General features: G+C 45.5%; 2 protein-coding genes across 2 annotated transcripts; one reads left to right on the top strand and one right to left on the bottom strand.

Moving 5' to 3' along the window:
• Positions 1-24,028: 24,028 nt before the first annotated feature.
• Positions 24,029-27,474, bottom strand: LOC119357546 (protein O-glucosyltransferase 1-like). The gene is made up of 7 exons (XM_037624460.1): positions 27,322-27,474; positions 27,165-27,213; positions 26,131-26,749; positions 25,380-25,572; positions 25,082-25,146; positions 24,784-24,994; positions 24,029-24,551 (listed from the first exon to the last, which is right to left on the bottom strand). Exons 1-7 carry the CDS (start codon positions 27,472-27,474, stop codon positions 24,165-24,167), a joined length of 1,677 nt encoding a protein of 558 aa, XP_037480357.1. The 3' UTR covers positions 24,029-24,164.
• Positions 27,475-33,353: 5,879 nt separating this feature from the next.
• On the top strand, positions 33,354-33,926 carry LOC119357547 (protein NEN4-like). Its single transcript, XM_037624461.1, has one exon. The coding sequence runs from the start codon at positions 33,354-33,356 to the stop codon at positions 33,924-33,926; it is 573 nt and encodes a 190-aa protein (XP_037480358.1).
• Positions 33,927-69,538: the final 35,612 nt, after the last annotated feature.

Raw genomic sequence — 69,538 nt, forward strand, 5'->3', positions numbered from 1 at the left:
AACATGTAGCTAGCTAGTAGGCAAAAATAGAATTTGTAGTACAAGATAATGTGACTCACTGGAAGTTGTAAGGAAGTAGTATATCTTCATTATATTTGAGGCGCTTGAAGAACTCCAGCATGCTTTCCTCTACACTTTTTTCGCAATATGGATCTAATTTCCATGTGTATTCATTAATGGTATTTGGGTCAACGAACCCAATGCCATAGCGTCCACCTTTTTCATTTCATAAATCTTCATCCTGCATAATACCACAGAAAAGAATATAGTGAGGATAATTACAGGTAATGATTGATCAAAATGATCACTACAGCTAGCTTGAGACTTAAATTACAGAAAGAAATCACTTACAGACAATAGCAACTGACGATAGATTTGTCGAGTGCGTCTTGATTGTATAGCTGAAATAGTTCTGAATACTCAACGGTCACAGCTTTCTCATGGATATATATAAACACACTTTAGAGTGTAGATTCACTCATTTTGCACCATATGTAGTCCGTATTAGATCAGAGGGAGTATATGATAACAAGTCTAGGTACGAGTATGAGGGGCCCTTCTAGAACACCCGATCCATTATATATAATGCAGTGAATTGTGCAATGATAAGCAAATACTACATGGAATCTAGGACCGATGCTGACTAAAGGATATCCTTCCTTACTCCTTCCGGATGGAAATATAAGTCAGGCACATTTAAGTATTTGATTTGACTAGCGTATAATGTGTTGGATATCACAAGAACATATCTTTAGATTCGCCATTGAATGAAGTTTCAAAATATATATATTTTTGTGACATATTACAAATGTTTGTTAGCTAAATTGGTGATCTAAAATCATGTGCCTGATGTTTGTTCCCATCTTGATAGCAACAAAAAAGTGCCGCAAAATGCCCAACATCTCAACTCTTTTTTGTCATTCTTCAAAGTGGGTTGCATGTCACAGCAAGATGTAAAGAATGCCATTGCAGTCGGTCAATCCAAAATAGATCGAAAGAATGGCAAAAATAAATAAATAATGTTATGACCGACATATTAGGGACTTAGCCCAGTGAATTGTGGCCCAAGGTATTTTATCATTATTAGGGGCTTAGCCCAATTATCTTATCGTTATTAGGATCGTTTGCTTAGGAGTCAAGTAAACCTCTCTATATAAGGAGAGGAGATGTATCAATCTAGTCAAGCAAGAAGCAATCATTATTTGCTCGGCTTCCCAAAGGGAGCTGGAAGACCTCACCCTACCCGCCTCTTGCGCCGCCGCCACATCTTCTTCATCGCGCCACGGCGCCCCGCTGCCGGCAGCCGCGATCGCATCTCGTTCAATCTTCCCCCTCCCCGTACAACCTACGCCCTAGACCAGGTAGGATCCTAACTCCTACCAATTTAGTATCAGATAGCTCGGTTTCGATCATGTCTGCATCACCACCCAACCCGCCGCTGCCCGTCACCACCGCGCCGCTGCCTCTCTCCACCGCCGGTGCCTGCACCGGCCAGACGCCGCCGCCCTCCACCGCGTCGCCCGTCACCATCTACTCACCGACGGAGATGACCGGGATCCTCAACAACATCGTCACCGCCGTCCAGGGCATACACCTCTACCTGGCCGGGCCCTATGGACAACCTCTACCCTTGCAGCCGGCTGCCGCGACCGGGCCAGCTGCCTTGCCCTGGTACACGGCCACCACGGCGCCGATCGGGCCTCTACACCACCACTGGCCCGGTCAGCCGCCGCCCGCCGTCTCCCGGGTCCGGGCAGCCGCAGCTCCAGCTGCCGACCCCACCGCCGCCCGCTTCCGTGCCTCAATGGCCACAGTGGCCGGTGCTACGTCTTGATCTTGCGTTGGTTTTCCCCGAAGAGGAAGGGATGATGCAGCAGAGTAGCGTAAGTATTTCCCTCAGTTTTTGAGAACCAAGGTATCAATCCAGTAGGAGCCCACGCTCAAGTCCCTCGTACCTGCACAAAGCGATAGCTACTCGCAACCAACGCGATTAGGGGTTGTCAAGCCCTTCACGGTCACTTACGAGAGTGAGATCTGATAGACATAATTGTTGGGGAACGTAGCAGAATTTTAAAATTTTCTATGCATCACCAAGATCAATCTATGGAGTCATCTAGCAACGAGGGAGAGGGGAGTGCATCTACATACCCTTGTAGATCGCGAGCGAAGCGTTCAAGAGAACGGGGTTGATGGAGTCGTACTCGTCGTGATCCAAATCACCGATGACCAAGCGTCGAACGTACGTCACCTCCGCGTTCAACACACGTACGGTTGGGAAGACGTCTCCTCCTTCTTGATCCAGCAAGGGAAGGAGAGGTTGATGGAGATCCAGCAGCACGACGGCGTGGTGATGGAAGCAGCGGTGATCTCGGCAGGGCTTCGCCAAGCTCCAACGAGGGAGAGAGAGGTGTTACGAGGGGAGAGGGAGGCGCCAGGGAGTTGGGTGCGGCTGCCCTCCCTCCCCCCCACTATATATAGGGCCCCAAGGGGGGGAGCCGGCCCTAGGAGATCCAATCTCCAGGGGGGCACCGGCCAAGGGGGGAACTTGCCCCACAAGTCAGGTGGGGCGCCCCCCACCCCTAGGTTTTCCAACCCTAGGCTCAGGGGCAAGCCCATGGGGGGCGCACCAGCCCACCAGGGGCTGGTTCTCCTCCCACTTCAGCCCATGGGGCCCTCCGGGATAGGTGGCCCCACCCGGTGGACCGCCGGGACCCTTCCGGTGGTCCCGGTACAATACCGATTACCCCCGAAACTTTCCCGATGGCCAAAACTGGACTTCCTATATATAAATCTTCACCTCTGGACCATTCCGGAACTCCTCGTGACGTCCGGGATCTCATCCGGGACTCCGAACAACTTTCGGGTTACCGCATACTAATATCTCTACAACCCTAGCGTCACCGAACCTTAAGTGTGTAGACCCTACGGGTTCGGGAGACACGCAAACATGACCGAGACGACTCTCCGGTCAATAACCAACAGCGGGATCTGGATACCCATGTTGGCTCCCACATGTTCCACGATGATCTCATTGGATGAACCACGATGTCGAGGATTCAATCAATCCCGTATACAATTCCCTTTGTCAATCGGTACGTTACTTGCCCGAGATTCGATCATCGGTATCCCAATAGCTCGTTCAATCTCGTTACCGGCAAGTCACTTTACTCGTACCGTAATGCATGATCCCGTGACCAAACACTTGGTCACATTGAGCTCATTATGATGATGCATTACCGAGTGGGCCCAGAGATACCTCTCCGTCATACGGAGTGACAAATCCCAGTCTCGATCCGTGTCAACCCAACAGATACTTTCGGGGATACCTGTAGTATACCTTTATAGTCACCCAGGTACGTTGTGATGTTTGGTACACCCAAAGCACTTCTACGGCATCCGGGAGTTACACGATCTCATGGTCTAAGGAAATGATACTTGACATTGGAAAAGCTCTAGCAAACGAACTACACGATCTTGTGCTATGCTTAGGATTGGGTCTTGTCCATCACATCATTCTCCTAATGATGTGATCCCATTAACAATGACATCCAATGTCCATAGTCAGGAAACCATGACTATCTGTTGATCAATGAGCTAGTTAACTAGAGGCTCACTAGGGACATGTTATGGTCTATGTATTCACACATGTATTATGATTTTCGGATAAAACAATTATAGCATGAATAATAGACAATTATCATGAACAAGGAAATATAATAATAATCATTTTATTATTGCCTCTATGGCATATTTCCAACAATAATATTTTTGGTATTTTTGATATAAAGATGCAAAGTAAAAAGTAAAAGCGAAGTAAATAGCAAAACAATATAAAAGTGATGGAGATTGATATGATGAGAATAGACCCGGGGGCCATAGGTTTCACTAGTGGCTTCTCTCAAGAGCATAAGTATTCTACGGTGGATGAAAAAAATACTGTTGAGCAATTGATAGAATTGAGCATAATTATGAGAATATCTAGGCATGATCATGTATATAAGCATCACGTCCGTGACAAGTAGATCGAAACGATTCTGCATCTAATACTATTACTCCACTCATCGACCGCTATCCAACATGCATCTAGAGTATTAAGTTAAAAATAGAGTAACACCTTAAGCAAGATGACATGATGTAGAGAGATAAATTCATGCAATATGAAATAAACCCCATCTTGTTATCCTCGATGGCAACGATACAATACGTGCCTTGCTGCCCCTTTTGTCACTGGGTAAGGACACCGCAAGATCGAACCCAAAGCTAAGCACTTCTCCCATGGCAAGAACTACCAATCTAGTTGGCCAAACCAAACGGATAATTCAAAGAGACTTGCAAAGATAACCAATCATACATAAAAGAATTCAGAGAAGATTCAAATATTATTCATAGATAGACTTGATCATAAACCCACAATTCATCGGTCTCAACTAACACACCGCAAAAAGAAGATTACATCGAATAGATCTTCACAAGAGAGGGGGAGAACTTTGTATTGAGATTCAAAGAGAGAGAAGAAGCCATCTAGCTACTAACTATGGACACGAAGGTCTGAGGTAAACTACTCACACTTCATCGGAGGGGCTAGTATGATGTAGAAGCCCTCCGTGATGACGGCCCTCTTCCGGCGGAGCTCCGGAACAGGCCCCAAGATGGGATCTCGTGGATACAGAAAGTTGCGGCGGTGGAATTAGGTTTTTGGCTCCTGTTCTGATCGTTTGGGGGTATGTGTGTATATATAGGAGGAAGGAGTACGTCGGTGGAGCACCGAGGGGCCCACGAGGCAGGGGGCGCGCCCTAGGGGGGGGCGCCCCCACCCTCGTGACCTCCTCTTTGATCCCTTGCAGTAGGGTCCATGTCTCCTGGATCACGTTCGGTGAGAAAATCACGTTTCCGAAGATTTTATTCCGTTTGGACTCTGTTTGATATTCTGTTTATCCGAAACACTAAAATAGGCAAAAAAACAGCAATTCTGGGCTGGGCCTCCGGTTAATAGGTTAGTCCCAAAAATAATATAAAAGTGGAAAATAAAGCCCAATATAGTCCAAAACAGTAGATAATATAGCATGGAGCAATCAAAAATTATAGATACGTTGGAGACGTATCAGGCATCCCCAAGCTTAATTCCTGCTCGTCGTCGAGTAGGTAAATGATAAAAAGAGAATTTTTTACGCAGATTGCTACTTGGCATAATTTCAATGCAAATCTTCTTAATTGTGGTATGAATATCCAGATTAGAAAGATTCAAGACAAAAGTTTATATTGACATAGAAAATAATAATACTTCAAGCATACTAACAAAGCAATTATGTCTTCTCAAAATAACATGGCCAAAGAAAGTTATCCCTACAAAATCATATAGTCTGGCTATGCTCCATCTTCCCCACACAAAGTATTTAAATCATGCACAACCCGATACAAAACCAAAGTGTGACTCTATATGAATGCCTCCGACGGTGTACCGGGATATGCAATGAATCAAGAGTGAAAAGTATGAAAGAATTATGAATGGTGGCTTTGCCACAAATACTATGTCAACTATATGATCATGCTAAGCAATATGACAATGATGGATGTGTCATGATGAACTAGATGGTGGAAAGTTGCATGACAATATATCTCGGAATGGCTATGGAAATGCCATAATAGGTAGGTATGGTGGCTGTTTTGAGGAAGGTATATGGTAGGTGTATGATACCGGCGAAAGTTGCGCGGTATTCGAGAGGCTAGCAAGGGTGGAAGGGTGGGAGTGCGTATAATCCATGGACTCAACATTAGTCATAAAGAACTCATATACTTATTGCAAAAATTTAGAAGTTATCAAAGCAAAGTATTACACGCATGCTCCTAGGGGGTTAGATTGGTAGGAAAAGACCATCGCTCGTCCCCGACCGCCACTCATAAGGAAGACAATCAATAAATAAATCATGCTCCGACTTCATCACATAACGGTTCACCATACGTGCATGCTACGGGAATCACAAACTTCAACACAAGTATTCTTTAAATTCACAACTACTCAACTAGCATGACTTTAATATTATCACCTCCATATCTCAAAACAATTATCATGCTTCAATCTTTTCTTAGTATTCAACACACTAAAAAGAAAGTTTCACAAATCTTGAATACCAAGCATATTATTATTAAGAAAATTACCATGCTATTAAGAGACTCTCAAATTAATTTAAATGAAGCACGAGAGATCAATAGTTTATTTAAAACGAATCCACCACCGTGCTCTAAAAGATCTAAGTGAAGCACATAGAGAAAAATTATCTAGCTCAAAAGATATAAGTGAAGCACATAGAGCAAAATTATCTAGCTCAAAAGATATAAGTGAAGCACATAGAGCAAAATTATCTAGCTCAAAGGATATAAGTGAAGCACATAGAGCAAAACTACTTAACTCAAAAGATATAAGTGAAGCACATAGAGTATTCTATCAAATTTTAATTCATGTATGGCTCTCTCAAAAGGTGTCTACAGCAAGGATGATTGTGGCATACTAACAAACAAAGACACAAATAATACAAGACGCTCCAAGCAAAACACATATCATGTTGGTGAATAAAAATATAGCTCCAAGTAAGTTACCGATGGAAGTGGACGAAAAGAGGGGATGCCTTCCGGGGCATCCCCAAGCTTTGACTTTTTGGTGTCCTTGGATTATCTTGGGGGTGCCATGGGCATCCCCAAGCTTAGGCTCTTGCCACTCCTTGTTCCATAATCCATCAAATTCTTACCCAAAACTTGAAAACTTCACAACACAAAACTCAAAATAGAAATATCGTGAGCTCCGTTAGCGAAAGAAAACAAAAGACCACTTCAAGGTACTGTAATGAACTCATCATTTATTTATATTGGTGTTAAACCTACTGTATTCCAACTTCTCTATGGATTATAAATTATTTTACTAACCATAGATTCATCAAAATAAGCAAACAACACACGAAAAACATAATCTGTGAAAAACAGAACAGTCTGTAGTAATCTGTAGCAACCCCAAAAATTCTAAAATAAATTGATGGACGTGAGGAATTTATCTATTAATCATCTGCAAAAATAATTAACTGAATAGTACTCTTTAAATAAAAATGACAACAGTTCTCGTGAGCGCTAAAGTTTCTGTTTTTTACAGCAAGTTCAACAAGACTTTCCCCAAGTCTTCCCAACAGTTCTACTTGGCACAAACACTAATTAAACACAAAAAACACAACCAAAACAGAGGATAAATAATCTATTTATTACTAAACAGGAGCAAATAGCAAGGAATAAAAATAAAATTGGGTTGCCTCCCAACAAGCGCTATCGTTTAACGCCCCTAGCTAGGCATAACGAGCAAGAATAGATCTAGGTATTGCCATCTTTGGTAGGCAATCCATAAGTGGCTCTCATGATAGTTTCATATGGTAATTTTATTTTCTTTCTTGGAAAATGTTCCATGCCCTTTTTTAATGGAAATTGAAATCTAATATTCCCTTCCTTCATATCAATAATCGCACTAACCGTTCTAAGGAAAGGTCTACCAAGAATAATAGGGCAAGAAGGATTGCAATCTATATCAAGAACAATGAAATCTACGGGCACATAATTCCTATTTGCAACAATAAGAACATCATTAATTCTTCCCATAGGTTTCTTAATAGTGGAATCCGCAAGATGCAAGTTTAGAGAGCAATCATCAAAATTACGGAAAATCTAGTAAATCACACAAAGTCTTGGGAATAGTAGAGACACTAGCACCCAAGTCACACAAAGCATAAAACTCGTGATCTTTAATTTTAATTTTAATAGTTGGTTCCCACTCATCATAGAGTTTTCTAGAGATAGAAACTTTCAACTCAAGTTTTTCTTCATAAGATTGCATCAAGGCATCAACAATATGTTCGGTGAAGGCTTTATTTTGACTATAAGCATGCGGAGGATTTAGCACGGATTGCAACAAGGAAATACAATCAATCAAAGAGCAACTTTCATAATTAAATTCCTTTAAATCCAATATAGTCGGTTTAGCAACATCTAGATTTTTATTTCTTTCAATCCCACTTTCATCAATTTCATCATTAAGATCTAAACACTCCGAATTTTTAGAACGCCTTCTAGGTAAAGGAAGATCATATTCAGTTTCATCAAGATTCATATTGCAAAATAAAGATTTAATTGGAGACACATCAATAACTTTTAGATCTTCATCTTGATTTTCATAGGAATTGGAAGAACATGCTTTAATAAAGGCATCTTTGGAAGCACGCATCCTAGCGATTCTTTCTTTACACTCATCAACTGAAATTCTCATGGCTTTTAGAGACTCCTTAATATCATGCTTAGGTGGAATAGATCTAAGTTTCAAAGCATCAACATCAAGAGCAATTCTATCAACGTTCCTAGCTAAATCATCAATCTTAAGCAATTTTTCTTCTATCATAGCATTAAAATTCTTTTGCGAAGAAATAAATTCTTTAATATTAGATTCAAAATCAGAGGGCATCTTATTATAATTTCCATAAGAGTTGTTGTAGGAATTCCCATAATTATTAGAAGGATTACTAGGATATGGCCTAGGATTAAAATTCCCGCTATAAGCGTTGTTACCAAAATTATTCCTACCAACAAAATTCACATCCATAGATTCATTGTTATTCTCAATCAAAGTAGACAAAGGCATATCATTAGGATCAGAAGAAACACTCTTAGTAGCAAATAATTTCATAAGTTCATCCTTCTTTCCACTCAACACATTAATTTCTTCTATCGCATGCACTTTTTTATTAGAAGTTCTTTCAGTATGCCATTGAGAATAATTAACCATAATATTATCTAGGAGTTTATTAGCATCTCCTAAAGTGATTTCCGTAAAAGTGCCTCCCGCGGCCGAATCTAAACGATTTCTAGAAGCAAAATTCATCCGGCATAAATTTTTTGTATAATCATCCACAAATTCAAACCATGAGTAGGGCAATTACGTATCATTAATTTTATTCTCTCACAAGCTTATGCAACATGTTCATGATCAAGTTGTTTAAAGTTCATTATATCATTTCTAAGAGAGATGATCTTAGCGGGAGGAAAATACTTAGAGATAAAAGCATCTTTGCACTTGTTCCATGAATCAATACTATTCTTAGACAAAGACGAAAACCAAGATTTAGCACGATCTCTAAGCGAAAAAGGAAATAGCTTCAATTTAATGACATCATTATTGACATCTTTTTTCTTTTGCATATCACATAAATCAACGAAGCTATTCAGATGAGTAGTGGCATCTTCACTAGGAAGGCCGGCGAATTGATCTTTCATAAAAAGATTCAAAAAAGTAGTATTAATTTCACAAGATTCAACATCGGTAAGAGGAGCAATCGGAGTGCTAAGGAAATCATTATTATTGGTATTGGTGAAGTCACACAATTTGGTAGTATCTTGAGCCATCGCGACAAACAAGCAATCTAACACACGAGCAAACAAAAAGCAAGCGGACAAAAGAGGCAAACAAAGAGGGAGGATAGAGAGAGAGGGCGAATAAAACGGTAAGGGTGAATTGGGGGAGAGGAAAACGAGAGGCAAATGGCAAATAATGTAATGCGAGAGACAGGGATTGTGATGGGTACTTGGTATATTGACTTTTTGCGTAGACTCCCCGGCAACGGCGCCATAAATTCTTCTTGCTACGTCTTGAGTTTGTGTTGGTTTTCCCCGAAGAGGAAGGGATGATGCATCAGAGTAGCGTAAGTATTTCCCTCAGTTTTTGAGAACCAAGGTATCAATCCAGTAGGAGCCCACGCTCAAGTCCTTCGTACCTGCACAAAGCGATAGCTACTCGCAACCAACGCGATTAGGGGTTGTCAAGCCCTTCAAGGTCACTTACGAGAGTGAGATCTGATAGATATAATATTTTTGGTATTTTTGATATAAAGATGCAAAGTAAAAAATTAAAAGCAAAGTAAATAGCAAAACAATATAAAAGTGATGGAGATTGATATGATGAGAATAGACCCGAGGGCCATAGGTTTCACTAGTGGATTCTCTCACGAGCATAAGTATTCTACGGTGGGTGAACAAATTACTGTTGAGCAGTTGATAGAATTGAGCATAATTATGAGAATATCTAGGCATGATCATGTATATAGGCATCACATCCGTGACAAGTAGATCGAAACGATTCTGCATCTATTACTATCACTACTAGAGAAACAATTATTAACGATGATGGAAAAAAAACTATTGGTCGTTAAAAGAACTAAAGCAAATCCCGCACGATAAAATCAGGCTACCAAATATACTCGCAACAGCCACCGAACTACTCGTGGCTTAAAAATCTCATGGGTGTGGTTGTTATTGACTCAATCACCTCTCCTTTAATTATCTCTCCTTCCTAACGTGACCTTCTCTCGTTTCATCTCCCACATGACCCGCCGCCTCTCTCTCGTTTCCTCTTCCACCCGATCCGCCGCCGCGAGCATGACCTCCACCTTCCGTGTTGCGCCTCGTCCATCCAGCCTCATCAAGATGCGACACATCCATGTCCTCCCCCATCCACGACCATCGGAGAGCAGGAGAGGTAATAGCTAACCCTCGACCGGCCTCCCGCATGGTGTAGGGGCTGAGGTGAGAAGGATGGAGAGGCGGTGGGTGGAGGGGACGAGTGGTCTTCCCTAGGATGTGCGCGGGGAGAAGGATGAGCATGTGTCGCCGCAGCAGGAAGGAAGTCCCCACCCTGAAGATGTTCCTTGCTGTAGATTTATGGATAGATGTGAATTAGGGATAGGGGTGAGTACAAGCTCTTCTTTACATGTTTTTCTTTTATGATCTTCCTCCAATTAAGGTATTTTAGGAAGGTAAAAATCGCTTAAGTTGTTTTCTTCAGAGAAGATGGTTCCGCATTTGCCTGTTTGCTCTTGAATCAGTTCCAACAAAGATGGTGCTGATTTTGTTCTTTTTGTTTCTACAGGTTCGAATACTACCATCAGAAAAATCTATTTGGGAATCACAGTTTTTTTCTGGTCTCGAAAAATGTATTAAGTTCAATCTGAACTTTATCTTCAGAGAAGATGGTGTTTGTTTCCTGCAGACCGTCGGCCAATACGCAAGGTATCATCTATGCCCAAATTGGTTTATAGGATACATAAGATAGTATGGTGATCCATGGAAAGTTAAGTTTACATTGCCGGGTGTAGGCAATAGGATGTACTTATATGCAGAGGAGTTGGTATAAGAGAACAAGCAGCTTGATTCCTGCCCCAGACTGTCTGAAGCAATGCAGTACAAAGCTAGCATCAAGTTAATTGATTCTAGCTTGACGAAACACACACGTACAAAGCTCCTGATGTATCTTTGCGTTGATCGATCCTCATGGCTGAAAACGTACTAGTACACGTGCACACACAAACCGGCATATTGCCACATGCTTGTATCAAGCCTGGTTCTTTTCGTTTATTTCCTCTCACTATTAAATGTTTACAAATGGATATACATACGTATATGTAGCAGCTAGGATTAACACAAGCTAACCTACTTGGTTACAAGTTCTAATCCTAAAATACTAGCTCATTGTTCTATATTTCCAGCATACTCTTTGTGTACTTTAATTAGCTTTAGCAAAACAAAAAACAAAACAAAACGTTTTTGGCACCACCGTGGTTTCTTGTTTCATTATATATTGTGTTTCCAGCTGCTCCCGACGGTAGGTGCTATTGTCTGGTTTGAATAAGAGCTGTGGATGTTTGCATTTGAATTCTATTATGATCATTCATATTAGTATATATTGATGCTCTCTATGCCTATAACCATTGATGCCTTCTAATTACGATCAAGTTAGTTGTTTTCGTACACTGATTTTATCTGGTATTATACTTTGTGCCAACTTATTTACATTGACTGACTTTCATAAATTTCCCAACATTTTTTAGGACTGATGATCAAGCTTATAATATATAGAAGAACGAGGAGGCATTGTAATCGCTGCTGAAGAATTATATCCATTCAAACAAGGATGATGCCTCTCGATTGAAGATTTAGAAATATTATCACATTTTCCAATTAGAAATGAGGTAGTACCGTGGTCATGTAAAGAGTGATTTTCACCCAAATTTCTTAAATGGTATACTAATTGTAGAATTGTATGGTGGAATTTTGTCAATTTCTCTCTTGTCTATTAATAAAAGAGGCTTTTGTTAATTCAAATGTTGGATGTCGCATAATGTGATCGTTTGCGATTCTAAGGTGGTTGATCGGAAATGGTATATAACATGGTATGATGCTTTGATCACCATGAAAAATTAGCGATCACCATTCAAACATTATTAGCGACGAAAAAAATGGCCGTTAATACTATAATTGTGGTCGTTATTGACTTGGGATTTACGACAACACATCATCCCGTTGTTACGAGAATAACGACCACAAAAGCTATGTGGTCGTTATACTTTTAACGACGGAGCCTACTACGACCAGTAGACTGTGGTCGTTAATGAACTTTAACGACCACAATCCGATTTTTAACGACCGCATATACCATCGTTAAAAACCATTTTCCTAGTAGTGTATTACTCCAGTCATCGACCGCTATCCAGCATGCATCTAGAGTATTAAGTTAAAAACAAAGTAACGCCTTAAGCAAGATGACATGATGTAGAGAGATAAATTCATGCAATATGAAATAAACCCCATCTTGTTATCCTCGATGGCAACGATACAATACGTGCCTTGCTGCCCCTTCTGTCACTGGGTAAGGACACCGCAAGATTGAACCCAAAGCTAAGCACTTCTCCCATGGCAAGAACTACCAATCTAGTTAGCCAAACCAAACGGATAATTTGAAGAGACTTGCAAAGATAACTAATCAGACATAAAAGAATTTAGAGAAGATTCAAATATTATTCATAGATCGACTTGATCATAAACCCACAATTCATCGGTGTCAACAAACACACCGCAAAAAGAAGATTACATCGAATAGATCTCCACAAGAGAGGGGAAGAACTTTGTATTGAGATTCAAAGAGAGAGAAGAAGCCATCTAGCTACTAACTATGGACCCGAAGGTCTGAGGTAAACTACTCACACTTCATCGGAGGGGCTAGGATGATGTAGAAGCCCTCCGTGATGACGACCCTCTTCTGGTGGAGCTCCGGAACAGGCCCCAAGATAGGATCTCATGGATACAGAAAGTTACGACGGTGGAATTAGGTTTTTGGCTCCTGTTCTGATCGTTTGGGGGTACGTGTGTATACATAGGAGGAAGGAGTATGTCGGTGGAGCACCGAGGGGCCCACGAGGCAGGGGGCGCGCCCTAGGGGGGGCGCCCCCCACCCTCGTGACCTCCTCTTTGATCCCTTGCAGTAGGGTCCAAGTCTCCTGGATCACGTTCGGTGAGAAAATCACGTTTCCGAAGATTTTATTCCGTTTGGACTCCGTTTGATATTTTGTTTATCCGAAACACTGAAATAGGCAAAAAAAGCAATTCTGGGCTGGGCCTCCGGTTAATAGGTTAGTCCCAAAAATAATATAAAAGTGGAAAATAAAGCCCAGTATAGTCCAAAACAGTAGATAATTTAGCATGGAGCAATCAAAAATTATAGATACGTTGGAGACGTATCAGCCGGCCCCGGCCCTCGCTGCGCCCCCCCCCCACGCCACCCGGGTCTGTACCGCCGCACCTGCCGGCCCCGCCCCCGCCCAACACGGAGCCCAGGTCACCCACGCAGGGAGGCGTACCGATGCAGCAAGTGCGCTTCCCGCCGTCACCTTCCCCCATACCGGCCTAGCTAACCGGATCATCGCCGCCACCTGTCTACACATCGGTTGAATACCCGCCAGCACCCACTCTGCAGTTCGGCGATCCCACCGGCTCGGCGGGGCACTCCACGGACCGCGACCATGCTGACCGGGCGCCCCAATCCTTGCTGCTTCGCACCTCCGAGCCAGTCGTCCACGGCGCTCCGACTCAGACACCGCCGCGGTTTGCCAAACTGGACTTTGCTACTTATGACGGCACGAAGGATCCCCTCAACTGGCTCAACCAGTGCGAGCAATTCTTTCGCGGGCAGCGCACCCTCGCCTCGGAGCGTACCTGGCTCGCCTCTTCCCACCTCCGTAGCGCGGCACAGACCTGGTACTACGCCCTCGAGCAGGACAAGGGAAGTATGCCCCCTTGGGAGCGCTTCCGCGAGCTCTGCCTCCTTCGTTTTGGGCCACCGATCCGTGGGAGCCGCTTGGCAGAGCTAGGCCGCCTTCCCTTCACCTCCATGGTTCAGGACTTCGCCGACCGTTTCCAGGCCCTGGCATGCCACGCGTCGGGAGTGACGGCGCAACAGCGGGCCGACCTCTTCGTCGGTGGACTTCCGGATCACATCCGCGTGGACGTGGAGCATCGTGGACCCCAGGATCTTTAGACGACCATGTACTACGCCCGCGCGTTCGAGTGCCGCGCGGTGGCCATCCAGCAGGAATCACCGTCCTGGGCGGCTGGGTCGCTACCCTGGCCGGATGTTCCTGCGTAGGCTTAGCCTGCTCAGGCTTCCGCGGCACCCCTTGCCGTGATCGCGACGCGCCCGTTCTGCCGGCTCACCTCGGCCGAGCTACTCGAGCGACGCCGCCAAGGGTTTTGCTTCAACTGCGACGAGCCCTACATGCCCGGCCACGTCTGCCCGTAACCTTTCTACCTGGAGGCTTCGAACTACATTCCGGAGGACGCCGTCGCCGCCGACGTGGCCACCCCAGCTATCACGAAGGTGTTTGATGCTGGTTGATCACCTCGAGGAGTTCAGAAAGTGCTTCCCCACCTTACAGCTCAAGGACGAGCTGTTTGTGCAGGCGGGGAGAAGTGTTATGACCGGCATATTAAGGGCTTAGCCCAGTGAGTTGTGGCCCAAGTTATCTTATCATTATTAGGGGCTTAGTGTTGGAAATATGCCCTAGAGGCAATAATAAAATGGTAATTATTATATTTCTTTGTTCATGATAATTGTCTATTGTTCATGCTATAATTGTGTTATCCGGAAATTGTAATACATGTGTGAATACATAGACCACAACACGTCCCTAGTGAGCCTCTAGTTGACTAGCTCGTTGATCAAAAGATAGTCATGGTTTCCTGACTATGGACATTGGATGTCATTGATAACGGGATCACATCATTAGGAGAATGATGTGATGGACAAGACCCAATCCTAAGCATAGCTCAAAGGTCGTGTAGTTCGTTTGCTATAGCTTTTCCGAATGTCAAGTATCATTTCCTTAGACCATGAGATTGTGCAACTCCCGGATACCGTAGGAGTGCTTTGGGTGTGCCAAACGTCACAACGTAACTGGGTGACTATAAAGGTACACTACAGGTATCTCCAAAAGTGTCTGTTGGGTTGGCACGAATCGAGACTGGGATTTTTCACTCCGTATGACGGAGAGGTATCTCTGGGCCCACTCGGTAATGCATCATCATAATGAGCTCAATGTGACCAAGTGGTTGATCACGGGATCATGCATTACGGTACGAGTAAAGTGACTTGCCGGTAACGAGATTGAACGAGGTATTGGGATACCGACGATCGAGTCTCGGGCAAGTAACGTACCGATTGACAAAGGGAATTGTATACGGGATTGATTGAATCCTCGACATCGTGGTTCATCCTATGAGATCATCGAGGAGCATGTGGGATCCAACATGGGTATCCAGATCCCGCTGTTGGTTATTGACCGGAGAGTCGTCTCGGTCATGTCTGCGTGTCTCCCGAACCCGTAGGGTCTACACACTTAAGATTCGGTGACGCTAGGGTTGTTGAGATATTAGTATACGGTAACCCGAAAGTTGTTCGGAGTCCCGGATGAGATCCCGGACGTCACGAGGAGTTCCGGAATGGTCCAGAGGTGAAGATTTATATATAGGAAGTCAAGTTTCGGCCACCAGGAAGGTTTCGGGGGTAATTGGTATTGTACCGGGACCATCGAAAGGGTCCCGGGGGTCCACCCGGTGGGGCCACCTATCCCGGAGGGCACCATGGGCTAAAGTGGGAGGGGAACCAGCCCCTAGTGGGCTGGTGCGCCCCCCCATGGGCCTCCCCCTGCGCCTAGGGTTGGAAACCCTAGGGGTGGGGGTGCCCCACTTGGCTTGGGGGGCACTCCACCCCCCTTGGCCGCCGCTCCCCCCTTGGAGATTCAATCTCCTAGGGCCGGCGCCCCCTAGGGGTCCTATATATAGTGGGGGGAGGGAGGGCAGCCGCACCCTAGCCCCTGGCGCCTCCCTCCCCCCCCCGTGACACTCCTCCCTCTCCCTGAGCTTGGCGAAGCCCTGCCGAGATCACCGTTGCTTCCACCACCACGCCGTCGTGCTGCTGGATCTTCATCAACCTCTCCTTTCCCCTTGCTGGATCAAGTTGGAGGAGACGTCTTCCCAACCGTACGTGTGTTGAACGCGGAGGTGTTGTCCGTTCGGCGCTAGGTAATCGGTGATTTGGATCACGACGAGTACGACTCCATCAACCTCGTTCTCTTGAACGCTTCCGCGCGCGATCTACAAGGGTATGTAGATGCACTCCTGTCTCCCTCGTTGCTAGATGACTCCATAGATTGATCTTGGTGATGCATAGAAAATTTTAAAATTCTACTACGTTACCCAACAGTGGCATCATGAGCTAGGTCTATGCGTAGTTTCTATGCACGAGTAGAAGACAAAGCAGTTGTGGGCGTCGATATTGTCAATTTGCTTGCGTTACTAGTCTTATCTTGATTCGGCGGCATTGTGGGATGAAGCGGCCCGGACCAACCTTACACGTACGCTTACGTGAGACTGGTTCCACCGATTGACATGCACTAGTTGCATAAGGTGGCTAGCGGGTGTCTGTCTCTCCCACTTTAGTCGGATCGAATTCGATGAAAAGGGTCCTTATGAAGGGTAAATAGAAATTGGCATATCATGTTGTGATTTTGGCGTAGGTAAGAAACGTTCTTGCTAGAAACCTATAGCAGCCACATAAAAACTTGCAACAACAATTAGAGGACGTCTAACTTGTTTTTGCAGCATGTGTCGTGTGATGTGATATGGCCAAAAGGATGTGATGAATGATATATGTGATGTATGAGATTGATCATGTTCTTGTAATAGGAATCACGACTTGCATGTCGATGAGTATGACAACCGGCAGGAGCCATAGGAGTTGTCTTTATTTATTTATGACCTGTGTGTCAACATAAACGTCATGTAATTACTTTACTTTATTGCTAAAGCGTTAGCCATAGTAGTAGAAGTAATAGATGACGAGACAACTTCAAGAAGACACGATGATGGACAACATGATGATGGAGATCATGGTGTCATGCCGGTGACAACGATGATCATAAAGCCCCGAAGATGGAGATCAAAAGGAGCAAATGATATTGGCCATATCATGTCACTATTTGATTGCATGTGATGTTTATCATGTTTTACATCTTATTTGCTTAGAACGACGGTAGCTTAAATAAGATGATCCCTCGTAATAATTTCAAGAAAGTGTTCCCTCTAACTGTGCACCGTTGCGAAGGTTCGTTGTTTCGAAGCACCACGTGATGATCGGGTGTGATAGATTCTAACGTTCGAATACAACGAGTGTAAGCCAGATTTACACACGCAATACACTTAGGTTGACTTGACGAGTCTAGCATGTACAGACATGGTCTCGGAACACGGAACACCGAAAGGTCGAGCATGAGTCGTATAGAAGATACGATCAACATGAAGATGTTCACCAATGTTGACTAGTCCGTCTCACGTGATGATCGGACACGGCCTAGTTAACTCAGATCATGTTTCACTTAGATGACTAGAGGGATGTCTATCTGAGTGGGAGTTCATTGAATAATTTGATTAGATGAACTTGATTATCATGAACTTAGTCTAAAATCTTTACACTATGTCTTATAGATCAAATGGCCCACGCTAATGTTGCCCTCAACTTCAACGCGTTCCTAGAGAAAACCAAGCTGAAAGATGATGGCAGCAACTATACGGACTGGGTCCAGAACCTGAGGATCATCCTCATAGCTGCCAAGAAAGATTATGTCTTAGAAGCACCGCTAGGTGACGCACCCATCCCGGAGAACCAAGACGTTATGAACGCTTGTCAGTCACGTGCTGATGATTACTCCCTCGTTCAGTGCGGCATGCTTTACAGCTTAGAACCGGGGCTCCAAAAGCGTTTTGAGTGACACGGAGCATATGAGATGTTCGAAGAGCTAAAAATGGTTTTCCAAGCTCATGCCCGGGTCAAGAGATATGAAGTCTCCGACAAGTTCTTCAGTTGTAAGATGGAGGAAAATAGTTCTGTCAGTGAGCACATACTCAAAATGTCTGGGTTGCACAACCGCTTGACTCAGCTGGGAGTTAATCTCCTGTATGACGCGGTCATTGATAGAATCCTTTAGTCGCTTCCACCGAGCTACAAGAGCTTTGTGATGAACTTCAATATGCAGGGGATGGAAAAGACCATTCCTGAGGTATATTCAATGCTGAAATCAGCAGAGGTGGAAATCAAAAAGGAACATCAAGTGTTGATGGTGAATAAAACCACTAAGTTTAAGAAAGGAAAGGGTAAGAAGAACTTCAAGAAGGACGGCAAGGGAGTTGCCGCTCCCGGTAAGCAAGCTGCCGGGAAGAAGTCAAAGAATGGACCCAAGCCTGAGACTGAGTGTTTTTATTGGAAGGGAAGTGGTCACTAGAAGCGGAACTGCCCCAAATACTTAGCGGACAAGAAGGCCGGCAACACTAAAGGTATATGTGATATACATGTAATTGTTGTGTACCTTACCAGTACTCGTAGTAGCTCCTGGGTATTTGATACCGGTGCGGTTGCTCACATTTGTAACTCAAAGCAGGAGCTGCGGAATAAGCGGAGACTGGCGAAGGACGAGGTGACGATGCGCGTCGGGAATGGTTCCAAGGTCGATGTGATCGCCGTCGGCACGCTGCCTCTACATTTACCTACAGGATTAGTTTTAAACCTCAATAATTGTTATTTAGTGCCAGCTTTGAGCATGAACATTGTATCAGGAGCTCATTTAATTTGAGATGGCTACTCATTTAAATCTGAAAATAATGGTTGTTCTATTTATATGAGGGATATGTTTTATGCTCATGCTCCGCTGGTGAATGGTTTATTCTTAATGAATCTCGAGCGTAATGTTACACATATTCATATATAGTGTGAATACCAAAAGATGTAAGGTTGATAATGATAGTCCCACATACTTGTGGCACTGCCGCCTTGGTCACATAGGTGTCAAACGCATGAAGAAGCTCCATGCAGATGGACTTTTGGAGTCTCTTGATTACGAATCATTTGACACGTGCGAACCATGCCTCATGGGTAAAATGACCAAGACTCCGTTCTCAGGAACAATGGAGCGAGCAACCAACTTATTGGAAATCATACATACTGATGTGTGCGGTCCAATGAGTGTTGAGGCTCGCGATGGCTATCGTTATGTTCTCACCCTCACTGATGACTTGAGTAGATATGGGTATGTCTACTTAATGAAACACAAGTCTGAGACCTTTGAAAAGTTCAAGGAATTTCAGAGTGAGGATGAGAATCAATGTGACAGGAAAATCAAGTTCTTGTGATCAGATCGTGGGGGAGAATACTTGAGTCACGAATTTGGCACACACTTAAGGAAATGTGGAATAGTTTCACAACTCACGCCGCCTGGAACACCTCAGCGTAATGGTGTGTCCGAACATCGTAATTGCACTCTATTGGATATGGTGCGATCTATGATGTCTCTTACCGATTTACCGCTGTCATTTTGGGGCCATGCTTTAGAGACTGCCACATTCACTTTAAATAGGGCTCCGTCGAAATCCGTTGAGACGACACCGTATGAATTATGGTTTGGGAAGAAACGTAAGCTGTCGTTTCTAAAAGTTTGGGGATGCGATGCTTATGTCAAGAAACTTCAACCTGAAAAGCTCAAACCCAAGTCGGAAAAATGCGTCTTCATTGGATACCCTAAAGAAACTATTGGGTATACCTTCTACCTCAGATCCGAAGGCAAGATCTTTGTTGCCAAGAATGGATCCTTTCTAGAGAAAGAGTTTCTCTCAAAAGAAATGAGTGGGAGGAAAGTAGAACTCGATGAAGTATTACCTCTTGAACCGGTAAGTGGCGCAACTCAAGAAATTATTCCTGAGGTGCCTGCACCGACTAGAGAGGAAGTTAATGATGATGATCATGAAACTTCAGATCAAGTTGCTACTGAACTTCGTAGGTCCACAAGGACATGTTCCGCACCAGAGTGGTACGGCAACCCTGTCCTGGAAATCATGTTGTTAGACAACGGTGAACCTTCGAACTATGAAGAAGCGATGGCGGGCCCAGATTCCGACAAATGGCTGGAAGCCATGAAATCTGAGATAGGATCCATGTATGAAAACGAAGTATGGACTTTGACTGACTTGTCCGATGATCGACGAGCCATAGAAAATAAATGGATCTTTAAGAAGAAGACAGACGCGGATGGTAATGTAACCATCTATAAAGCTCGGCTTGTCGCTAAGGGTTATCGACAAGTTCAAGGGGTTGACTACGATGAGACTTTCTCACCCGTAGCAAAGCTGAAGTCCGTCCGAATCATGTTAGCAATTGCCGCATTCTATGATTATGAGATATGGCAAATGGACGTCAACACGGCATTCCTTAATGGTTTCCTTAAGGAAGAATTGTATATGATGCAGCCAGAAGGTTTTGCCGATCCTAAGAATGCTGACAAGGTGTGCAAGCTCCAACGCTCGATTTATGGGCTGGTGCAAGCATCTCGGAGTTGGAACATTCATTTTGATGAGATGATCAAAGCGTTTGGGTTTACGCAGACTTATGGAGAAGCCTGCATTTACAAGAAAGTGAGTGAGAGCTCTGTAGCATTTCTCATATTGTATGTGGATGACATACTATTGATGGGAAATTCTATAGAATTCTTGGAAAGCATAAAGGCCTACTTGAACAAGTGTTTTTCAATGAAGGATCTTGGAGAAGCTGCTTATATACTAGGCATCAAAAAATCTATAGAGATAGATCAAGACGCCTCATTGGTCTTTCACAGAGTACGTACCTTGACAAGATATTGAAGAAGTTCAAAATGGATCAGTCAAAGAAGGGGTTCTTGCCTGTATTGCAAGGTACAAGATTGAGCATGGCTCAATGCCCGACCACGACAGAAGATAGAGAAAAGATGAGTGTCGTCCCCTATGCCTCGGCCATAGTGTCTATCATGTATGCTATTCTGTGTATCAGACCTGATGTAAACCTTGGCGTAAGTTTGGTAGGAAGGTACCAAAGTAATCCCGCCATGGAACACTAGACAGCGGTCAAGAATATCCTGAAGTACCTGAAGAGGACTAAGGACATGTTTCTTGTTTATGGAGGTGACGAAGAGCTCGTCGTAAAGGGTTACGTCGATGCTAGCTTCTACACAGATCTGGATGACTCTAAGTCACAAACCGGACACGTGTATATTTTGAATGGTGGGGAAGTAAGCTGGTGCAGTTGCAAGCAAAGCGTTGTGGCGGGATCTACATGTGAAGCGGAGTACATGGCAACCTCGGAGGCAACACAAGAGGCAATCTGGGTGAAGGAGTTCATTACCGACCTAGGAGTCATACCCAATGCGTCGGGCCCGATGACTCTCTTCTGTGACAACACTGGAGCTATTGCCCTTGCCAAGGAGCCCAGGTTTCACAGGAAGACCAGGCATATCAAGCGTCGCTTCAACTCCATTCGTGAAAGTGTTCAAAATGGAGACATAGATATTTGTAAAGTACATACGGACATGAATGTGGCAGATCCGTTGACTAAACCTCTCCCTAGAGCGAAACATGATCAACACCAGAACTGCATGGGTGTTCGATTCATCACAATGTAACTAGACTATTGACTCTAGTGCAAGTGGGAGACTGTTGGAAATATGCTCTAGAGGCAATAATAAAATGGTAATTATTATATTTCTTTGTTCATGATAATTGTCTTTTGTTCATGCTATAATTGTGTTATCCGGAAATCGTAATACATGTGTGAATACATAGACCACAACACGTCCCTAGTGAGTCTCTAGTTGACTAGCTCGTTGATCAAAAGATAGTCATGGTTTCCTGACTATGGACATTGCATGTCATTGATAACGGGATCACGTCATTAGGAGAATGATGTGATGGATAAGACCCAATCCTAAGCATAGCTCAAAGATCGTGTAGTTCGTTTGCTATAGTTTTTTCGAATGTCAAGTATCATTTCCTTAGACCATGAGATTGTGCAACTCCCGGATACCGTAGGGGTGCTTTGGGTGTGCCAAACGTCACAACGTAATTGGGTGACTATAAAGGTACACTACAGGTATCTCCGAAAGTGTCTGTTGGGTTGGCACGAATCGAGACTGGGATTTTTCACTCCGTATGACGGAGAGGTATCTCTGGGCCCACTCGGTAATGCATCATCATAATGAGCTCAATGTGACCAAGTGGTTGATCACGGGATCATGCATTACGGTATGAGTAAAGTGACTTGCCGGTAACGAGATTGAACGAGGTATTGGGATACCGACGATCGAGTCTCGGGCAAATAACGTACCGATTGACAAAGGGAATTGTATACGGGATTGATTGAATCCTCGACATCGTGGTTCATCCGATGAGATCATCGAGGAGCATGTGGGAGCCAACATGGGTATCCAGATCCCTCTGTTGGTTATTGACCGGAGAGTCATCTCGGTCATGTCTGCGTGTCTCCCGAACCCGTAGGTTCTACACACTTAAGGTTTGGTGACGCTAGGGTTGTTGAGATATTAGTATACGGTAACCCGAAAGTTGTTCGGAGTCCCGGATGAGATCCCGGACGTCACGAGGAGTTCCGGAATGGTCCGGAGGTGAAGATTTATATATAGGAAGTCAAGTTTCGGCCATCGGGAAGGTTTCAGGGGTAATCAGTATTGTACTGGAACCACCGGAAGGGTCCTGGGGGTCCACCGGATGGGGCCACCTATCCCGGAGGGCCCCATGGGCTAAAGTGGGAGGGGAACCAGCCCCTAGTGGGCTGGTGCGCCCCCCATGGGCCTCCCCCTGCGCCTAGGGTTGGAAACCCTAGGGGTGGGGGGCGCCCCACTTGGCTTGGGGGGCACTCCACCCCCCTTGGCCGCCGCCCCCCTTGGAGATTCAATCTCCTAGCGCCGGCGCCCCCTAGGGGTCCTATATATAGTGGGGGGAGGGAGGGTAGCTGCACCCTAGCCCCTGGCGCCTCCCTCTCCCTCCCGTGACACTCGTCCCTCTCCCTGAGCTTGGCGAAGCGCTGCCGAGATCACGGTTGATTCCACCACCACGCCATCGTGCTGCTGGATCTTCATCAACCTCTCCTTCCCCCTTGCTGGATGAAGTTGGAGGAGACATCTTCCCAACCGTACGTGTGTTGAACGCGGAGGTGCCGTCCGTTTGGCGCTAGGTCATCGGTGATTTGGATCACGACGAGTACGACTCCATCAACCCCGTTCTCTTGAACGCTTCCGCGCGTGATCTACAAGGGTATGTAGATGCACTCCTCTCTCCCTCGTTGCGAGATGACTCCATAGATTGATCTTGGTGATGCGTAGAAAATTTTAAAATTCTGCTACGTTACCCAACACTTAGCCCAATTATCTTATCGTTATTAGGATCATTTTCTTAGGAGTCAAGTAAACCTCTCTATATAAGGAGAGGAGATGTATCAATCTAATCAAAAGCAAGAAGCAATCATTATTTGCTTGGCTTCCCGAAGGGTGCCGGGAGACCTAACCCTAGCCGTCTCTTGCGCCGCCGCCGCCGCCTCTTCATCGCGCCACGGCGCCCCGCCATCGGCAGCCGCGATCGCATCTACGTCAACCCTCCGCCTTCCCGTACAACCTACACCCTAGACCAGGTAGGATCCTAGCTCCTAGCAAATAGTAGCATTCCTAATACTTCTCCAACTAAAATAACAAATTGGAAACACTAACAACGTATGAACGGAAGAAGATCATGAGATATCTAAAAGTTCCTTTAACTTTTCTAGATGTTACACATTTGAACAATAAAATTAGAAGCTGTTGGTATCACCACTAGGAAATTTGTACAACCAGGAATCCTAAATAGCTTAGCAAACTTTATATGCATGTCCTCGGGTAAGTTAAAAAACTAGGGGGTTGTCAACGATTGCTACCCTCAGGCTTTGAAGCATTTCGCTCCTCAGGCTTTGAAGCATTTCGCTCCAACGTTTCGACCTGCTTCATCGACTTTTCTTTCCTCTGATACAGTTCTCTAAATTCCTCGGGGCTAAAGGGAGGAGGCAGACTGCATGGGCCAGCAACGTTTGCAGACTTTACCATGGAATCCTCCATAAACTTCTTCTCCCTGCCTATGGCTTGGCAGGCCAAAGATTCGGGACAGACCTCAACAGCTTCAGGTGGCTTTGTTGGCTTGAACAGTAGGAGCTTAGCGTACTCTGTTAAGAGGTGAAACATGTAATCGTATACATATTCCATACTAAGTTCTTGTTGAATGAACTTGCTTCCTTCCTTCCCTATTTTCTGTGCCTATGAACAGTTTTTGAAGAGGAGGTGTTAGAAACATGTTCTTCAGATACTATCGAATCCACGGGAAGTATGCTATGATATTTTCTACTCCCACCAATCCATATTAACTTAATAACTTTGTACTAAATCGGCGATAATTAATATGGATTGGAGGGATTACTAGCTAAAGGCCAATGTGTTTCAGCTCATACAAAAAAAAACTGTTAAGGTCATTCCTAGCTGCATAACATACCTTTTTCTTGTGAGAATTTCCCCAGTCCACAGCATACTTTATGGAGCTACACTTACTTTCATCTCGAATAGGCCAATAGTGCTGAGTGGGCATCAGCGCCCTTGAAAAGAAATCGTAGTATTTCGGGTTAATCACCAGCGTCATCGAATCACAAGCTAGGATATACTTCTCACTAACTGACCACGCTGATCCTTCGATGTAGATCTTGTACCTATCACCCAACATAACAATTTCAACACCGATGATAGAACAAACAAGTCTTGACTAACTTTTAATAAGAGAAAAGTAGAAAAGAAACCTGTGGGTGCATTGACTTGCCAAATCTGATTTTTTGTATCCCGCCTTGCTCTCTTTAACCCAATCCTAAATGAAAACAGCAAAAGTAAGCAAGCTAATCAGCCATAGCCACCATCAAGATTATTTTGTTCGAACAAAAGGGTGTGTTCTAGATCAGAGGGATTAGAAGAATTGTAAGAGAACAACATAATTTGAAAATATAGAATAGGATTTCGAACTTGTAAGAATAAAATGGGATGTCAACACTCCCTTCAATTATAAAAGAGCGCAATGCAACATAAACTCAAACAAGTATGTACCTGTTTGTAAATCCGTGCATTCCATTCTTGCTCACTGGAAACATTACACTCAACCAGCTCTTGCCTTATAGCTGCGACCTCTGGATTCCCTTTCCAATAAGCATAAGGCTCTCTATCTATCCATCTCACCTTCCTATTGCCAGCATCCAGATCCTTTTGCAGCGCATCCCAGGGCTTTATATTGATCTCGGCCCTATCAGCACAAAGTCAGTTTAAGCATTTGCACTTTGTTTACAAATCAAAGCATAGAATGATAAATTTAATTTGGATCAATGTGTACTATGCACTTCAAATTTATACACTTCTCAGGATACAAAACTTCAGGGAAACATACTGATATTTTACCATTTGCTTCCAGTTTGCGTCCATTGATTTGCTCCCATAGCATCAGAACATTGGATTTAGCTGATACGAAAGTAAAAAAAAAGCGCATTCGTATGTTTCATACATGAATACAATGTACCATGTATATTGGACAACTATTTTGATCATGTTTGGAAAGTCCTTGGGTCTGTCAAAGACTCAAAGCTTATGTACTCCAAATCAAGTCTCACATGAAGAATGTTGACTTTGTACTATTACTAGTAAAAATATGATTATCATAACAGTAATGGTGCATGAATCACTGGTGCTGATTTAATACTGATGTTCAATTGCATTGTTAATGAATAGTGACCCAGATGTTGGAAATAGGAATGCATAGAACGTGTAAGAAATACGAGCACGAAGGAAGGGAGGAGCAGTTGCTTACCAGCCCCAGAAAGACCAGTCCGGGAAAACTATGTCGAGTGTCTCATTGTTGCCGCAGTAGCGGAAAAGCGGCGGCAAGATGGTGGCGTTCTCCCCCTGGTACTCATCAGCATGGACAACCGGCCAGTCCACGCAGTCGAACATGAGGTCGAGATCGGGGATGCGACCAGGGTAGCGGCGGAGTAGCTGGAGGATGCCCCAGATGGTGAAGAGGTCACGCGTCTGGAAGGCTGGCGCGATGCGCTCAATGTAGGCACGGCCATGGAGTATGACAAGGCGGAAGTTGGCGGTGGTGCGCGCGCGGTCGAGCATCGTGCGCGTGATGCCCCCCGCCGCGCGCCACGGGTGGAGGTCCTCGTGGATGAAGCGGAAGTAGGCAGGGCAGGAGGAGTTGGCGGCGGTAGTGGGGGGAACCAGCTGTGTCTCGGAGACAGAGGCGCATGTGGCGTTTGAGGAGAGCGCGAGGGACAGAGTCTGAGAGATGTTGCTTGGGATGTCAGGCTCACCGGCGAGTGGCGGCGCCGAGCAGGAGAGGGAGTATGTGGGGAGCGGCGGCGGCGGCACATCAGGGGTGGCAGGGATGGAGGTGGAATGCGTGGCGGTCAGGAATTTAGGATCGCCTGCATGGACGGAGATTCAATCTTTGGTTGTGAGTAATTCCGTTATAAAAGCTGGTATTTTCGCAACAAATTTGGAATTCTAGGGCTCTAGACATGTCAAAAGTTAAAATGCTGGAACTGGCCAATAAGTATGTCCTACTAGGTGAAAATGTTGCTAGAAATTCCATGCAGCGCAGAAAATTCTCCTTTTCTTATTTGATCAGACCATAACATTTTATTTTTGTAGGACAAACCAACCCTGTAAAATCCATTCTCAAGAAAAAATCATGTAAAATGACATTTCATAGGAAGAGTATATATATGAAAACAGAAAAACAGAGAGAGGAAGACCATATGCATGTCACTCTACTGGAGACTAAGGCAAGTTATGAGTCAGATCAAGCAAATAAGAATGGTGAGTGGGCAGTGGGCTTACCTACCGGGTTTGTGCGCCACCGATCTAGATTGGTGTCTGCCAAATTAGTCTGCATACGTACATGTACGATAATAACAAATCCGTGTTGGTAAGAGCCTCGCAGATGGCAGTAAACATCAATCAATAAAGTTAAGAAAAAATAGTGTGCCAGCCTCACGGTGGTGGTTATCCAACGGCCGGAGACGAGGACGCCGACCACGACGGCGAAGAGGAAGAGGAAGACGGCGGTGGCGGTCACCGGAGACGAAGGACCGCCGGAAGCTTTGCTCCACCTCCGGACGTCAGGGATGGCGGCGGCTGCGGCGGCCATCGCCCGCCTGGCCGCTCTCGGCCTCCCTTCCACCTCCGCGTCTCCTTCACGGCCAGAGACCTGTCTCCTACCGCGGTGGCGATGTGCTCTGCCCTGTGAAAGAAACAGGAAAAGAATGAGGTGATCGTCGCCGCAGAAGAAAACAGAACGCCGATCGCTGAGGAGAAGGCGTCCACGTGGGCTCGTGTGGCTGCAGGCGGGACGCGGTCAGAGCAAGTTGGTTTCGCTCGCTCACGTGTGAGCCGGAGGGAGTTTCGCAACAGACCGAGAGAAAAGGGGGAAGCTTTGCTAGGGAAGAGGGCCAAAAAATTTGGGAATCCAAATCCCAATTGACGAGCTGAGGTTTTCCCCAATTTTAATTTCGGAAACCCTAAATCGCCGAAAACTGCAAACCCTAAAACGCCCAATCATGATGCGAATGCTTTGAACATAATGCTGACCAGCAAGCGCCATCCTCGACGATGACGACGCGGGCGGGTGGCTCGCCCCGCCGACCGCGCATCCCCGTGCAGTGCGCTGCACGGTCGCCGTGCGTGTACCCACCGCCCGCTGTGTCCTCTCAGCTCTAGCGGGTGCCGCACTTCAGGAAGACGATGCGGGACGCCCAGGCTACACATGAGCACGGCCGTCGCCGCTGTCACCGGCGCCTCCCCGTCGCACGAGCACCCCAAATGTCCATGCGCGCGACAAGCGAGCGCTGTTCGACGGAGCAGCTCACGACGTCTGGCCGATGCAGGCCACTTTGCCGAACAGGGGCGCCGCGCCGTCGAACTCTCTCGTTCGGTGCGAGAAAATTGGCTGGGGAGGAGAGCGAGAGAAGTACCGTCTGATTGATCAGCACAGGCTGCGGGCGTTTGATACGCGCAAATTCAACCATGTGCTACCGGTCAGATTAACATAGCCCCACCGATTCTTTTTTCCGTTGGTACTACTAGTTTTTTTTTGTTTTTGCGGGCACTACTAGTTTTTTCTTTTCTTTTTAGACGCCTCATACATACGCAAGCACACACGCACACACGTCATACCCCCATGAGCGTGTCACAAGATTGTGTCGTGTGATACATCATCTTGAGCTTAACGAAGTCGCTATAGACATCTTCATACTCGACGGAAACGTCTTTTTCCACTGAACGCACATCGCCGAAAGGCCTAAATCCTAGAAAATGCAAGCACCGGTCTCAAAGTATAGAACTTCAACCTTGGTGGACTGGGATATCACTATCCTCCTAACTGTCTAATCACAGATTGGTTCACATTGGTACTGCTAGTTATGGACCGAGTGATCGGTGATGCATACATCCTTTTGTATTAAAAAAAACTAGCTATGGTAACCGGTTCTAAGAAAACTAGTTATGTTCCCTCATCCTCTTAGTTTTATTTTTTATTTTTGATAAAACATGAAATTTATTTATAAGAAATGAACATTTCCAAAAATATAAGATTTTTTTTTAGAAATTCCAAATTTTTTCTAATAAAGCTAAACATTTATTTGAAAATTCATGAAATAAAAAAACATCCCAAACATAATTTGAATTTTTGGGATTTTTTTAAAAAAATTGGACCATTATGAAAAACTAAAAACCCTGGAAAGATGTAAATTAAAAAAGGATAAAAACTAAACATTTGGTTAAAAAACAAACACAAAATACTTGGCCAAACCTTCTAGAATCTTGTAGCAGCTAGTTGGGCCAGCCCATTCGTGTTTTGGCCCTGTGCGATTCATGATAATGCGATGGATTGGACCCACCCTCAAGGAACAGCCCTAAACTTCCCCATTTGTTCACGAGGGTGTCCAGAGGCACATTTGGGCCGAAACTCCTCACCAACGGGGCCATCATTTATTCGCGGATTGTAATAGTCCTATTTGGACCCAAATTGGGGCTCATGCGCACATCAGCCCCACCCCACTGAAACCTTTCCTTTTCCCCCTCTCGCTCACCTCTGTCTCCTCTTGAGCGCTCCTTCCTGACTTAGTCGTTGCCAACCGCTCGCCCTCCCAACATAGCTGCTGCTCACTGCCATTAACTCTGTCCACCGCATGTCGTCATTTCCCCCTACCGCATTTCCCCCTTGCAGTCGCACCGCACATGCATCCCAACCCAGCCACCACATATCTCACATCTCTCTCCCCTGCCCAATCCACCTCGTCAGTCATTGATGGATGGCACGACACTCAATGGCTTGAATCCATAGCCTCACGAAATATAGTAATGCGTGTGTCGCTCGCTGAGCCAATGCCATGGTCGCAGTTTTTGCCAAGCAAGCAACTGGCGAAGAAATCGCCACAGGTAGGCATAGGACACTGGCTTCATGTCGTCACGCTCCAGCGTCTCAAATGGCATGAAGAAGAGCTTCCCCTTCGGCATGGACTCGACATCTAGACGTCCTACCATGTTGTTAACTCGCTGCAGCTTCAATGGCAGCAACAACCCACCCCAACCATGGTGAGGCATGTAATCTGTTTGGCTAATTGGGTGGTCGAACAACCAAACAATATACTTCGACCTTGTTGAGGCTTTTTTCATTTGTCATAGGTGTATGATACATGTGTGAACCATGCGTGATGCTGCAATTGAAATCCATTTTTGTGATGCATATTTCAGCTAGATAGCCTATTCTGGCTAATTGAAATCCATTTTTGTGATGCATATTGTCGGACAATCTCGATGTGGAAATGATGAACAAGATCAATGACGGTTAACATAGTAAGAAAATGACGGATGATGCCCATCCCAATCAATTTCATGAAATTGAAGATCAAATTGCTCACATTGGAAGTTAGGAAAATAACCAAAAGAGGAGGTGTGTACACGATGAAACAATATCAATTATTGTGCATCACATGGTTGGAGGTGACACCATATCCAATATGTGAGCGGATCAAGAGGGTTCGGCATATATGAGGAAGGTTCGAGAATTCTTCCATGAGATGAAGCATTATCCCCCATTTGCAGTTGTGACTGAAGCCGCAACGAGAACTCACTCAAGCATAGGTGGCAACGATTCAAGATTGTTTGCAACAAGTTACGTGACCAAGTGAAAAGTAGAAACCCAAGTGGCATTAGAATTGGTATTCACGCTTGTAGGTTTGCCTTTGCTCGTTTCAATTGCTCCATGTTCATCATGATTTTACCTATCTTGGAAGATGTTCATGTGTATGCCAGTTTCTACAAAACTTGACCATATGAGCTCAAGCTGAAATTTCCAAACTCCAATATAAGGAGAAACTATTTTCATGGAACGATTATCTACCACGAATCCTCATATCGTTTGCCTCATGGTTGTATGTCATCAAGCAGCAGATTCCGGTCTTGAGCCCAGTCATCTCCATAGGGTTGAGCCCGATTGATCATTGTACATTTTTTTTGAAAAGGGGGACATCCCCGGCCTCTGCATCGGAGAGATGCATACGGCCATCTTTATTAAACAAGCAAATAGGTTCAACACAAGTCTAAAAGTCTCAAACAAAGCTGCTCACATAGAGCTAAGGAGCAAAAACAAAAGCCACAGCCGGCCGCCAAGAGAAAGACAGGAAAACTAATTGCCTATCCTATTACATGACCGCCATCCAAACCGGCTAAAAATATCCCGTGCTACCATCTCCCATCGGATAGATCCAGTAACCAAACATTCCCTGGCCTCCGTCGGAGTGAGTAATGACCACATACGGATCAACACAGTGGCTCGGAATATAACCTGCAAAAAATGAGTATTTGATATTCTGTTAAAGACTAAATCATTTCTGCAGTTCCAAATAGCCCATAATAATGCACATACTCCTACACGAATGTGTCTCGCTGTTTGGGGCTCAATCCCATCCAACCACGTTCCAAATAACGTGTTAATATTATGTGGAGGAGTAATATTAAAGGCTATGTTCACTGATTGCCAAAGAATTTTTGCCATAGGACAATCGAGAAAGAGGTGCTTGATTGTTTCATCTCTATCACAAAAGCTACACCGACTGGAGCCAGTCCAATTGCGTTTAATCAAGTTATCCTTAGTTAAAATGACTTGTTTATGCACAAACCACATGAACACTTTAACTCTCAAGGGAACTTTGACATGCCAAACATGTTTCGACGTAGGAATAGAAGTAGAATTAATAACATTCAAGTACATCGATTTGACCGTAAATTCTCCATTCCTAGTAAGTTTCCAACACAACTGGTCTGGACGTTGAGAAAGTTGAACCTCCATAAGTCTTCTCACAAGATGGAGCCAAGCTTCCCAACGGTTACCGGCTAAAGTTCTCCTGAAGCTAATATGTAAAGGCGTGGACTGACATACCGTCTCAACGGTCGCATCTCTCCGTTGAACAATGCTATAGAGAGTAGGATACTGTACTGCCAATGGCATATCCCCTTGCCAAGTATCCTCCCAGAATCTTGTAGAAGTACCGTTACCGATAACCACCTTGGTCCGGTTAAAGAAGAGCGATTTAACTCTCATCGGGCCTTTCCAGAAAGGCGAATCCATCGGCCTCACTGTCACATGGGATAATGTCTTGGACTGAAGGTACTTATTACGCAAAATCTGAGCCCAAGTGGCCTCGGTCTCTCGAGAAAGCTTATACAGCCATTTGCCGAGGAGACATTTGTTCTTTATCTCAAGATTTTTGATACCAAGACCCCCTTGGTCCTTCGGTCAAAAAAATAATGTCCCTTCTAGCTAATCTATACTTTCTCTTCAACTCATCACTTTGCCAGAAAAAACAGGATTGATAGAAGTCGAGTCTTTTCCGAACTCCCACTGGCACTCCGAAAAAAGACAAAAGGAACATGGGCATACTGGTGAACACCGAATTGATAAGAACTAACCGGACTCCATATGACATCAGTTTGCCCTTCCAGCAACCCAATTTCTTCTCAAATCGATCCTCAATGCACTTCCATTCTCTATTTGTTAGCTCACGGTGATGGATGGGTATACCTAAATACGTAAAAGGTAAAGCCCCCGATTCACACCCGAACAATTGCTTATAGGCCTCTTGTTCCTCCTTGGCTCTACCAAAGCAGAACAATTCACTCTTGTGAAAATTAATTTTCAGACCGGACAATTGTTCGAACAAGCATAACACCAGCTTCATGTTTCGTGCCTTCGCCAAGTCATGCTCCATAAAGATGATAGTATCATCAGCGTACTGTAGGACAGACACACCTCCATCAACTAGATGAGGTACTAAGCTCCATACCTGTCCGACATCCTTAGCCCTCCCTATTAGAATAGTCAACATGTCAAACAAAATAGGTGACATTGGATCTCCTTGTCTCAGGCCCTTATGTATTTGGAAATAACGCCCTATGTCATCATTCACTTTAATTCCAACACTGCCTTTTTGCATGTAAGATTCTATCTGTCTACACCAAGCTGGATCGAAACCTTTCATCCTCAACGCCTGTTCAAGGATTGGCCATTTGACTTTGTCGTACGCTTTTTCGAAATCCACTTTAAAAACCACCCCATCTAGTTTTTTTGTATGGATTTTATGGAGCATTTCATGCAGGACCACCACCCCTTCAAGGATGTTCCTATCCGGCATAAAAGCAGTTTGGGATGGATGCACCACAGAATGCGCAATCTATGTGAGTCTATTAGTCCCAACCTTGGTGAAGATTTTGAAACTTAGAGCATCTCCAGCCGTTGGCCTCCCCGGGAGGCATTTTTTCGCCTCCTGGGGGGCTGCCAGCGAAAACTTCGGCCTGGGGGGTGGAATTTTTTCCACTCATTGCGCCCCCAGAGCTCCATCGACAGGCTCCTTCGACAAGACAGGGATCATCCATTCTCCCATCCCTCCTCTCCTCCATTCCTTCAAGCAAGAAACAAACAAACAAAGCTCCATCGCCAAGAAACCACCACCGAGTTGCTTGCCGGAACCAATGGCGACCACCAAGAAGAGGGAGATGGTGTTCTTCGACGTGGAGGCTGCGCAGTCCCTGTCGTTGCCCGGCGAGTGCAACCTGCTGGAGTTCGCCACCATCCTCGTCTGCCCGCGCTGCCTCGTCGAGGTCTCCAGCTACTCCACCCTCATCCGCACGGACGACGCCGGCGCCGACGGTGGCGTCCTCTCCGCCTCCTCCGGTGCACCCTCGTTCGAGGACGTCTTCCCGGACATCTTTGAGTTGCTGGACGGCCGCGTGTGGGCGGGACACGGCATCCGGCGCGCCGGATGCCCGCGCATGCGCAAGGCCTTCGGCCTGGGCGCGCCGGAGCCCGTGGGCGTTGTCGACTCGCTCAACGTGCTCCTCGCGCAGGGCGCACAGGGGTGCTTCGGGCCGGCCGGCGTCAGGGACGACGGCCAGGAGGAGGACGAGGAGGCGGCAGCGGCGGCCCTAGTGGAGCACTTTGGGATCGGCGCGCGGTGGGCGCGGGGGCTCCGGTGCCTGGACGGCGCGCACGTGAGCCTCGAGGTGCTGGGACACCACGAAGGAATGGAATTTTTTCCACGGTAGCGGCGGCCCCCCGCGCCCACGCGGGGACAATGGCGGCGGCAGCGAGGGCCAAGCACGAGGAGGATGCGGGGTGGCAAGCTCGGCGGGTCCGGCGCAGCTGGACATCGTCGGCGAGGCGTTCTGTGCGGGCGGGAGTTGGTGGGGGAGAGAAAGAGAAAAGAGATCACGTGGGTGGGCCCGAAGGAAAAGCGAGGAGTGAGGAGTGGGAGGCTGACAATGGGCCCAAAGCAACTAAAGTAGTCTCTCTCCTCCCCCAGCTGCCCCCCAGGATCCTAGGAATGGGATGAGAGCGCCGGCCGTAGTTTTGGCCAAATCCGGCGATATTTGTGCTCCTGGGGGCGCGAGTGGAAACTTTTTTGACCGCCGATGCTGGAAAAGTGCTCTTGGGGGCCTTCCTGGGGAGACGTGTGGAGATGCTCTTACATTGAGAAGACAGATGGGCCTAAACTGCTCAATTCGGACCGCATTTGTTTTCTTAGGCAGCAAAGTGATAGCTCCAAAATTCAGATGAAACAATTGAAGCTGTCCAGCGAATAAGTCCTGGAACATCGGAAGCAAGTCCCCTTTAATAATATGCCAGCACCTCTTATAAAACTCCACCGGAAAACCATCCGGTCCTGGAGCCGAGTTATTCTTCATTTGAGCTATAGCTTCAAACACCTCTTTCTCTGAGAATGGGGCAGTTAAAATATCATTCTCATCTGATGCCAACTGGGGGATATCCTCATTCCGCGACTCATCTAGAGACACGAAATTATCCTCCGGAGGCCCAAATAGTTTCTTATAATAATCAGTGATGTATAGTTTTAAATTGTCCTGCCCTACAATCGTCCCTTCATCTTGCTCAAGACGAAAGATCGTTTTCTTTCTGTGCTTGCCATTGGCGATCATATGAAAAAACTGAGTGTTGGCGTCCCCCTGGACCACTTTGCAAACCTTCGCCCGCAATGCCCACTTCAGTTCTTCTTCTCGCAGAAGCTCTTTCAGCCTCATCTCCGCATCTAGTTTAACATGAAATTCTGTTGGATCTAGGATCGTGCCTTCGGCTTTTACATCTAAGGCCTGAATAAGGGAGAGGAGCCTTTCCTTTTCGACCTTATAAACCCCACTAAGATGCTTAGCCCACCCTCGTAAGAAACTTCGCAAGTGACGAATCTTATTCCGCCACCTCTCTATTGGAGTTCTCCCTCCTGAATCTTTAGCCCATTCCCTGGCTATAAGATCCAAAAAACCTTCTCTCTCAAACCATGCTAGTTCAAAAGAGAAGATATTCTTGTTCCCCACGTGTGTTGCCTCACCAGAGTCAAACCAGCAACGGGGTGTGGTCCGAAATTCCGCGTGATAACGCCTGTACGGTGACTAGAGGAAACTTCTGATCCCAATCAACGCTCGCGAGGACACGGTCAAGCTTCTCAAAAGTAGGAGTAGGCAACGAATTAGCCCAAGTGAATTTTCTACCCGAAAGCTCTATCACTCTCAGATCCAAGCTTTCAATAATGGTGTTAAACATAAACGACCATCTGCCATTGAAACTGTCATTTTCTTTTCGTCCCTCCTTCTAATGATATTGAAATCGCCCCCTACTAAGATTGGAAGCTGTTCAGATCCGCAAATACGGGCTAGATCCGCCAGAAAATCCGGTTTTAATTCTGGCTGAGCGGCACCATAGACCGCCACCAAGGCCCAATTAAATCCGTCGATCTTCGTCCTAACCCGAAATTTGACAGCGAAATATCCCATGACCACACTCCGGACTTCCAGCGTCTCACATCTCACCCCAAGTAAGATGCCTCCTGACCTTCCTCTCGGAGATAGACCATGCCAGTCAAAATCGGCCCCTCCCGACAACGTATTAAGGAATTGAGGCATGAAATTGCCTCTTCCGGTTTCCGAAAGAGCAATAAAATCCAGCCTCTGTTCGATCGAAGCCTCTGCTAGAAAACGTCTTTTAGCCAAGTCCCCCAGACCTCTGCTTTTCCAAAAAAATTCCTCTCATAACTCATCATGAAATTTTTTGGTCATCCGGTTCCTAGCACTTCTACGCACAGCCGATGTCGGGTAGATCTTGCGTTGCCACTTGCGTTTAGGTTTGGGTATATCCACCTCCCGGTCCCCACAACCGGTGTCAGGGAGACCCTCGGGAAGGTCCTCTATAGGTTCGTTATCCCCAATCGTTAAGGACCCATCCTCCTCCCCTGTCTCAGGGGGAGGAGGGGCAATATCTGAACAAAGCGAATCTAACACTCTGACTCCCAACTGTGCTATATCAGAATCGTTCATAGGTTTAATCGCTGCTAGATTGCGAATCATGTCTAAAGCACGATCCGCTTCAAGATCCAAGATATTATTAAATGACTGTGAGATTTCATCATCATTACTACCAAGAGAAACACCTAACTGATTTGCATTATGAATAATCTCAACATCAGAAAAATGCAGAATAGAGTTGGATGTGTTGACCGACATACCGGTTGTGACCTTCTTATCACGAAGCTTGGCCGCCCGCCTGGCGCACCTCAGCTGCATGTCATCCACCTCCGGTTGGTCCTGGAGGCGACAACTCATCCGCCGCCCCTGAGACACAGGATCCGGGATACCTCCAAAAGCTATGACCTCCTCCCTAGAAGCCTGGATCGGGGTCAGGCCTCCCGCCTCACCCCCAATGCTCGGAAGCCGCACAGCCCCCAAACCCGATCTCGGCGCCGGTACCGACATGCGTACAGGGGAAGGTAGAAGAGGGACCGCCTGCCCCCTTCCCCTCGCCGGGATGAGCTGCCAGGCCGGCGGGCGAAGCGCCCAGGCCAGATGGCGCCGGCAGCCCCAACCCCTGCGGCAGATCAAGGGAAATCCCGCCCTCAGCGCGAACCGACGCCGTATGAGAGGTCGACGTATCCACCACAGGAGAGGAACGACCAGAGGCCTCCTGCCCCGGTCTCCCTCTCACCGCCGACCCGACGACAGTGGGCAGTGGAGTTACCTCCCCTACGGTCCTCGACCGACGAAACGCCCTCGATGCGGCTATATCTCCCACGTGTCGAAGCACGACTTAGAGGCATAACCGCATTGAAAGCAATGTCGCAAGTGAGGTAATCTTCACACAACCCATGTAATACATAAGGGAAAGAGATACATAGCTGGCTTACAATTGCCACTTCACACAAGTACATGAATAAAGCATTACATCATCCAAATACAATCAAGGTTCGACTATGGAACCAAAATAAAAGATGAACCCCAAAGGCGACAAGGTCCCCGATCGACCCCAACTGGGCTCCACTACTGATCAACTAGAACGAAACAACACAAAGGACAAGATCTTCATCGAGCTCCTCCTGAGCTTGGTTGCGTCATCTGCACGGACTCAACGGCACCTGCAAACTGGTTTTGGAAGTATCTGTGAGCCACGGGGACTCAGCAATCTCGCACCCTCGCGATCAAGACTATTTAAGCTTATGGGTAAGGTAAAGGTATGAGGTGGAGCTGCAGCAAGCGACTAGCATATATGGTGGCTAACATACGCAAATGAGAGCGAGAAGAGAAGACAAAGCACGATCGATAAAAGTATGATCAAGAAGTGATCCTAAAACAACCTACGTCAAGCATAACTCCAACACCGTGTTCACTTCCCGGACTCCGTCGGAAAGAGACCATCACGGTAACACACGCGGTTGATATATTATAATTAAGGTCAACTTCAGGTTTTCTACAACCGGACATTAACAAATTCCCATCTGCCCATAACCGCGGGCATGGCTTTCGAAAATTCAAAACCCTGTAGGGGAGTCCCAACTTAGCCCATGACAAGCTCTCACGGTCAACGAAGGATATTCCTTCTAGCGGGAAGACCCGATCAGACTCGGAATCCCGGTTACAAGACATTTCGACAAGGTAAAACTAAACCAGCAACACCGCCCGAATGTGTCGACAAATCCTGATAGGAGCTGCACATATCTCTTTCTCAGGGCACACTCAGATTGTCCTAGGTACGGGTAGGCCAGCCCAGAGTTGCCCCTGGTGGCCACCGGCAGCTGACAGGTTGGACCAACACTCAGAGGAGCACTGGCCCAGGGGGGTTAAAATAAAGATGACCCTTGAGTCTGCAGAACCCAAGGGAAAGAAAATGGGTAGGTGGCGAATGGTAAAACCAATGTTGGGCATTGCTCGAGGAGTTTTACTCAAGGCAAACTGTCAAGGGGTTCCCATAATTACCCAACCGCGTAAGGAACGCAAAATCCGGGAACATAACACCGATATGACGGAAACTAGGGCGGCAAGAGTGGAACAAAACACCAAGCTTAAGGCCAAGCCTTCCACCCTTTACCAAATATATAGATGCATTAATTAGATAAGAGGTATTGTGATATCCCAACAAGTAAACATGTTCCAACAAGGAACAACATCTCCATGTTCCAACAAGGAACAAACTTCAAACTTCACCTGCAACTAACAACGCTATAAGAGGGGCTGAGCAAAGCGGTAACATAGCCAAGCAACGGTTTGCTATGACAAGGTGGGTTAGAGGCTTGGCTCAACAATATGGGAGGCATGATAAGCAAGTGGTAGGTATCGCAGCATAGGCATAGCAAAATAGAGGGCAACTAGCAAGCAAAGATAGAAGTGATTTCGAGGGTATGGTCATCTTGCCTGAAATCCCGCAAGGAAGAAGAACGAGTCCATGAAGAAGACAAACGAACGAAGTCGAACGGATCCTCATGAACACGACGTTAACGGAACCAACCCAAAGAAGCAACACCGGAAAGAAGCACACAACATAGTAAACAACCAACACATCAACATGGCACGATGCGCAAACAAGTATGATGCATGTCCGGTTTAATGAAGCATGGCATGGCAAAGTGCACAAACAATCCTACAAATTAAGTGGAGCTCAATATGCAACGAGTTGCATATCGACGGAACACCACATGCCTTGTTTAGTTCTCTCTCATTTATGTACTCAACAAAATTAAATGTTGTTAGCATGGCAAGAGGGTGAAGCACAATAAAACTATCTAATCTAGGTTTGGTACAACAAAACAACAATTCCGGAAACTCCTCATGTGCACATTTTAGGTTTGGTACTGTTCTGCCCTAAACATAATTTTTGAGTCGTTAGGCATGCAAAACAAGTACACCATGTTAAACTAGGCATTTTTCTACCCCATTTACATATAAAGATTATTAAATTCCGAGTTACGGTTATTTAGTTATGAATTAAAGCATTTTAGCATGACATAGGAGCAAATTTAAACAAACATCATTTTAAGCATGTCAAACATGGATAAAAGTGGCATAATATGAAACTACACAAAATTCTAGGCATTATATATATATATAAGTTGTTTTAATCCGATGCACGGTTGTGGAGATATTAAATGCATGAAGTTTAGGGGCTTTTCTGTAAAACTATAATCTCTGGAAAAATGATTAAATTCGTCCAGGAAAAAAAACACGTCCACTGGCTGAAACTACCTAGCCCAACAAACACATGATAGGGGCTGGGCGCTGCTCACATGGGCCAAGGCCCGTTCGGTGGAAAAGAGGCCTGACAAGGGGCTCCTGGGCCTTGGATGGATCTGGCCCATGACGGGGCCTAAGAGCGGAGCGAGTAGTTCCTGCTTGTCGTCCTCGTGCCTCCGCACGAGCAGGGAGGAGGACGCAACAGTGGCGGCGGACGACGGTAGCTCGCCAACGGGGAGGCGCGGAGGAGGACCTGGAACGGGCGAAGAAGGCCGGGATCCGCCAGATCTGGTGATGTGGGGGTCGCTGGAGCTTCCAGGGCGGCGACGGGACAATCTTGCGGGAGAGAGAGAGAGAGAGGAAGCTAATGAGGGTGAGGGAGCAGAGAGGAATCGAGGGCGGAACGGCGGCGCTGATGACCTGGGGCGGCAGCAGATGGCAGGGAAGAAGGACGAGGAGAGCGCGGGGTCGCCTGATCCAAGGTGGTCACCGGCAGCGACTCCGGCGAGCCGGCGGGAAGGACCAGATGGCGTGGTCGGGGTCGAGGGGCTCCTCCCCTCGATCCAATCAAGAGCGAGGGAGCAGAGAGTGCGGGCCAGCAACCGTACAGGCCTGGGCGGTGCTGGTTGGCTCGGTGGGTGGATCGGGAAGGCAGGGGGCTTCGGCTTTGCAGTGATTGGGCGGGCATGGAAATGGAGACGGTGGTTGGATTGGGTGGAGATGGATCCCGAGGTGGGAGATGCTGGCGGCGGGGATTGGACAGGGAGGATCCCTAGAAAATAGGGTTTTGGTCTAGGGTTAGACTAGCTATATATAGTAGGTGGGTTAGACTAAGGGGTATATCGTCCCTCCGATCGAAATCGAACGATCGCGAATAAAATAGTTAGGGAGCCCAAATAAGAAAACGGAGACATTTTGTAGATGTTTGGGGATGATCCGGACACAACGGTGGCGACAGTCTGAGTCGGGTTCGGGACAGCTTTCGGACGCGCGCGCGAGGATTGGCCGCGGGCAAACGAGAGAGGTTAGGTAGGGTATGACGGTGAGTAGTGGACTGTGCAGAAGGTCTCAGGCTGAAAGAAGAGAAGAGAGGCCCTGCGACTGTTCCGGAGACCGAAAACGTCCGACGTTAGACCGGCTACTATTGCCGCTATAGTTTAACGGTTGGGCTATCAAACGAGCTCCGAACGTGATGAAATTTGACAGGCGGTCTACCTACACTAAAATAAGACCACACGCCAACTCTCATCCCATTTCGAGAACATTTTCCGGCCACTTATAAAATACTATTTCGGACATGCCGCGGGCGTGTGCAAGTGTGTTTGGGCTCAGAACGGACAACGGATGGCACTGGGGGAACCCGGACGGATGCAGGTTTTGAAAACATGAAGATGCAATGCACATGATGACATGGCAAGATGCAACACACAAGCAAATGACATGGCAACAACAGCGAATAACTGGAAGACACCTGGCACATCGGTCTCGGGGCGTCACAACACTCCACCACTACGAGAGGATCTCATCCCGAGATCTAGAATGGCACCGGAGGGACAACGGAAAAGGAAGATAAGCGGTAAAAACTAAGTTGCTTCTTTGACAAACGAGTGAAACCACGAACCTTTAGAGGTTGAACAAATTGGAAGAAAGAATGCAATGAAGAAGAACAAAGTTGAAAGCACTACGTAAAGAAAGAGGAATAAGAAAGAACCGATTCGGGTAGCATTCTGGTTGAAAAGAGATGAAAGACTTGATAAAATGAAAAAGCTTGAGCAAACGGACACAACACTCTGGTTAAATGGATAAACCAAGAAAAGAACACGATCCTGACAAAACGAAAAGATGGGTTGACGAGAGCAACATCACAAAGCCTCCGGAACAAAATGAAGAATGAAATAGAATGAACGAAGTAGAAACCAAGATCTTGGCAGCGCACGCTTACAAACAATGCTAGAACAGGAGTTGTTAGATTATCAACAACGAAAAGATAAGCTTGATATGGTCTTATGGAATACGTCTCAAATTATGAGTTGACAATCCTGCCACTCACGGGAAAAGAATTGGATTGGTATGAACAAGGAGACGAGAAAGTATTTCACCAGGAGGATAAAGAAGAACTTGGGTCCTTTATAAGCACCATAGATAGCAACAAACCTTAGGGAAGGCTTTAGGTGAAATATAACCCAAGATAACTCCAAAGAAGAGACTGATGGATTTAAAATGCCTCATTCTTAATAACATGTGAATCATGACACATGAACTCAAATTATCAAGAATGGCATAATACCACCTCCAAAGATACGGTAGAAAGAAATTGCACTCCGGATTGCAAGATGAAGAATTCTTGAGCTCCCTAGAAATGAATCTCGATGAAAACTTTGAGAAGGAATTAATTCCTTGATGAAACACCATGTCGAGCCTCCATGAAGAACTCCGGTAACAAAAGAAAGAGAAATTGAAAACACAAGGTGAATCCTTGCAATGATTTAGATGGATCTCCGTGATAATTAGAGCTTGGAACTCTAGGAAAGAAAAGATGAAAACAAGTGAAACCGAGAATTTGGTGAACCTCTGGAATAAGGAATTAATCTCTTGGATGAAACAAGAATAAGAATTACATTATGCTTATCCTTCACCAATTTAAATTGATGACAAGAAACGGATCGCATATGACTTATTCTCGTAGAAAGGATTAAGATAGATATAGCGCAAACATGAGAAGGTCTTCAATGATCCACCGGTAGAATTTGAAAAGCATGAATGCATAGATATGATACACGAAGGAAGAAAACTCTCGAACAAACCACCGTAAGAATTGAAAAGAACAAAGTAAAGGGATGAATCACCTGGCAAGAATTGTGAAATGAAGGAAGATACTTGAGACAATCTAGATACATGAGAACGAAGAGATCATGCACTGATTAGAGGATATTTGATCGATGCACCGATAAAATTAGGAGGGTGAGAGCTGAAATCTAGAATTAATAAATCTTAGATGATGGGCTCCGGATAAACAAACTGAGAAGACTCTTGAATTGCTCCGGAAGGGTGTAAAGAATTCTCACAACCGAAAACAATTAAGAGAGAATGGCATAAAGCTAGCACCGTGAATCTTGGAGAGAATGGAGCAAGATATGGAGGAAAAATTCTTCTTCGGTCTTCAAAATCTGAGAATGACGACGAGAGACCACAAAATTGTTGAGATACTCTGGAATGGAAAATGGAAAGGTTGAGTCAACGATGAAAAGAATTGGAAAGATCTTGGAGAAAGGCATTTGACTGATGATAACTCATTCTTACGTCAAACTTTGAAATGAATTTGAGATTAACTTCGGGAGAATAAGAAGAGTCAGGTAAGATCCTGGGAAAAGACCTGTGGGTTGGGGCCCACTCAAAAGAAACACCGTTGAAATGATTAAAGGAGAGGTTGCATTGGTTGAATTAAAAGGCTTGAATGAGATAACATCCTCAAAATAACTTGAACGGATTAAGAGTGGAAACACGAATCTTCTGAGATATCTTTAGCACTTCGGAACAAAAGAATAGCAAGCGGGGAAGATTAAGAGGTGCACCGGCATAAATAGGCATTGGGCAAAAAGAAAAGGAGTATGATCAATACCAAAGCTTGAATTAAATCCACCGGAGAAGAAAATGAGTGAAGAGTGACGAACTTGAAGCTTCGTTAGAATCTTCATGAGAATCACTGGATACGAACACTGAAAGAAAAGAATGAAGAGACTTCACAAGAATAAAAGGATACTTGATTAAGAAATCCGAGTCCTTGAGGAAAAAGGGTGGGTGGGCGTGAAAACAAAGGCAACTTGGAGACGGATGAAACAAACACCGTTGAGAAGAACTGATACTAGATCTTGCGAATGTTGAAATGATCGGATCCACTTGAAGAGAAAACACGCCGGTTGAAAAAGGATTGCCATGGCAATCTCGATTATCATGAAGGATTAGTGTTCACATCGGAGTATGATACCACCGCTTAGGGAAGGTATGGAATCAACATTTGACTTCGAAGCAACTCGAATACCACAACTCAAAACAAAACAAAGGATTGGCTTGCAAAATAAGCCGGAACAAACATATGATAGAGATTTCGTCCGAAGTTTTCGTGGTGGGGCCTACACGGGCTAGATCGTACAGCACCATCATGTACAAGGCAGTGCACATGACATACGAAGCGTCCCCGAGTCGGCATAGCCAAGGACTCTTTAAGACACAACGAGACCACTGTAAAACCAACCGTGAATAGGCGGACCACTAGACGTCGAACCCCAATTTCATATCATACATCTGTCGGAAAGATATCCTAAGAGCTACTTGAATTCCCACTTATAAACTCCCAAAACTTTCCAGTTATGCAATCAGGTGTTGGGGATACAGGGGAAGCATAATATCTCACCCAAAACTAGCAAATCCTACATCCAGCTGTATCCATCCTTCAACACATAACCAAGAAACCTTCGGAAATCATCTACCTCAACCTTCAAAAAGCATCCGTTATACGAGTTATGGCAATACTCCCGAACTCCCGCCCCAGTACTGGGTGGCGTCGAGGTTATCTCACCAACAACTGCATAAAAGAGATTTTCGATGTCGGCGAACTAAACTCAGGTATTCCAGAACTGCAACGATAAAATTATGACGAAAACACCTCGGAGCTCAACTCCCCGCGACACTGCCACAAAACCCCTGACAGGAGGCACCAAGACAATGTTCTCGTCACAAAACCATCAGAACGATTCCAAGATACCCGCGTGATCCTAAATTTTTTTAGTGAAATTTGAGAAGAGAAGAGTCAAAACTCTATGTCAGGATGCCTTACCAGAGCGATGAGGAGACTGGGGAGTAAAAAGAATTCCTAAACTCTCCGATATATAAATCCTAAATGACTCAAAACATTTTTCTAGACACAACTCGGACGCTAAAAACGATCAAGCAATGGGGCTCCTATGGTCGGGGAAGGCTCTGATTACCAACTTGAAACGCCCTCGATGCGGCTATATCTCCCACGTGTCGAAGCACGACTTAGAGGCATAACCGCATTGAAAGCAATGTCGCAAGTGAGGTAATCTTCACACAACCCATGTAATACATAAGGGAAAGAGATACATAGCTGGCTTACAATCGCCACTTCACACAAGTACATGAATAAAGCATTACATCATCCAAATACAATCAAGGTCCGACTACGGAACCAAAATAAAAGAAGAACCCCAAAGGCGACAAGGTCCCCGATCGACCCCAACTGGGCTCCACTACTGATCAACTAGAACGAAACAAAACAAAGGACAAGATCTTCATCGAGCTCCTCCCGAGCTTGGTTGCGTCATCTGCACGGACTCAACAGCACCTGCAAACTGGTTTTGGAAGTATCTGTGAGCCACGGGGACTCAGCAATCTCGCACCCTCGCGATCAAGACTATTTAAGCTTATGGGTAAGGTAAAGGTATGAGGTGGAGCTGCAGCAAGCGACTAGCATATATGGTGGCTAACATACACAAATGAGAGCGAGAAGAGAATGCAAAGCATGGTCGATAAAAGTATGATCAAGAAGTGATCCTAAAACAACCTACGTCAAGCATAACTCCAACACTGTGTTCACTTCCCAGACTCCGCCGGAAAGAGACCATCACGGTAACACACGCGGTTGATATATTTTAATTAAGGTCAACTTCAGGTTTTCTACAACCGGACATTAACAAATTCCCATCTGCCCATAACCGCGGGCATGGCTTTCGAAAATTCAAAACCCTGTAGGGGAGTCCCAACTTAGCCCATGACAAGATCTCACGGTCAACGAAGGATATTCCTTCTAGCGGGAAGACCCGATCAGACTCGGAATCCCGGTTACAAGACATTTCGACAAGGTAAAACTAAACCAGCAACACCGCCCGAATGTGTCGACAAATCCTGATAGGAGATGCACATATCTCTTTCTCAGGGCACACTCAAATTGTCCTAGGTACGGGTAGGCCAGCCCAGAGTTGCCCCTGGTGGCCACCGGCAGCTGACAGGTTGGACCAACACTCAGAGGAGCACTGGCCCAGGGGGGTTAAAATAATGATGACCCTTGAGTCTGCAGAACCCAAGGGAAAGAAAATGGGTAGGTGGCGAATGGTAAAACCAATGTTGGGCATTGCTCGAGGAGTTTTACTCAAGGCGAACTGTCAAGGGGTTCCCATAATTACCCAATCGCGTAAGGAACGCAAAATCCGGGAACATAACACCGATATGACGGAAACTAGGGCGGCAAGAGTGGAACAAAACACCAAGCTTAAGGCCGAGCCTTCCACCCTTTACCAAATATATAGATGCATTAATTAGATAAGAGGTATTGTGATATCCCAACAAGTAAACATGTTCCAACAAGGAACAACATCTCCATGTTTCAACCAGGAACAAACTTCAAACTTCACCTGCAACTAACAACGCTATAAGAGGGGCTGAGCAAAGCGGTAACATAGCCAAACAACGGTTTGCTAGGACAAGGTGGGTTAGAGGCTTGGCTCAACAATATGGGAGGCATGATAAGCAAGTGGTAGGTATCGCAGCATAGGCATAGCAAAATAGAGGGCAACTAGCAAGCAAAGATAGAAGTGATTTCGAGGGTATGGTCGTCTTGCCTGAAATCCCGCAAGGAAGAAGAACGAGTCCATGAAGAAGACAAACGAACGAAGTCGAACGGATCCTCACGAATGCGACGTTAATGGAACCAACCCGAAGAAGCAACATCGGAAAGAAGCACACAACATAGTAAACAACCAACACATCAACATGGCACGATGCGCAAACAAGTATGATGCATGTCTGGTTTAATGAAGCATGGCATGGCAAAGTGCACAAACAATCCTACAAATTATGTGGAGCTCAATATGCAACGAGTTGCATATCGACGGAACACCACATGCCTTGTTTAGTTCTCTCTCGTTTATGTACTCAACAAAATTAAATGTTGTTAGAATGGCAAGAGGGTGAAGCACAATAAAACTATCTAACCTAGGCAAGGTTAAATGAGGCCAGAACAACAAAACAACAATTCCGGAAACTCCTCATGTGCACATTTTAGGTTTGGAACTGTTCTGCCCTAAACATAATTTTTGAGTTGTTAGGCATGCAAAACAAGTACACCATCTTAAACTAGGCATTTTTCAACCCCATTTACATATAAAGATTATTAAATTCCGAGTTACGGTTATTTAGTTATGAATTAAAACATTTTAGCATGACATAGGAGCAAATTTAAACAAACATCATTTTAAGCATGTCAAACATGGATAAAAGTGACATAATATGAAACTACACAAAATTCTAGGCATTATATATATATATAAGTTGTTTTAATCCGATGCACGGTTGTGGAGATATTAAATGCATGAAGTTTAGGGGCTTTTCTGTAAAACTATAATCTCTGGAAAAATGATTAAATTCGTCCAGGAAAAAAAACACGTCCACTGGCTGAAACTACCTAGCCCAACAAACACAGGATAGGGGCTGGGCGCTGCTCACATGGGCCAAGGCCCGTTCGGTGGAAAAGAGGCCTGACAAGGGGCTCTTGGGCCTTGGATGGATGTGGCCCACGACGGGGCCTACGAGCGGAGCGAGCAGTTCCTTCTCGTCGTCCTCGTGCCTCCGCACGAGCAGGGAGGAGGACGCAACAGTGGCGGCGGACGACGGCGGCTCGCCAACGGGGAGGCGCGGAGGAGGACCTGGAACGGGCGAAGAAGGCTGGGATCCGCCAGATCTGGTGATGTGGGGGTCGCTGGAGCTTCCAGGGCAGCGACGGGACAATCTTGCGGGAGAGAGAGAGAGGAAGCTCATGAGGGTGAGGGAGCAGAGAGGAATCGAGGGCGGAACAGCGGCGCTGATGACCTGGGGCGGCAGCAGATGGCAGGGAGGAAGGACGAGGAGAGCGCAGGGTCGCCTGATCCGAGGTGGTCGCCGGCAGCGACTCCGGCGAGCCGGCGGGAAGGACCGGATGGCGTGGTCGGGGTCGAGGGGCTCCTCCCCTCGATCCAATTGAGAGCGAGGGAGCAGAGAGTGCGGGCCAGCGACCGTACAGGCCTGGGCGGTGCTGGTTGGCTCGGTGGGTGGATCGGGAAGGCAGGGGGCTTCGGCTTTGCAGTGATTGGGCGGGCACGGAAATGGAGACGTGGTTGGATTGGGTGGAGATGGATCCCGAGGTGGGAGATGCTGGTGGCGGGGATTGGACAGGGAGGATCCCTAGAAAATAGGGTTTTGGTCTAGGGATAGACTAGCTATATATAGTAGGTGGGTTAGACTAAGGGGTATATCGTCCCTCCGATCGCAATCGAACGATCACGAATAAAATAGTTAGGGAGCCCAAATAAGAAAACGGAGACATTTTGTAGATGTTTGGGGATGATCCGGACACAACGGTGGCGACAGTCCGAGTCGGGTCCGGGATAGCTTTCGGACGCGCGCGCGAGGATTGGCCGCGGGCGGACGAGAGAGGTTAGGTAGGGTCTGACGGTGAGTAGTGGACTGTGCAGAAGGTCTCAGGCTGAGAGAAGAGAAGAGAGGCCCTGCGACTGTTTCCGGAGACCGAAAACATCCGACGTTAGACCGGCTACTATTGCCGCTATAGTTTAACGGTTGGGCTATCAAACGAGCTCCGAATGCGATGAAATTTGACAGGCGGTCTACCTACACTAAAATAAGACGACACGCCAACTCTCATCCCATTCCGAGAACATTTTCCGGCCACTTATAAAATACTATTTCGGACATGCCGCGGGCGTGTGGAAGTGTGTCTGGGCTCAGAATGAATAACGGATGGCACTGGGGGAACCCAGACAGATGCAGGTTTTGAAAACATGAAGATGCAATGCACATGATGACATGGCAAGATGCAACACGTAAGCAAATGACATGGCAACAACAGCGAATAACTGGAAGACACCTGGCACATCGGTCTCGGGGCGTCACAACCGAGGTGAAGCAACAGGAGAAGAAGGGGAAGAGGGGGCCGCCTGCCCACAGTCCCCCTCTCACGGCAGAGCCGTCAAACCCTGCAAAGTCTAAGGGTGGTAGCGTGCCCTCTAGCACATCCTCAGACTCCACCTGGTCGCTCCATAGTCTCGGAGGAGCGGATGCAGGCTCAAACGATCCGAATCTCAGAGTGGTCATAGGCGCTAAAAATGAAGGGGGCGCCCCAGACCCAGGCGCCTACGAGGTGGATCTCGGCCCGTTGGCCAACTGATGCTCATCCTCAGCCCCTCGCGATTCCGTGTTACCCGAACCATCATCCTTATTCTGCATATCCACATCCATCCCTGCCATAGCCTCCGCAAAAGGATCCGAGTCCTCAAACTCAATCTCAAGGTTGAAGACCTCGCCCTTGTAAGTCCACTTGACCACGAGAGGTTACAAACTCAATATCAAGGATACTCACCGGTAAGCGTGCCACTCCATTAGCTCTGGTGAAAGCCATATCAACCTTCTCGGTTTTCCCGACCAGCATTCCCAAGCTAGCAGCAACTCGGGCATCATGAAGTGGCTTGGAAGGCGCCCCAGAGAAACGCAGCCAAACATGAGTGAGGGGCTTGCCCTGCGGCTCAACTCGTTTCCACTCATGGAACTCGAGGATGCACTCAGTACCAGGGACTCTGCATAACCCAAAACTGAGCATGCGCTCCAAGTCCTCCGATGTTGGAAGGTCAACCTTGTATGTATTCTCCTCGAGGTGACTAAGTTCCCACACAAAGTCACCTGGTATTAACTCAGAAAGCCTGTGAATAATCTGTGCCTCAGACACCACACACTTAGTTACCTTTACAATCCCTGTCGTTGAACTCTGTGGTTCGTCAGTTATCTCCCTCGCACTGGGAGACTCAAAAAACATCAGTTCAGAACAATAGACTCCATAAATGGTGATACTCGGCATCTGATCTCGCAGAATAGGGCATTCCCCCGAGTCATGCACTGGCTTAAGACAAGTATCACAAAGCTCAGTCTCACACTCAACAATAAAGTGTCCTCTCTCACCACAACGGTAGCACAACATCTTTTCCTTTTTACGAGCCCACTTGGAGGCTCTCTCCTCCTCCGCCTTGTGAACAGCCCCGACAGCCTCCATCTCTACGGATTCTGTCAGTGGCACGTCCACTGACGCGAGAGCAGTTACCACCTCCATAGCCTGCCCTGATAGCTCCATCTCCTGACCGGTAGCTTCGGCCACCGGATCCACCGCGACCGGAGGTGGGGGCTGGCGGTAACGGTTCCTGCCACCGCGACCACCGCAACCCTCACGGTGCCCTCGGTAGCCACCTCGCTGTCTGTAGTCGGGGCCAGATGCCCCCTTGACAAAACCTCCTGGCGGACCGTAGATAGGCCGTTCGTCTGACCCATCTCCCTGCCATGCGTAGCCACGCCCGCCACCCGTAGACGATGAGCCACGATGTTGTCCAACCCCGTAAGCATTAAAACCATCATCACCCCACTTCCCTCGGGGCGGGCCATTACCACCAGGATTAGACGGCACCTGAGCCGCGGTCACACCTCCCTCTCCCGCAACCGGAGCCAGTGCTATGGAGAATCTCCCCGCCACAATCAACACCTAGAAGCACACCTGTGGTACCTCTATTTTTTTCATACCAGCAAGAGCATACAGTTCTATGGAGTCAAGTCATCTTGACACGTCTCATTCCTAAATGTACATGCACATCATGCGGTCGCTCCAGCATGCAACCCATATCACTTCCTATTTTACCACACCTCAAACTGAACCCTTAACGCCTGATGCTTGAGCAAAGGCAGGTGGTTGCTTAAGTGCTAAGAGCTGAGTTTAAACATTTGAGATACAAACAACTGCAACAAAAAAAAATGGAAGAACGTCCCAGACCTCTAGCTTCTGCCATCCCAACCATCTATGCCTCCCCTTTCTATTCCAGTCGCGAGTAAGAAATGTTCACTATCCTTTTTATGAGTAGGATCCTGAGAAATGCATCATTTCACCCACCATGCAGTAATTTTTTCATTTCTTCGTACCCGCTTCATAATAATTAGGATATGCTCGCATGCAAAAGAGGAAAAAGAAGAAGAAAAGAAATGATATTTAAATGAAAATCACCATAAGGAATATGCATGTTTGTGTTCCTCACAATAAAAAATGAGTTTGAGTGGATAGAATTTAACTTTTTGTTCACTGAATTTTTTACACGTGGCAATGCAATGCTTGTTTTTGCACCAAAACTAACATTTATGCGCAATACTCTGTTATGTTCATGTGTGATCCTTTTTATAAAATTATCAAGAAAATGGAAGAGCTCACTTGGTAGTTAACGGACGTACATCCCATACAACCTGTTTTTTCAAATTATAGTCGTTTTATAATTTTCAATCAAGATATTGATATTATTTGCTTGACCATACGAGCTGAAGCTGAAATTACCAAACACTAATTCAAGGAGAAACTATTTTCAATGGGACAAATATGTACTGACATTCTCTAACATGACTCTCCCATCAAGCAGTGGATTCCCCACTTGGGCTCCAGTCAACCTGATAGCACCGAGCCGGCTTGATCATTGAGCATTAAGGTGGTACTATGGAGAATCTCTCCGCCACAATTAACGCCTAAAAGAATGCGTGTTGAATCTCGATTAAGTCAGAGAAGCAGGTAATTGCTGTCATACAGAGTCAAGCCATCCTGATACATCTCATTCCTAAATCCTTTTTATGAGTAGGGATCACGAGAAGGGCATCATTTCACCCACCATGCATTAATTTTTGTATTTCTGCGTATCAGCTTCATAATAACTAAGAACTGCTCTCATACAAAATTAAAAAGAAGAAAAGAAATGACCTTTAAACGGAAATGACCATTGGGAGGACATGATGTTTGTGTTTTTCACAATAAAAACGACTTTGAGTGGATAGAACAGTATCTTTTTGTTCACTGATTTTTTTTTCACATTGCAATGGAATGCATGTTTTCACCAAAGTTGACTTGGGTTCCGGTCAGGCTTTCTATAGAACGCGATATGAACATAATCACTTGCCCACAATTCAGAAAAAAAGTCCTTCAAATAGTTCATCTGAATTCCCGGTTGCGTTTTTTTTGCCCCTTTGCAGATTATTCATAAAATGCATTGCTCATAACTTGCTACATTACTTATCTGTAATTTGTCTTTTGCGCCATTGGGCATCTAGTGGTTCTAATAATCGTGCACAGTTCCTTTAATTTTATCGTGTGCAATTTTGAATTACTTTTGAGAACTGGGTAGAGATTCATTAGTCAATGGGAAGCATTAAGAACGCTTGAAAATTTTCAATAATCTTGCTCAAGCCATGATATATGATACATTATGAATGAAAAATGTAAATATGCAATGTCGAATGTTATTTGTGTATTTGCTTCAGAACGCACAACCTATTGAATCATAGTTACCGCACACACGTTGTTCCAAGGAATCTTGTGCAATGGTCAAAATATTGCACATTCGTCAAAGTTTCAAAACCGTGTGCGTAGTTATCATCTTGAGAACTACAACCGCAGTAACTAAATGTGGTTGATTATATCAGAATTGTAACCACCCTCTAATGTGCCAATATAATGTGTCAACCGCACCGGAATCGTCATTGTTGTCTTTTTCATCCCAACATTCTCCCACACTCTCTCTGCAATTTCTTGCAGCGCAGCCATGGCCTCCTGGAAAGGGCAATGGACCCAGGACTCCTCCAACGACAACGACACGTGCAGTCTCCCTTTAAGCAAGGATTTATTGGGTGCGTAATCCATGACGCTGCCCTGCTGCCCCTCCAGTTTTAACGACCTCGAATATATCGAGTTCATTGAAGGTTCAAAGCAGCCATCGGAGACCGACTCGAAGTTGGAGTATCCCGAGACGGAGGTGGATCACTCGGAGAACCATGACGAAGACGATGAGGAGGAGGGGTAGTATGAGAAGGACAAGGAGGACGACGATGACGATAAGCCGACGGTCAGCTGCACGAAGCGTCCTCGTCAAGACGATGGCATGGAAGGTGTATTTAAGTAGAAGAAGGACTAGACTGGTATATGTTGGCTAGTTCTTAGAAATCCTTGTAAAATTAGATACTATTACCTATTTATGTTCTACCCCAATGTAACCACTTTGTAATGCAATATTATCGCAAATTTAATGGGGTCTAATCCCTTAAATTGAGCGTGTGTATTTTTAAGTTGATGCAGTCGTCTATCCTAGACTTGCTCTACGTCTGTTGTTGTTTTGTAGACAGATCATGTTGTTCATCTGCAGACATAGCAAATCAAATCGCACATGATTCGCATGGTGAAACTGTGATGATGATTCATGGTATCACACACAGTTTCTTTAATTAATTTGTTTGCCCAGTAGAGCACAAAATTCTCACTATATAATCGTATGCGCTGTCATGAGCCATCGCACATGAGTGGCCTCATAAAAAAGCATGTGCAGAGCTTTGCAAACTATGCGTGTATTACGCAACATGCGCGATGCTCCCCATCATCACACACAATTTGTTTACTTAAATTGTTTGTCAATCAATGCACGTAATTTGGAAAGTTCTACTGTGCGTGCTATCACGATGTAGCGTACTTACATACTCCCTCCCTTTCCTTTTAGTCGGCATATAAGGTTTGGTCAAATTCAAGCTTTGTAAAGTTTGACTAACTTTATATTAAAATATATCAACACTCATAATATGAAATCAATATTATTATATGTACCATAAAATGTATTTTCATATACTATATAGTTTTAGTATTGTAGATGTTTATATTTTTTTATATAAATTTGGTTAAATTTTATGTAGTTTGACTTTGACCAAATTTTATACGTGGAGTGAAAAGAAACGGAGGGGGTACATCTTTGGACTGAACTGTGTGCTCTTTATCACACATGATTTCCTTCTCAAACTCGTACCCTATGGATCTTTCATCGCACATGTTTCATTTTCGAGCACACATTTTAATTTTTTGACGTGCATCACACACAATTTGCGAGAAAGGTGAGACATCTCCCCGGTGCCCCTACACTCATGGACAATAAATTAAAAAAACAAAAGAAATAAAAAAAATCTGAAACTTTCGGGATCAAAGATGATCGAACTTTTGATGGTCTTGCAAATTATCAGCCACAAATAACACTCGATGAGCCCTCATAAAAAATATCAAAATTACTGCTCAAAAGTGTGCATAAACTTTGAACATTGATTTTATTTTTTTAGGCGAGGGCTCCTCGAATGTTATTTGAGAATGAAACTTTGCAAGAACATTGATGTTTGATGTTCCAAGGTTTCAGATTTTTTTTATTTTTTTTCATTTGTTTTTGAATTTACTGTTCATGGAGGGTATAGAGCACCCGGATGTTGAGAGTCCTATCTCCATAGTTTGTTCCAAGGACGTACGATATATGTTTTAGTAGCACAATTCTGCACTAGAGCTAGCACAACCACTGCGATGCCACTCCGCTGAATTAGTCGAGATTTCCCCACCGCACAACCCAGCAAGGTGCTCCGCCGGCACCCTCCTTGGAGCCTGCACGTGATTCGTCGATGGCCTCCTTAGGTAGTGGCAAGACGAGGGGGAAGGGGAGGGAGTTGTTTCTGTAGTCTCTCCCTGTGATCCCTTCGGAACCCCGCAAAAACCACCGTGCTAAATGTATACAACTTCAAACAAGATTGAAATCCTATAAAAGAAAGGAAACAGGCTGCTGAATCGATAGGTACTACAGAATATGAATATAATCTTTCAACTAAAAGATGCAATATTTCGGCAATGAATAAAAATACAAATTAAAGAATACTAAACTGTACATTATGGAGACCGGCCGGTAAAAGAAGAATTTGCAGAACTCGTGTACAACGACGCACTTGTAAGTTGTAACCTATTCTTCCGTCTATCAAAACTGGTACCGCTGCCCCTAGGGTTAGCTAACATGCTCGACATAGCAGTCACCTTTGCCAGCACCACAAGGAATTTGCCCCGTCTAATTTGTCCCCTCCCCGTCGATGCTCGTCATGTCATCGTGACCAAAGTACCAGCAGTCACCTTTGCCAGCACCACAAGGAAGCACCCACGGCTTGGAGGTCCCGGTGGCTATATCACATACCATCGAAACGCCCTGCCAGTCTATCCAGTACACGCAATCGGCTCTCACCTCTGGGACAGCGGGGCGCACCACCACCGGGCCGCTGCTCTTGCTGAGGAACACGGAGCAGCCTCCCAGATCCTTCACCGCGTCCCAGCACGGCCAGCGTTGCGGGTCGCACCTTAGGACGAAAATCTCGTGCGCAGACATCCTGAAGTACCCGCTGCCCAAGGTGACGTTGGCATTGGTGTTCTTCCACACCTGGTACAGGCTGCCATGGTGGAAGAAGATGTGTTTGGTGACCATCTTTGTGGACACAACGTCGTAGGGCGGGGCATAGGCTGCGGTAGGGTTGGGGTCTTGCATGAGGGTCGTAAAGGGCTCGATTACGGCCGGCTGGCCGCCGCGGGGCATGCGGAGGACGTCCACGCCACCGGATGAATCGAGAAAGTACACCTTGTCGTCTCCAGCGTGGAAGGCCATATCGTCATAGGAACTCCCTTCCGCGACGTCGATGGTCGTCCACGTCTTGTCTTCAGTGCTGCTGCTGCCGCCGGTGTCGATGTAGGCTACCCTGTTGCAACAGCCGTACAGGGCCACGGCTGTCCAGTCGTCGTTGTGGCTGGGCGGGCTCAGATTCGGGTTTGGAGTGAACACAATCTTACGTACGGACTCCTGGCCCCCTGTCCGAGGGACGAGCTGCACCTCCTTGCCGGCGCGGGGATCGACGAGGAAGATCCTGCGCGTCGTGCAGCTGACGAAGGACGACGGGTTGCTGCTGGTTATCCTGGGCTCCTTGTCCACGGCGATGGCGAAGCGGCCGTTGCCTGAGCCGACGACTCGGACGCGGCCGTGGAAGCTTGATTGGGAGTGGACGACGACAACGGATGACCCCGTGTGGAGGTGGAATGAGCGCCGCGTCGGGACTGAAAAGACGGAGACGCTGTGGCTATCGTCGCTCTCGGCGAGGGAGAGAAGGCACGGGTACGACAGTGGCACCAGGGCGAAGCGCCACGCCGTGCATACGGCGCGGAGGGATTTGTAGTCTCTCATAGACACGCCGTCGGTGGCGGCAATGGACACGAGGAGCTCGCTGTTGAGGTTGGACCAATTGGGGTATCCCGCCGCCGCCATGGCGTGCCGTTTGCTTGCACTTGGTGCGGAGAAATATGTTGGTCACGGAGCACGGAGCCACGGTTTCGTAGTAGGGGAGTTTCCCATGGTTTGCAGGTATATAGTCTCGGCTGCGTGGGGTACTGTTTCTTGGTTCGTACTTCGTATCGTACACGAAATCAGGAAAAGTGAAGGTTCTGTTCGTAATCCGAAATCCAACCCGGCTGAGGAGTACTATACTACAATCAGAGAACGAGTAGGTATGCGGAGAACTACTACAATCAGAGCACGAGTAGGTACTTCACCTTCCCTCTCCCAATAGGATTCTCATTTTAACTGTTTAACAAACCTACTGATGAAGCTATGTATTTAGGATAGGGTCATATATGCCTGACCTAGACACCTTTCTCTATGACATCATCTTAAAGCCAGAAGTATTCAAGGGATATCATCATCCACTTGACTACAATTCGTTTCACTCGGAAGATTCAAGATCACTCGACTGCAACAATTATCACTCGACAGATAGAAGAGCTCAAGTCATTCTGCACGATAACGGTCGGACGTTTACTTCATAGACTTAATAGACATTTATGTCACTTAATTACTAGCGTTACCCGTAACGCCCCCCTCTTAATGGGAAAAGAATTCTATGAGACCAGGTCTCACGCGAGACCCATCCTGATGGATGACACGTGGCATTCACAAATCACAAAGAATCCCCCACCCCCCACTTAAAATCAGGGGGGAGAGAGATTAGATGCTTTGTGATTTGTGAATGCCATGTGTCATCCATCAGGACGGGTCTCACCTGCTAACCGTGAGATCTGGTCTCATATAATTTTTTCCCTCTTAATGTACCTTAAACCCCTTGTAACGTGGGCTGGCTGGGGTCCTGGCGAACTCTATATAAGCTACCCCATCCACTGGCACAAGGGTTCGCACCCCCTGTAAACACACACTTACATAATCCAGTCGACCGCTCCAGGGCACCGAGACGTAGGGCTATTACTTCCTCCGCGAAGGGCCTGAACTCATAAAACTCGTGTGTACAACTTCGCCACAGCTAGGATCTTGCCTCCTCATACGTACCCCCCATTCTACTGTCAGTATTAGATCCACGACAGTTGGCGCCCGCCGTGGGGCAGATGTCTTAACGACTTTCTGGTGGAGTTGCAATTTTTCCGATTCTCATCATCATGGTTTCCGCCGGCGGAGTGGTTGAGGGCCGCGAGATCCGTCTCGGGGCGCTTGTGTTCATCACCGACGATTCCGCATGGCTCCTAGAAGCTCCACTCGACGTCAATGCGCTCCCCGTCCGCGGGGCGACGCACTTTCGCGCGTGCGTCCGCGGCGTCCTTCTCCAGCAACCGTCGACTCAGTATCAGTCGGTTCCTATGGTGTCCTCATCCCCCGCCACTCGCCGACACAAGCGTTCCGGTCGGTCACGGCTCCAGCGGTGGGTGAGGCACGCGGTGGCCCGCCAGTCGACCACCTCACACGTCGGGGCAATCGAGCCTGACGAAACTCTCTACGACCTATTCGACTGGCTCCATCGAGACCGCGTCCGAATGCTATAGCAGCGATCCCGCGACAGAAGTCTTGATGGTCAAAGGACCGCCCAGTCCCCCTGGTTTCCCCGCAACGACGATGGCGATGGTGGCGGCGATCCGTCGCGCGTCCACGAGGAGTACCGTCTCGAGCCCCTTTCTTCGCAGCGGAGGGAAGAGCTTCGCCGCCGCAATATGGATGCACTTCACACTCCTGTCGTTGGAGAAACCCCCGAGGCCATGGCCTTGGAGGAAGCGCGCCTGGCGAACTTGGCTGAGCGCACTCGACTGGAGAACCTGCAGCATGCACTCGACGAGCGTGCTCGGCAACGGATCCCTGAATCCAGTCGACAGCAGCTTTTTCCGCCTCAAACTCAGGTATACCGCACTCCGATCCAAAATCTCACAGCCGCACCCCGAATAGCAGAGTCAATCCAGCCTTCCCAGTCGGAGGCAGGCAGGGGTTTGATGCAGATCCGGGCCTTGCTTCGAGAGGCTGGAGAACAAAATACAGCAGTATCTCAATCGCGGAATAGGATTCATAGCAGGTCTGTGGTGGCGGACACAGTCCAGTCGGCTCACAGCCCAATATCGCCTCCGCAGCGTGAAGGACGTGGGCACCGGCAGGATTAGTACAGAAATCGCGAGCAGTATGATCGCCCACTCGACCATGATGACCGTCGTCGAGTGCCTACGCCTCCTCCGAGGAGTGGGTCATACGTGCCTCGGCGCCATGATGACATGCACCCTCACAACGGCGAGTGAAGAGTACCAGTCGACCCAAGGGAGCCAGGCTTCGATGCGAGATCTATTCTCGTTCAAGGTCTGGTCGACAGGAACAGAGCGCATAGAGAAGGTCATGACAGAGATTATCTGACTGGCAGCAGAGTGCACGTCTCTGGTCTCGAGTGTTTCAGTAGAGCCATCAGGGCCACAATGATTCTTCCCAACTTCAGGTTGGCGACTGGAGTCAGCAAGTTCACTGGTGAGTCTAAGCCTGACACTTGGCTTCAAGATTACCGAGTGGCTGTGCAAATTGGTGGTGGCAATGATGAAGTGGCAATGAAGCAGCTTCCTCTCATGTTGGAAGGCTCGGCCAGGATGTGGCTGGACCAGGTGGCGCCTGGTAGCATATACAGTTGGGAGGAACTCGCCAGAGTGTTTGTTTGAAGTTTTGAGGGTACTTGCAAGCGACCAGCAGGGTTGACAGAATTGAAGTGTTGTGTACAGAAACCGAATGAAACCTTGAGGGACTATATCCAGAGATGGATCACGTTACACCATACGGTGGAGAATGTGTGCTACCTCTTGAGCACTGCGTTGGTTTTCCCCGAAGAGGAAGGGATGATGCAGCAAAGTAGAGTAAGTATTTCCTTCAGTTTTTGAGAACCAAGGTATCAATCCAGTAGGAGGCTACGCGCGAGTCCCTCGTACCTGCACAAAACAAATAAATCCTCGCAACCAACGCAAATAGGGGTTGTCAATCCCTATAAGGCCACTTACGAGAGTGAGATATGATAGATATGATAAGATAATATTTTTGGTATTTTTATGATAAAAGATGCAAAGTAAAATAAAGGCAAAGTAAATAGCAAAGGAAATAACTAAGTAGTAGGAGATCAATATGATAAAGATTGACCCCGGGGCCATAGGTTTCACTAGTGGCTTCTCTCGAGAGCATAAGTATTCTACGGTGGGTGAACAACTTACTGTTGAGCAATTGACAGAATTGAGCATAGTTATGAGAATATCTAGGTATGATCATGTATATAGGCATCACGTCCGAGACAAGTAGACCGACTCCTGCCTGCATCTACTACTATTACTCCACTCATCGACCGCTATCCAGCATGCATCTAGAGTATTAAATTAAAACAGAGTAACGCCTTAAGCAAGATGACATGATGTAGAGGGATAGACTCATGCAATATGAAGAAAACCCCATCTTGTTATCCTCGATGGCAACAATACAATACATGCCTTGCTGCCCTTACTGTCACCGGGAAAGGACACCGCAAGATTGAACCCAAAGCTAAGCACTTCTCCCATTGCAAGAAAGATCAATCTAGTAGGCCAAACCAAACTGATAATTCGAAGAGACTTGCAAAGATAACCAATCATACATAAAAGAATTCAGAGAAGATTCAAATATTATTCATAGATAGACTTGATAATAAACCCACAATTCATCGGTCTCAACAAACACACCGCAAAAAGAAGATTACATCGAATAGTTCTCCACAAGAGAGGGGGAGAACATTGTATTGAGATCCAAAAGAGAGAAGAAGCCATCTAGCTACTAACTATGGACCCGTAGGTCTAAAGTAAACTACTCACACTTCATCGGAGAGGCTATGGTGTTGATGTAGAAGCCCTCCGTGATTGATGCCCCCTCCGGCGGAGCTCCGGAACAGGCCCCAAGATGGGATCTTGTGGATACAGAAAGTTGCGGCGGTGGAATTAGGTTTTTGGCTCCGTATCTGATCGTTTGGGGGTACGTAGGTATATATAGGAGGAAGGAGTACGTCGGTGGAGCAACAGGGGGCCCACGAGGGTGGAGGGCGCGCCTGGGGGGGGGGGCTAGGCGCGCTCCCCTACCTCGTGACCTCCTGTTTCTTTTCTAGACGTAGGGTCCAAGTCTCCTGTATCATAATCTTCCTAAAAATCACGTTCCCGAAGGTTTCATTCCGTTTGGACTCCGTTAGATATTCCTTTTCTTCGAAACCCTTAAACAGGCAAAAAACAACAATTCTGGGATGGGCCTCTGGTTAATAGGTTAGTCCCAAAAATAATATAAAAGTGGATAATAAAGCCCAATAATGTCCAAAATAGTAGATAATATAACATGGAGGAATAAAAAATTATAGATACGTTGGAGACGTATCAAGCATCCCCAAGCTTAATTCCTGCTCGTCCTCGAGTAGGTAAATGATAAAAACAGAATTTTTGATGCGGAGTGCTACTTGGCATAATATTAATGTAATTCTTCTTAATTGTGGTATGAATATTCAGATCCAAAAGATTCAAGACAAAAGTTCATATTGACATAAAAATAATAATACTTCAAGCATACTAACAAAGCAATTATGTCTTCTCAAAATAACATGGCTAAAGAAAGTTATCCCTACAAAATCATATAGTCTGGCTATGCTCTATCTTCACCACACAAAAAAATTAAATCATGCACAACCCCAATGACAAGCCAAGAAATTGTTTCATACTTTTGACATTGTCAAAACTTTTTCAATTTTCACGCAAAACATGAGCGTGAGCCATGGACATAACACTATAGGTGGAATAGAGTGGTGGTTGTGGAGAAGACAAAAAGGGGAAGATAGTCTCACATAAACTAGGCGTATCAACGGGCTATGCAGATGCCCATCAATAGATATCAATGTGAGTGAGTAGGGATTGCCATGCAACGGGTGCACTAGAGCTATAAGTATATGAAAGCTAAAAAAGAAACTAACTGGGTGTGCATCCAACTTGCTTGCTCATGAAGACCTAGGGCATTTTGAGGAAGCCCATCATTGGAATATACAAGCCAAGTTCTATAATGAAATATTCCCACTAGTATATGAAAGTGATAACATGAGAGAGTCTCTACTATGAATATCACGGTGCTACTTTGAAGCATAAGTGTGGTAAAATGATAGTAACATTGCCCCTTCTCTCCTTTTCTCTCATTTTTTATTTGGGCCTTTTTATGGCCTCTTTTCTTTTTTTTCGTCCGGAGTCTCATCCCGACTTGTGGGGGAATCATAGTCTCCATCATCCATTCCTCACTGAGACAATGCTCTAATAATGATGATCATCACACTTATATTTTTCTTACAACTCAACAATTACAACTCGATACTTAGAACAAAATATGACTCTATATGAATGCCTCCGGCGGTGTACCGGGATATGCAATGACTCATGAGTGACATGTATGAAAGAATTATGAACGGTGGCTTTGCCACAAATACGATGTCGACTACATGATCATGCTAAGCAATATGACAATGATGGAGTGTGTAATAATAAACAGAACGGTGGAAAGTTGCATGGCAATATGTCTTGGAATTGCTATGGAAATGCCATAATAGGTAGGTATGGTGGCTGTTTTGAGGAAGGTATATGGTGGGTGTATGATACCGGCGAAAGGTGCGCGGTATTAGAGAGGCTAGCAAAGGTGGAAGGGTGAGAGTGCGTATAATCCATGGACTCAACATTAGTCATAAAGAACTCATATACTTATTGCAAAAATCTACAAGTTACCAAAGCAAAGTATTACGTGCATGCTCCTAGGGGATAGATTGGTAGGAAAATACCATCGCTCGTCCCCGACTGCCACTCATAAGGAAGGCAATCAAAAAATAAAATCATGCTCCGACTTCATCACATAACGGTTCACCATACGTGCATGCTACGTGAATCACAAGATTCAACACAAGTATTTCTCAAATTCACAACTACTCAACTAGCATGACTTTAATATCACCATCTCCATATCTCAAAACAATTATCAAGTATCAAACTTATCATAGTATTCAACACACTCATAAGAAAGTTTTATTTATTAATCTTGTGTACCAAGCATATTAGGATTTTAAGCAAATTACCATGCTATTTAAGACTCTTAAAATAATCTAAGTTAAGCATGAGAGATCAATAGTTTCTACAAAACAAATCCACCACCGTGCTCTAAAAGATATAAGTGAAGCACTAGAGCAAAATTATATAACTCAAAAGAATAAGCGAAGCACATAGAGTATTCTAACAAATTTCAAATCATATATGGCTATCTCAAAAGGTCTGTACAGCAAGGATGATTGTGGTAATCTAACAAGCAAAGACTCAAATAATACAAGATGCTCCAAGCAAAACACATATCATGTGGCGAATAAAAATATAGCTCCAAGTAAAGTTACCGATGGAAGTAGACAAAAGAGGGGATGCCTTCCGGGGCATCCCCAAGCTTTGGCTTTTCGGTGTCCTTAGATTATCTTGGGAGTGCCATGGGCATCCCCAAGCTTAGGCTCTTTCCACTCCTTGTTCCATAATCCATCAAATCTTTACCCAAAACTTGAAAACTTCACAACACAAAACTTAAAGTAGAAAATCTCGTGAGTTCCGTTAGCGAAAGAAAATAAAAGACCACTTTAAGGTACTGTAATGAACTCATTCTTTATTTATATTGGTTTTAGGCCTACTGTATTCCAACTTCTCTATGGTTTATAAACTACTTTACTAGCCATAGATTCATCAAAATAAGCAAACAACACACGAAAAATAGAATCTGTCAAAAACAGAACGGTCTGTAGTAATCTGTAGCTAGCTCAATATCTGGAACCCAAAAAATTCTAAAATAAATTTCTGGAGGTGAGGAATTTATCTATTAATCATCTTCAAAAAGAATTAACTAAATATCACTTTCCAAATAAAATTGACAGCAGTTCTCGTGAGCGCTAAAGTTTCTGTTTTTTTACAGCAAGTTCAACAAGACTTTCCCCAAGTCTTCCCAACGGTTCTACTTGGCACAAACACTAATTAAACACAAAAAACACACAACCAAAACAGAGGCTAGATAAATTATTTATTACTAAACAGGAGCAAAGATTAAGGAATAAAAATAAAATTGGGTTGCCTCCCAACAAGCACTATCGTTTAACGCCCCTAGCTAGGCATAACAAGCAAGAATAGATCTAGGTATTGCCATCTTTGGTAGGCAATCCATAAGTGGCTCTCATAATAGATTCATAAGGTAATTTAATTTTCTTTCTAGGAAAGTGTTCCATGCCTTTCCTTAATGGAAATTGGAATCTAATATTTCCTTCCTTCATATCAATAATAGCACCAATCGTTTTAAGAAAAGGTCTACCAAGAATAATAGGACATGAAGGATTGCAACCTATGTCAAGAACAATAAAATCTATGGGCACATTATTCCTATTTGCAACAATAAGAACATCATTAATTCTTTCCATAGGTTTCTTAATAGTGGAATCCGCAAGGTGCAAGTTTAGAGAGCAATCATCAAAATCACGGAAACCTTACAAATCACACAAAGTCTTTGGAATCGTGGAAACACTAGCACCCAAATCACATAAAGCATAGAATTCATGATCTTTAATTTTAATTTTAATAGTTGGTTCCCACTCATCATAAAGTTTTCTAGGGATAGAAACTTTCAATTCAAGTTTTTCTTCATAAGATTGCATCAAGGAATCAATGATATGTTTAGTAAACGCTTTATTTTGACTATAAGCGTGAGGAGAATTTAGCACGGATTGCAACAAGGAAATACAATCAATCAAAAAGCAATTTTCATAGTTAAATTCCTTGAAATCCATAATAGTTGTTTTTGCAACATCTAGGGTTTTAATTTCTTCAATCCCACTTTTATCAAGTTTAGCATCAAGATCAACAAATTCCTAATTCTTGGTACGCCTTCTAGGTAAAGGTGGATCATATTCAGTCCCATAATTATCAAGATTCATACCACAAAACAAAGATTTAATATGGGACACATCAATAACTTTTAGATCTTCATCTTTATTTTCATAGGAACTAGAAGAACACGCTCTTATAAAGGCATCTTTCTTAGCACGCATCCTAGCGGTTCTTTCTTTGCACTCACCAATGGAAATTATCATGGCTTTGAGAGACTCATTGATATCATGCTTAGGTGGAATAGATCTAAGTTCCAAATAATCAACATCAAGAGAAATTCTATCAACGTTCCTAGCCAACTCATCAATCTTAAGAAATTTTTCTTCAATCAAAGCATTAAGATTCTCTTGCGAAGTAATAAATTCTTTAATATTAGATTCAAAATCAGAGGGCATCTTATTATAATTTCCATAAGAATTGTTGTAGGAATTACCATAATTTTAGAGGGATTACTAGGATAAGGCCTAGGGTTGAAATTTCCTCTATACGCGTTGTTAGCAAAATTGTTCCTACCAACAAAATTCACATCCATAGATTCATTATTATTCTCAATCAAAGTAGACAAGGGAATATCATTAGGATCAGAAGAAACACTCTTATTAGCAAATAATTTCATAAGTTCATCCATCTTTCCACTCAAAACATTAATTTCTTCTATCGCATGCACCTTTTTATTAGTAGATCTTTCAGTATGCCATTGAGAGTAATTAACCATAATATTATCTAGGAGTTTAGTAGCTTCTCCTAAAGTGATTTCCATAAAAGTGACTCCCGCGGCCGAATCTAAAAGATTTGTAGAAGCAAAACGCAATCCGGCATAAAAATTCTGAACAATCATCCATAAATTTAAACCATGAGTAGGGCAATTACGTATCATTAATTTCATTCTCTCCCAAAGCTTGTGCAACATGTTCATGATCAAGTTGCTTAAAATTCATAATATCGTTTCTAAGAGAGATGATCTTAGCGGGAGGAAAATACTTAGAGATAAAAGCATCTTTGCACTTGTTCCATGAATCAATACTATTTTTAGGCAAAGACGAAAACCAAGCTTTGGCACGATCTCTAAGCGAAAAAGGAAATAGCTTCAATTTAACAATATCATTATCCACATCTTTCTTCTTTTGCATGTCACACAAATCAATGAAGCTATTTAGATGGGTAGCCGCATCTTCACTAGGAAGGCCGGAAAACGGATCTTTCATGACAAGATTCAGCAAAGCAGTATTAATTTCACAAGATTCAGCATCGGTAAGAGGAGCAATCAGAGTGATAATAAAATCATTGTTGTTGGTATTGGTGAAGTCACACAATTTAGTATTATCTTGAGCCATCGTGACAAGCAAGCAAACTAACACACAAGCAAACAAAAAGCAAGCGGGCAAAAGAGGCAAATAGAGAAAGAGAGGGAGGATAGAGAGAGAGGGCGAATAAAACGGTAAGGGTGAAGTGGGGGAGAGGAAAGCGAGAGGCAAATGGCAAATAATGTAATGCGGGAGATAAGGGTATGTGATGGGTACTTGGTATGTTGACTTTTGCGTAGAACTCCCCGGCAACAGCACCAGATATCCTTCTTGCTACCTCTTGAGCACTGTGTTGGTTTTCCCCGAAGAGGAATGGATGATGCAACAAAGTAGCGTAAGTATTTCCCTCAGTTTTTGAGAACCAAGGTATCAATCTAGTAGGAGGCTACGCGTGAGTCCCTTGTACCTGCACAAAACAAATAAATCCTCACAACCAACGCAAATAGGGGTTGTCAATCCCTATAAGGCCACTTACGAGAGTGAGATCTGATAGATATGATAAGATAATATTTTTGGTATTTTTATGATAAAAGATGCAAAGTAAAATGAAGGCAAAGTAAATAGCAAAGGAAATAACTAAGTAGTAGGAGATCAATATGATAAAGATAGACCCCGGGGCCATAGGTTTCACTAGTGGCTTCTCTCGAGAGCATAAGTATTCTACGGTGGGTGAACAAATTACTGTTGAGCAATTGACAGAATTGAGCATAGTTATGAGAATATCTAGGTATGATAAGTATATAGGCATCACGTCCGAGACAATTGACCGACTCCTGCCTGCATCTACTACTATTACTCCACTCATCGACCACTATCCAGCATGCATCTAGAGTACTAAATTAAAAACAGAGTAACGCCTTAAGCAAGATGACATGATGTAGAGGGATAGACTCATGCAATATGAAGAAAACCCCATCTTGTTATCTTCGATGGCAACAATACAATACGTGCCTTGCTGCCCTTACTGTCACCGGGAAAGGACACCGCAAGATTGAACCCAAAGCTAAGCACTTCTCCCATTGCAAGAAAGATCAATCTAGTAGGCCAAACCAAACTGATAATTCGAAGGGACTTGCAAAGATAACCAATCATACATAAAAGAATTCAGAGAAGATTCAAATATTATTCATAGATACACTTGATCATAAACCCACAATTCATCGATCTCAACAAACACACCGCAAAAAGAAGATTACATCGAATAGTTCTCCACAAGATAGGGGGAGAACATTGTATTGAGATCCAAAAAGAGAGAAGAAGTCATCTCGCTACTAACTATGGACCCGTAGGTCTGAAGTAAACTACTCACACTTCATCGGAGAGGCTATGGTGTTGATGTAGAAGCCCTCCGTGATCGATGCCCCCTCCGACGGAGCTCCAGAACATGCCCAAAGATGGGATCTCATGGATACAAAAAGTTGCGGCTGTGGAATTAGGTTTTTGGCTCCGTATCTGATCGTTTGGGGGTACGTAGTTATATATAGGAGGAAGGAGTACGTCGGTGGAGCAACAGGGCGCCCACGAGGGTGGAGGGCACGCCTGGGTGGTAGGCGCGCCCCCCTACCTCGTGGCCTCCTGTTTCTTTTCTAGACGTAGGGTCCAAGTCTCCCGGATCATAATCTTCCTAAAAATCATGTTCCCGAAGGTTTCATTCCGTTTGGACTCCGTTTGATATTCCTTTTCTTCAAAACCCTAAAACAGGCAAAAAACAACAATTCTGGGTTGGGCCTCCGGTTAATAGGTTAGTCCCAAAAATAATATAAAAGTGGGTAATAAAGCCCAATAATGTCCAAAACAGTAGATAATATAACATGGAGCAATCAGAAATTATAGATACGTTGGAGACGTATCAATGTGTCAGATCACCAAGCAATCTGTGCCTTCAAGGAAGGCGTTAAATACCGGGAGTTGAATCTAAAATTCGGTCGGAAAGGAGATCTGACTCTTACTCGGATGATGGAAATCGCCACCAAATACGCTAATGGCGAAGAGGAAGACCGACTCCGGAGTGGCAAGCACAAAACAGTCGCCGAGGACACCGGTGGAGGTACTTCCAATCAGAAATAGAAGCGTAAGGCCGAGCCAGTTGCTCCTGGTGAAGCCTTAGTTGTGGCTCAAGGGAAGTTCAAGGGGAATCCCAAGGGGCCCTGGAATCCCAAGAAAGTGAAAGATCAAGACGGAAATGATGTGTTGGATTTGCCGTGTCACATTCACACCAAGAAAGATGAAGAGGGTAATTTGATTTATCCCAAGCACACCACTCGGCAGTGTCGACTCCTGATCCAGCAATTCCGAGAGAAGCATCCTAAGGAGAAGGAAAAGGAGTCGGACAAGGATGAGGACAAGGAAGAGGATGATGATGGTTTTCCCAACGTCAACTCCACTCTAATGATTTTTGCTGATGTTGAGAGCAAAAGTTGATTGAAAGTTATGAACAGGGATTGAACATGGTTGCTCCGGTAACACCAAGTTATCTGAAGTGGTCCCAGACTACCATCACATCCGACCAGTCTGACCATCCAGCACGTATAGCCACCCCTGGGAGGCAAGCGTTGGTGGTCGACCCAGTTGTTGAAGACACTCGATTGATTAAAGTGCTGATGGATGGTGGTAGCGGCCTGAATATCCTTTATGCTGAAACCTTGAAGGGAATGGGGATTCCGATGTCCAAGCTCAGCGAAAGTAATATGAGTTTCCATGGCGTTATACCCGGCAAGAAGGCTGACTCACTCGGCCAGATCGCCCTTGATGTGGTTTTCGGTGATTCCAAGAATTACCGCAAAGAAAAGTTGACAATTGAAGTAGTGGATTTCAAGAGTGCTTATCATGCCATTCTGGGTAGGCCTGCCTATGCACGTTTCATGGCTCGACCGTGTTACGTGTACCTCAAATTGAAAATGCATGGTCCCAGAGGAGTGATCACTATCACTGGCAATCGGCAGAAAGCAGAAGAGTGCTTCCAGAAGGGCTCAAAAATTGCCGATGCACAAATAACGGCAGTCGAAATGCAAGAATACCAGAAAAATGCAGATCCAAGTGATTTGCTGCGCTCCAAGAAGCCTGCCACTAATTCTGCATTTCAGTCGTCCAGTGAAACTAAGCCGATTCATATTCTCCCGACCGATCCTAATGCTGCTCCTACTCATATTCTAACTTCACTCGACAGCAAATAGGAAGAAGCACTCACCAAGTTCCTCCGTGAGAACTGAGACATCTTTGCATGGAAACCATCTGACATGCTGGGTGTACCCAGGGGACTGGCTGAGCATCGTTTGCGAGTCGACCCGAAAGTGAAACCAGTCAAAGAACATCTTCGATGGTCCGCCGTACAGAAGAGAAAAGCAATTAGTGAGGAAGTGGCTCGGCTCCTGGCAGCTGAGTTCATCCGCGAGATTTACCACTCCGAGTGGCTCGCCAATGTTGTTATGGTCCCCAAGAAGGACGACTCACTTCGCATGTGGATTGAATTCAAGCATATCAATCGGGCCTGCCTGAAAGATCATTTTCCTCTCCCCCGCATCGACCAAATTGTCGATTCGACTGCGGGGTGTGAGCGTTTGTCTTTCCTAGACGCCTATTCCGGGTACCATCAGATCTGACTATATGGACCCGATGAGATAAAAATAGCTTTCATCACTCCATTCAGGTGCTTTTGTTATGTCACCATGCCATTTGGTCTCAAGAACGTTGGGGCCACATTCATGAGGATGATTTAGAAGTGTCTGCTCACTCAAATCAGTCGGAATGTGGAAGTATACATGGATGACATTGTGGTCAAGTCGCGTAAAGGTTCCGACCTACTGACTGACCTTGCTGAAACCTTTGCCAACCTGAGAAGATATGCTATCAAGCTTAACCCGTCAAAGTGTACTTTCGGAGTTCCTGGCGGAAAGTTGCTCGGCTTCCTCGTTTCCGAACAAGGGATCGACACGAACCCAGAGAAAGTTAGGGCCATACTCCGGATGAAGCGTCCTGTGCGCGTGCATGATGTCCAGAAGCTTACTGGTTGTTTGGCCGCCTTGAGTTGATTCATTTCTCGCCTCGGTGAAAAGGCATTGCCTCTTTACCGACTGATAAAGAAATCTGACAAGTTCGAGTGGACTCCTGAAGCTGATGCAATGTTTGCAGATCTCAAAGCCCTGCTTTCCACCCAGCCGGTTCTCGCTGCCCCAATCAGCAAAGAGCCTTTATTGCTATACATTGCAGCCACTGGACAAGTTATCAGTATAGTACTCATGGTCGGGCGGGAAGAAGAAGGAAAAGCCTATAAAGTTCAGCGCCAGTATACTATGTTTTTGAAGTTTTGACTCCATCCAAGCAAAGATATCCACATTATCAGAAGCTTGTTTATGGGATTTACATGACCACGAAGAAGGTTGCACATTATTTCTCTGATCACTCCATTACAGTCGTTAGCGACGCACCATTATCAGAAATTCTGAACAACAGAGATGCAACTGGTCGAGTGGAAAAATGGGCGATTGAACTCCTTCCCTTAGATATCAAGTTTGAATCAAAGAAAGCTATCATGTCCCAGGCAATAGCAGATTTCCTTGCCGAGTGGATCGAACAGCAACTGCTGACTCAGATTCACTCGAACCATTGGACCATGTTCTTTGATGGATCTAAGATGCTGAATGGTTCTGGTGCTGGGGTGGTAT

Source organism: Triticum dicoccoides, chromosome 2A (genome assembly GCF_002162155.2).
Source record: "Triticum dicoccoides isolate Atlit2015 ecotype Zavitan chromosome 2A, WEW_v2.0, whole genome shotgun sequence".
Lineage (NCBI taxonomy): Eukaryota > Viridiplantae > Streptophyta > Magnoliopsida > Poales > Poaceae > Triticum > Triticum dicoccoides.

Coding starts and splice junctions, on each gene's coding strand:
- LOC119357546 (XM_037624460.1), bottom strand. CDS start 27,474: ATGGCCGCCGCAGCCGCCGCCATCCCTGACGTCCGGAGGTGGAGCAAA. Junction 25,147..25,379: donor ATGCACGGATTTACAAACAG/GTACATACTTGT, acceptor GTTTTCATTTAG/GATTGGGTTAAAGAGAGCAA. Junction 24,995..25,081: donor GCAAGTCAATGCACCCACAG/GTTTCTTTTCTA, acceptor GTTGGGTGATAG/GTACAAGATCTACATCGAAG.
- LOC119357547 (XM_037624461.1), top strand. CDS start 33,354: ATGGCGACCACCAAGAAGAGGGAGATGGTGTTCTTCGACGTGGAGGCT.